The 71,189-nt window shown below is 41.4% G+C and overlaps 3 protein-coding genes and 1 long non-coding RNA gene across 7 annotated transcripts in view; 3 read left to right on the top strand and 1 right to left on the bottom strand.

Annotated features, from left to right (window-relative positions):
* Positions 1 to 1,606, top strand: part of ATRIP (ATR interacting protein) — a 25,225-nt gene extending 23,619 nt beyond the window's left edge. For both annotated transcript variants that reach the window (XM_081935287.1, XM_081935286.1), the window contains exon 15: positions 1 to 1,606. This exon is cut by the window's left edge and continues 354 nt beyond it. The gene's annotated coding sequence lies outside the window, so the exon portion shown is untranslated.
* Positions 1,607 to 13,796: 12,190 nt separating this feature from the next.
* Positions 13,797 to 17,209, top strand: LOC309382941. Its single transcript, XR_014173732.1, has 3 exons — positions 13,797 to 13,811; positions 13,986 to 17,088; positions 17,126 to 17,209. It is a non-coding gene; the product is annotated as an uncharacterized lncRNA (long non-coding RNA).
* Positions 17,210 to 17,517: 308 nt separating this feature from the next.
* Positions 17,518 to 53,897, bottom strand: SHISA5 (shisa family member 5). The gene is made up of 6 exons (XM_081934925.1): positions 53,445 to 53,897; positions 39,277 to 39,430; positions 36,982 to 37,056; positions 23,776 to 23,891; positions 21,204 to 21,416; positions 17,518 to 17,654 (listed from the first exon to the last, which is right to left on the bottom strand). The coding sequence occupies exons 1-6, from the start codon at positions 53,509 to 53,511 to the stop codon at positions 17,581 to 17,583; spliced, it is 699 nt and encodes a 232-aa protein (XP_081791051.1). The 5' UTR covers positions 53,512 to 53,897; the 3' UTR covers positions 17,518 to 17,580.
* Positions 53,898 to 63,763: 9,866 nt separating this feature from the next.
* On the top strand, positions 63,764 to 69,851 carry LOC309382937 (uncharacterized protein). 3 transcript variants are annotated; one of them, XM_081934920.1, is made up of 7 exons: positions 63,770 to 64,037; positions 64,418 to 64,598; positions 64,804 to 64,846; positions 65,259 to 65,403; positions 66,547 to 66,758; positions 67,188 to 67,278; positions 68,818 to 69,851. In XM_081934920.1, exons 1-7 carry the CDS (start codon positions 63,986 to 63,988, stop codon positions 68,868 to 68,870), a joined length of 777 nt encoding a protein of 258 aa, XP_081791046.1. In that variant the 5' UTR covers positions 63,770 to 63,985; the 3' UTR covers positions 68,871 to 69,851. The 3 variants fall into 3 exon arrangements, with proteins under 3 accessions (XP_081791048.1, XP_081791046.1, XP_081791047.1); XM_081934921.1 differs by having other exon boundaries at positions 63,778 to 64,016; XM_081934922.1 differs by lacking the exon at positions 67,188 to 67,278 and having other exon boundaries at positions 63,764 to 64,037.
* The last annotated feature ends 1,338 nt before the right edge of the window (positions 69,852 to 71,189 follow it).

Below are 71,189 nucleotides of genomic sequence, written 5' to 3'. Positions count from 1 at the left end.
ATGAATTAGTAGAGATTGTGTCTTTTTTAATCAACAAGGACATTTTAACGTGTGTTTCACTGGTCCAGTTAAAGAAAAATGCTCATGTTTTTGAAAACACAGTTTCATATCTGAAATTCTATACTGTATACCAATGGGTAAAACTGAAATAACTTGTGTTTATTTCTGAATAAATCTCTGTAAATACTATAAATGAAAGGCTAGAAAACCCAGATAATAAGTATTTGTAATCTATGAAAGGAATGGTAAAAGAAATAAATTCTAATTTTTTTTCTATTATTAGAAATTATAGTTAACATTCTGTGTTTTCTAGTGTCCATCCTTTTGGAGAATTGCAGTTCGTTTCTATTCTCCACAGGAAATATTTAAGTGGGATTTGGATTCTGTATATCAAATACCATATAGAAATAAAAGGGATCCTTAGAAGTCGGATGAAGTTAAAATGTGCTGTAGTAGCTTTACTCAAGAATGGCTTGTGTATCACAGTAATACAGTCCCAGAATTTTAGCATTCACTTGTTAAATGAGAAAAGCACAGCTTAATAATCAACAGTTTATTTTTATCCTAAAATTAGTAACCAACATTTTTCATTAGTTTCCTCTGTTACATATCTTGTCTCAATGTGAGGAAATATACCCTATAGTATTATTAATTAATAATAATATTAATTTTCAGAATCTCTTATTTTGTATTGTTGCAGTCTATTGTAAGAATTACATACTGTAGTTGAACATTAACATTTAACACTCTATGACTGATATTGAAAAAGTAAGCAGTATTAGACTGGATTAATATTGGTGGGAAGTCATGAGGCACCTTTAGGCTGAAGACAAGGAAGTTTTTAAAGAAAAATATATAGGAAAAGGTAATGACAAACCACTTCTGAATTGTTGCCAAGAAAACAAAACTGATGCTTCCATTAAGTCACCAGGATATTTTACTCTGCAAGTTGTTCTAAAGGTGCTTTTTCAAGAGGCAACTGGCGACTACTCAGCAAGTTATCTGTCTGGTGGTGGTACTACAGCTCCAGGCATCCACAGCCAAGCTGTTGTAATGTTTATGCTATGAATAGGATAGGATAGGATAAACAGTTGGAAGGAACCTTGGTCCAACCCCCTGCTTAGGCAGGAAACCCTATACCATTTCAGACAAATATTTAACCAACCTCTTCTTAAAAACTTCTAGTGTTGGAGCATTTACAACTTCTGGAGGCAAATTGTTATTAGTGTCACTCCGTTCAACTAGATCTTAAGATATTGAATGATCTATCCATGATTCCCACTCTGCACTCCACAAGCACTTTCCTCCCTTTTTAAAAACTTGCAACCATTTTCATTCCTTGAGGGTTAGGTGAAAAAAAAAATCAACTAAACCACCTTTTTTTCTTGCAGTTGTGAGAGTATTTTAAGTCAACGTTATCTTAGAAAATAGTATTCTAAGAAGACATTCCACAGTAGAGGGCCATTTGAATATATATGTATTTTAAAGATCATGAAAAGTTTGAGCTTTCTTGTGTTGTGCGGTTTTAGTGAAACTGGAGGATAAAGGATTTACCTTATGAATTCACTTTAATTATTCAGCGGCAGAATTCAAGTAATCATTGACCAGTGACTCACTAACATTACAATTGTGCCATTGTGAATGTAATGTCAACATCTCTGTTATATAAACCAGGGCAATAAGTAAAGCCAAAGATTCAGTGTGGTAAAAAAAAGACAATTTGAATGTCATGTTTGTTCAAAGTTCAGTATCAGTATGTTGCATATGGATTTTAGTGGCCTTATTTAGACGCTGGTATGATTCAGCAGAAGTAGAACTGAAGAAGCAGCTCAAACAGGGCCTTGGAGTACAGCAATGAAGGCTGATAAGCTGACTTGGCTGATAGCCAGGACTCTTGTGAAGTCCAGATGTAGACAGCATTTCTATCAGTCAAGCCTTGTATGTGGGAGGTGGGAGGGAACCCACCACTTCAGTTGCTGGGGACATTCTACCTGTCTGACCTGTGAAAGAAACGTGGCAGCCCCATTTTAGTAAGTGTTGCCGAACATGTTATTTGGAGAGTGTGCTAGTTTTGGAGAGAAACATGATAATCATACAAAAGAGTCTTGTGTGGTTGCAGTTACCTGGTGTTAGAGGGTGAAGGAGGTGAAGATGATAATGGGAGGTTTCCCCTGGCAGAAGAGAAGCAAATCTCAGATAGGAAGACACATTACTTCCAATGTGGCAGACAGATGCTTGGAGTTTTTGAAGTACCTCAGACCAGGAAAGGATGGGAAGGCCCAGAGGGAGATGCACCACACAAGGTCTATGCAGAGTCTGGCCAGCTGCCAAAGATCCAAGCAGAGAAGACATGCTGAGTCCTTTCCACAGCAGTACAACCAATTCCCCTTCCATCTCTTGCTTGGAAAATGGACTAGAACAGGGGTGTCAAACTTCCGGCATCACAGCATCATGTGACATATTGAGACTCCCCCCCCCCTTTGCTAAGCTGGGTGTGCGTGTGGCCAGCCTGTGACACATCTGGTCCATGGGCCACGGGTTTTTACAGCCCTGGACTAGAAAAAAAAGATGAAGAAGCTGGTAATTTAGTAATGGAGCAAGGGCATATTAACTGAATAGCGCTGAGAAAGAGGCTGGAGAAAGTGACATATTTGTAAGTAGAAGTTCCTAATTGTTGTAAGTAGTACTTAGTAAAAGAATCATAGAATTCCCTACCATCTCTGTCATTGTGAAGCAATTGTTCTTAGTTAAAAACACATCCAGCAGCCAAAGAACACATGGCACACTAAGATTAATGTAATGTTATGTCTGGGAAAAGAGTAATTTTAGACCCTCTCATCAAACTGGAAAGAATTCTTCAGGTAACTTCTCCAAAACAGCTACATTGGAAACTGGGATTCAACCCTAGCAAACCGCAAATCGTATGTTAAATCCGATTGTGGATCACATGGTCTGAGCTTCCATCTCTGTGTTCATGTCTGGAAATTTTTTTAAAAAACTACTTGGTGCCCAGAATTGCCTAAATAAAAACGAATGCTAATTCCTCAGATTTTGAACTTCAAGGCCAGAACCATCATTTCACTGCTGCAGCTGGACATCCAAAAATAAAATTCTGTGAGGTAATCAAGGGAGAAGGGCATAATTATACCTTTAGAGATTGGCTTATTTCTAACTGATTTGATAGGCCATTTTCAAAGCAAACAAGCATGGATAGTATGATGTGCCAATCCGTTAATTATATGATTTCCAAACACCACTTGGCCTTATTATGAGGCCTCAAAGTATCTCTAGCCTCTTTTTTAATATCACAGCTCTCTTCTATTCGGCACTTGTGTTAGTATCTTAAGAGGCACATGATAAATGCCTACAACATAGATCAGGGAAAAGTGGAATCTGGCGCTCAAGGTGTCAGGTTGCAATTCCCACCATCCATTATCAGTGGTTAATTTTAGCCCAGTGCACTTGAAGGTTCTTCAGTGAGGCCTGGGCCCTGGCATGGATATTTTAGATAGAAGATTTTTTTGAAAGTATCTTAGTTCAGGGTAATCCTTGACTTATGACCAAAATTGGGAATGGAACTTCCATTGCTAAGCAATGTGGTTAAGTGAGCTATGCCTGATTTGATGACCTCGTTGCAATTGTTAAATGAATTCATCTTCCTCATTGACTTGCTTGTGGGAAGCTTCCTGGGAAGGCTGCAAGTGATGATCATGTGAACTCAGGACATTGCAATTGTTATAAATCCATGCTGGTTGCTAAGTGTCCAGATCATGATAATGAGACAGGATGCTGTGATGATCATAAATGTGAGTACTGTCCATAGATCACTTTTTTTTGTAATTGAAGAGTTACTAAACACATGGATTTTAAGTCAAGGACTACCTGTAAGTTCCTTTCCCTATTTCAAACCTTGTGTTTTAGCTTCTGCTAAAACTATTTTTTTTAAAATCCTTTGTGCCTAATGGTGAAAGCGCACTGGCTGTCTCCCCACTTTATTTTGGGAAAGGCTCTTATTCTGAATATAGCTTTGATGAGATCCTAGTTTCTCCAGCTTTACCTTAAGCTTCTGACTGTTTGGATATTATCACATACGTACACTCAAGCTATATTAGGGTAAAGGTAAAAGTTCCTCTCGCACATATCTGCTAGTCGTTCCCGACCCTAGGGGGTAGTGCTCATCTCTGTTTGAAAGCCAAAGAGCCAGTGCTGTCCAATGACGTCTCCATGATCATGTGGCCGGCATGACTAAACGCCAAAGGCGCACGGAGTGCTGTTATTTTCCCACCAAAGGTGGTTCCTATTTTCCTGTACACCGCTTGGAGAGTCCAAGCAATGGGTTAATTCAGTCTGCTTGCCCTTAGGACTGAGGAACTATTTTTCCTTTAGCCACACCTCCTGGTGTGATCAATCCCCAGAATTCTTCCTCAGTCAGCCCGTTTGGACGTAATTAGCTAGAGCTCTGAGCTGAATTAATCCTTTTTTTGGCTTGGACTCTCTATTTGCTTTTTTTTCCTCTTTTCTGACATTTCCCCAACATTGTGAGACATTTTTCTCCTCATTGCTGCGTTTCTCTCCAGCAGAATCTTCGTTTGAAGGCCAGGAGGTAAGCTGGAAGGTGGTGGGGGGTGCCCCTCAGCCGATCTCTAAGGGACGGCTTCGGAGGCCTGCCGCTTGTCGTTTAAAACGGTGCAGCTGCAGCGGCGAGGTTCCTACGTTCCCAGGCCCCTCGTTTGTTGTTTTAGTCGTAGTTTTTTCGTTCCCCGGCCTGCTAGAGGACCTCTGCCGCAGGGAGGAGTGAGCGATCGTCGCCATTAAGGCGCGTTCGCTCCTCGCTCTCCCTTCGCCCCACGCTGTTGCGGCGGCCATTTTAGGCGCAAAAAAAAGCCCGCCACCCTTCCCTGGAATCCTCGGTGGTCAGCGAGGTCTCTGCCATAGAGGACCCGGACCCAGAGGTGCTAGGTCTTTCGGACGACGAGGACCTTCCTCCTGAAGCGCCCGCCTTTGCGGGTCTGTTCAAGCCCAGCCTTTTTAAATCTGTCCTCCACAAGGTCAAGGCTGCCACCAGGGTGGGGATCAAGCCCAAACCGGCTGCGCCGGCGGCGGATGCCACTCCGGCTAATCCCAATGCGGTCATGTTTGATGTTCCAACTCCACAACAGGAGTTGGTGCCGGTCCTGGGGCTGTTTCTCGACCTCATCCAGCGCCAGTGGGCTCAACCAGCCACGCAGTCCTCTCCCAGCGGGGTAGATAGGAAGCTTTATACTATGGAGCCAGTGCTGGAGGACCTTCTGGCCCTTCCCACTGTCGACCCGCCCATTGCTGCCCTCACCTCTAACTCCTCCCTGCCGGCCGACCTTCTGGAAGGCCTTAAGGCGGAGGACAAGAAGGCGGAAAAGGCGTGCCACAAGACCCATCTGGCGGCTGCCTGGGCCATTAGGGCCTCTTCATCCACCTCCTTCAATAGGGCTTCGGTGATCTGGCTGCGCGAGCTTCTGACCAAGCTCCCGGCGGGAGATGTCCGCCTCCACCAGGACGTGTCTAAAATAATCGCAGCCTCCCAATATGCCGCTGACGCATCCCTTAACGCCACTAAATTAGCCTCCAGGGCACTCGGCTCTAATATTACTTCTCGCCGTCTGATCTGGCTCCGCCATTGGCAAGCGGACCAGAAAAACAAATGGAAACTGGCTTCCGCCCCCTTTAAAGGGTCCAAATTATTTGGCGAGTCCCTGGAACCTCTCCTCATTGAGTCCAAGGACAAGAGGAAGGTCCTCCCTTCTTTAAACAAGAAGCAGGAACGCAAGGCCGCTCCCTATTCCAGGAGGCAGTCCTTTCGTGCCTCCGAGCCTTCCACCTCTCCCTCTTCCTTCTCTCCCTCCAATAGGTCCTTCGGTCAGCAGGGCGACAGGTCCCAGGACAGGGCGCCCTTCCGGGACAGAGGCAGACAGCAGTTCGGCTTCCGCAAGTATAACCGCGGTGGGGCCTCCAACAGGCCGTTCCGTAAGTCAAAGTGACTGCCCGAACTCAGCACCCATCGGGGGTCGGCTCCAGCTGTTTGCCTCCCATTGGGCCCAGACAACCGAGGATGCCTGGGTTCTGCAAATAGTCAGGGAAGGCCTCTCCCTGGAGTTCCTATCCCTTCCCCCCCGGAACTTCATCCGGTGCCCCGTCCCTACCTGCCCTCAAAAGAGGGAGCGCATGGACCAGGAGGTCAGGCATCTCCTAGACATCAGGGCCGTGGAACCCGTTCCCCCGGGCGAGGAGGGGAGGGGTTTTTACTCCATCCTCTTCCTGGTACCAAAGAACTCGGGAGGGTGGAGAGCCATCTTGGACCTCAAAAACCTCAACAGGCACATCGCCTACCGGAGGTTCAAGATGCAGTCCCTGCAGTCCATTCTGGCGGGGATTCGACAGGGAGATCTCCTCACATCGATAGATCTCAAAGAGGCATACCTCCACATTCCCATCCGTCCCCAGCACAGGAAGTTCCTGCGCTTCTATTATACCGGTCGCCACTTCCAGTACAAAGCTCTCCCATTCGGCCTCTCGTCCGCTCCTCGGACGTTTACCAAAGTTCTGGCGGTAGTGGCGGCCCAGCTAAGACGCAGGCCCATAAGGCTCCAGTGCTACCTGGATGACATCCTTATCCAGTCGTCGTCCAGGCAGCAGGCCTTGCGGGATCTTCAGACCACCATGAGATCCCTCAGGAATCACGGCTTCACTCTAAACATAGAGAAGAGCCACCTCACTCCAACAACCAGACTTGTACACCTGGGGGCGGTGATAGATACCAGCTTGTGCAGGGTTTTCCTCTCCCAAGACAGGTTGGACGGTCTAAGGTCCATGAACCACAAGGTGATGAGCTTGAGGCAGGCTCCAGTGGTCCTTCTGTCGCAGCTGCTGGGAAAAATGATCTCCTGCATCTCCATCGTGCCGTGGGCCCGCCTGCATTCCAGGGCGCTTCAGTGGCTGCTGCTGCCGCACCAGAGGGCATCCAGGAGCAACTCTCCCAGGCCGATTCGCGTCCCGTCGGAGGTGAAGAGGTCTCTCCGCTGGTGGGTGTCTCCGGCCGTCCTCAAGGGCCACCTATTCAAGGAGCCCGAGAGGTTGATCATCACCACAGACGCCAGCCTCTCCGGCTGGGGAGCCCAAGTGGAAACCAGTTACAGCATCAACCTACTGGAACTGAGAGCTGCTCGCCTGGCCCTGCGCCATTTCAGCCGGTCCATCCATCGTCAACATGTGCTTCTGATGACGGACAATGTGGCCACCAAGGCGCACATCAACCACCAGGGTGGCACCGGATCCAGAGCACTGATGAGGGAGGCGGAGTCCCTGGGCCGCTGGGCGGAGCGCCATCTGGAATCTCTCCGCTCTGACCACATCTCCGGAGTGGACAACACCCAGGCGGACTGGTACTCCCAGTTCTTCACCCCGGGGGCGGAGGGGACAGATGCACTGCGTTGCAGGTGGCCCCGCGAGCTACTGTATGCCTTCCCTCCTCTACCTCTCCTTCCTCAATTCATCTCCAAAGTCATCGCAGAGGGGGCAGAAGTTCTCCTCGTGGCTCCACACTGGCCCCGCAGGTCGTGGTTCGCCAACCTTGTCCACCTGTCGGTGTCTCCTCCGTGGTGCATCCCTCCGGACCAGATCTCCCTCAGCCAGGGGGCCGTAGTTCATCCAGAGCCCCAGTGGCTCCAGTTGGCCGTCTGGCACTTGAGGGGGACCAACTGAAAGGCGAAGGCCTGTCGGAGGAGGTAATGTGCACCATTCAGGCGGCTAGACGTCCTTCAACCACCAGGATTTATGATGCATCTTGGGCCGCTTTCGCGAAGTGGTGTGAGGAGCTACTCATCGAACCGACGACCGCGCCTGTTTCCAGAGTCCTCGACTTTCTTCAAGCGGGGCTCAACAAGGGCCTGGCCCCAAACACCCTTCGACGCCAAGTGGCGGCCTTGTCCACCGTCTGGTCGGGCGACCCCCTTTTGCCTCTCAGCAAAATTCCGAGGGTGCGCCTCTTCCTCAAGGGCGCCTCTAACATTCGCCCTCCCACCGTTCATCGCTACCCCACTTGGCAGCTGTCCGTGGTCCTACGGGCCATCTCTGGCCCCCCATTCGAACCTCTACGCACAACGTCTCTTCGGTTCCTGACGCTGAAGACGGCCTTCTTGATTGCCATCATGTCCGCTCGTCGGATTTCAGAGCTGGCGGCCCTGTCTGTTCGCCAGGACCTGTGCGTCATCCACCCTGACAGGGTTATATTGAGGCTGGACCCGACCTTTACCCCTAAGATAAATTCATGGTTTCATAGAGCGCAAGACATTGTGTTGCCAAATTTTTGTCCTCATCCGTCGCATCCCAGAGAACGTTCCTGGCATAATCTTGATGTCAGGAGGGCCCTGAAGGTTTACATCGCTCGCACTGCGGAGTTCAGGAAGTCAGAGGCTCTCTTCCTCTCCTTCCAGCCTGGTTCCCTAGGGAAGAAAGTTTCTTCCTCCACGATTGGCAGGTGGCTTCATGCCTGCATTGCTTCAGCCTATGAATGCCAATCCAAAGCCGTTCTGCGCGGCATCACCGCGCACTCCACACGAAGCGCTGCTACCTCGGCGGCCTGGGCCACCCAGGCCTCAATCCTGGACATTTGCAGGGCCGCTACATGGTCCTCTCCTTCACCCTTTGTGCGACACTACAAATTGGACATTTTCGCCTCGGCTGAGGCGTCCTTCGGCAGGCATGTGCTCCAGGCGGTTGTATCAGAGACCGAATCCCGGGAGCCTTCTTCTGCCCACCCAGATGGACTATAACTTGGGTATGTCCCATTGCTTGGACTCTCCAAGCGGTGTACAGGAAAATGACCATTGGCTTACCTGAAGGGTCCTTTTCTGTACACCGCGGGAGAGTCCAACCCACCCTGGCTATCGAGGCCGGGATTCGGGTTCTTCGTGTCAACAGTACATCATCTTGGACGCTTCGCTCCGTCCGCACAAACTGACTCCTTCTAAGAATTCTGGGGATTGATCACACCAGGAGGTGTGGCTAAAGGAAAAATAGTTCCTCAGTCCTAAGGGCAAGCAGACTGAATTAACCCATTGCTTGGACTCTCCCGCGGTGTACAGAAAATGACCCTTCAGGTAAGCCAATGGTCATTTTTTCTACTTGCATTTTATGTGCTTTCGAACTGCTGGATGGCAGAAGCTGGGACAAGCAACAGGAGCTCACTCTGTTACATGGTCCTAGGGATTTGAACCGCTGACCTTTCTAATCAACAAGCTCAGCGTCTTAGCCACTGAGCTTAACCCTAACCCTTACCCCAAACTATATTACAACCTGCTGAAATATTTTTTTTTCTTTCATTATTCATTCATTCTTTTTGTAAGTTTTGCAGTTGTAAAGTAAAGTTTCTGTTTTCTCTCTCTCCTAGCATTCTGGTTAGTGGGAAAGGAAACTTTCTGGTGTCATCTTCTGTTCACCAAAAAGATGACTCATTTTCTATCTGGATGTGTTTAAGATTAATCACAGATCATTAATTGAGATCATGTCCATTATTATTTTTAACTTGATTGCTAAATTGTCACAAGAAGTGGAGTGTGAGTCTGATTTGTTTTTATCAGTACTTGTTCAGTGGGCTACACTGGTAAGATGTAGGTTCTTCATCTGCCACTATTTTGTGGTGGGATGGTGGATCTTCAGATGGTTCTGAGCCTGAATAGAGTGGAGGACATTGTCTTGAATAGACTGAACTTCCCTGTGGCTGTATGGTCCAAGGATACTAAGGGTATATAGGGCCTGACCCACAGCAGGAGCTGAAGCTGAGTCTGTTGACAGTTCTATAGAGAAAGAGGACCCAGGATGCAATCAGTGCAGGAAGGAATAACTATTAATATCTGTTTACTGCTAATAATTACAGTGGTTCAACATGCAAGTATAAAAGTATAATAGACATGTAAATCAGTGTATAGAGGCATTATGAGAAATATACCAGCATTTTCCTTCCCAATTTATACAGAAATGCTAGAAGAACCTCCTATCCAAAGGAGTTCACACTTGGCAGTGGTCTGAATTTACATATTTTTGCTTACAATAAAATTAGAAGGCCAATTTCAGTCAAGTGCAGTTTTAACAATATTCTAGCCTTTCCACATTTATTTATTTATTATTTATTTATTTATTAGCGTTTATATACAATACATCTATTTCTGGAGTCTTATCTTCTATTGGCACCATGAACTTTTTAAGCAGCCAAGTGGAGCAGAGCTGTTCAAACCCCTGCAACCCAATCTCTGTCTATTGATGATATGAAGTGTTGATGGGAACAGTCTAAGGTCAAAGTGGAACTAGATTTATCTGGGTGAAATTACTGAGCTCTATGTTATCGGAAATCTTAAACATTACAATTGAGTTTCCTGATGTGGTTTGCAGTATGTGTTTCAGATCCTGTCAATAAGACAAGATTCTGGGCCAGGAGGACTATAATTGAAGGAAGCAATTTTTTTTTTAAATTTTAGAACATCTGAATACAACTTTGAGAGTACTCTTTGCCAGATTCGGGGATCAATCAATTCAATAGTTTGGTCAAGGACTACATAAAAACAAGAACAAAACCCAAGCAAAAGAGAAATCCATCAATGGCACCGTACAGAAAACATCAATTTCAAATTATTTGTCATGTATGGATATAGTTTACTATTGTTCATACTAAACTAATTGAACCAAGAAACTGATATGAGAATGGCTTAAAAACAGAGTAAAACCACGGTATTGTTTAAAACTGTGTGGAACATTGTTCCCAATCAAAGCTAAATGGCAGGAGTCTGGAAAATGATTTTTTTGAAAGATGTCATCCCCCATCTAGGTTTAATATGGCAGAATTTAACAACATTCAAGGAAGTACCATCTGAATGATCTGAAAGGAGAGTTTGTATGTAATAAGGAGCCACGTGTCCAGGATATTTTGTGGTATGAGAGCAAATGAAATGAGCTGCCTGAAATATAATAAAATAGGAACACAATAGATTGTATCGTGTTTGTGCACAAGGACTAATTGGACAGCACAGCGTATTTATTTCAACCTGTTTTCTAGTACAATTGATGGCAAAGCCAGTGTTGAAGTTCTTATCCATTGGAAACTGAGTTAGAATTTAAAGATCTCACAGGTCAGAGGGAAGAAGATAAAGTATTTAAGGCAATATTTTAGAAAAAATAATAGTGGATGCTTACACCTTGGTGACTTTCCCTCCACCCCAGCCCCACCAGCATTTGGCAATATATACAGCACCATGACCAGGTTAGGGAGATACCTGGAGTAACAAGCTGAATACTGCAATCAGAAATACCATAATAATCCACTTGAGAGCGTCCTTTATTGCATAAACTCTTTGGTAATTTTCTTTGTCCCTGAGGTCCTGTGCTTGGATTAAATGCAGAAAAATGAAGAATTCAGGAGGAAACTTCCAAGTGGCCTTTTCAGACCATAACTGAAAAACTTCAAAGGAAAGAAGGAAAGGAATATAGCAGGAAATACAATAACAAGGTCAATGAATTAGGTTATCTGCAACAATAGAGCAAGTTTAAACAAAGTCTAAAGTACTCTGATAAATGAGGCAAGTATCAGCAACTCAGATGATAAATTGTAGGATGTATTAATTTAGATTTATTTATTTCAACTAAACAATCTCTCACTGAAAACTTTTCAGCTGAAAACAAGCACAACACAAAACTCATGAGTTATAATCTTTAAATAATTCTAAAGAACAGAGATTCTCTTTGCAGCTTTAGAAGCGTCTGGATTTCTTTAAATTAACTTTCAGTAAAATAGTTCTGAATGGAATGTTTGGAAAGCAAAGTTGTGAATTAATGAGTCATTGTTTCCATTTTAGCCATTATTTGCATACCATGGTTAGTGGCTACCAATAAACTGTTTACAGATGTAATGGCTGTTCATTTTGAAAAGTTATTTTGCAGGTTCTGGTGGTCAAAATATGTGTTTATGTGAACTGTTTGGCTAGAGTTAAACAAATATGACTAAATTATAGCCTAGATTCTACAACTGCTATATTTAGGACAGTGTAAGAAATTCTCACTATTCATACCTTATTAGTTTAAGAGGAAATACAGAATGAGCATTTTTTTGCTCACCCATATATGGTTTTCGCCAGCCTCTGCCTCCTAACTCCTCTTTTTTCCTTTCATAACTCTCAGCATTTTCCTTAAATAACAAAACGTATCCTATTTTGTGACATTCTGAAGGCTACTCCATGTACCCTTCAAAACAGCATTAGGGGGAAAATTTGTAGCCAACTTTGATCACATTCTATCCAGGGTTTAGAATGCCCTTAAAGGTACAGAGCTCCGCAGAGCCACAGGGAAATCCACCACACAAAACAGGAATAATTGCCTGTCCAATCATTTTAGCTAGTGGAATAAACACATCACTACTGTGGGAGTTCATATTTTTGTAGTAAAATATTGGCAGGCAACTGAAGAGATTTATGGTGCTGAGATTTATCTCTTGATGGAGATCAAGTAAGTTTTCAACCGTGCAAACCTGGAATGTTTAGTCATTCCTGCCTATCTGGAACTATTGTTACAAATAGATCCCCCCCGCCCCCCAATCTGCCAGCATTGCCTTCAAGTAGAAAAGTAGAAAGCAGGGGATACGGTTGAAACTGTCTCCACATATAGGGGACCGCAGTAATATTTCACATGACACAGCACATCTGCAATTTCTTCTGTTAATGTCCCTTTCCCTGGACTTTCAGAGACTAATTCATCCCATTATATATTTTAATCCACTCGTGCAAGAAAACCAATGCCACATATACAGTATAATCTCTTTTGCTGACAGTTACACAAACTGTTAGAAGTTCCGTTGGATAATAATATGTATTCTATCAGCAAGCGCGTGTCAGAAATTCATCAGTTTTATCCGTGGCAAGCGATTATGGACAGATCATGAAATTGCTAGATTTCTGCCTGCGCAGTTACACGGTAGGTGGAATTTGGGGGGGGGGGAGTACAAACAAGACAAACATTTATTGGGGGCATCTCTGTCAACTGACTGGGGAAGTTGCTGCTCTTGAATTTCGGTCTGGAAATGATATTCCTTCAGCCAAATTGACCTGAAGGATTACAAAGAACTGGGTGCAAAAATCGTGAGCTGTAAATCCCTCAGGGAGTACAAAACTGAACCAAGCCTTCCTAGCTTATGTTGAACAGATTTTGAGAATTTAATTATACCTTTCAATTTCCTGGAATTTTTTTTTTGTTTTTGAAGCATGTCTGGCATGCTCACAGCTTAAACTATGTTCTTTATTTTAAATGAATGGCTTGGCATGTCTTTTGTTGTAAGGAGCTTTTATTAGCACTCTGCATAATGTCATAATCTACACCTGTAGAAAAAATACCTCTGTTGGGAGAACTGTATTTCTCCCAGCAACATTTTGGCTTCTGCCAGAACCTACAATTAGAAGAGCTCTCAAAGATCAGTGGGAACTGAGTGCTTCTCCTCTTGTTAAATTCCTTTGCATCTGAGCTACAGTGATCCATTTGAGAAAAATGCTGCTGTGAAAAATGCTATTGTCTTCATTATTCTGTTTGCCATTTTAGTTGGAAGGTAGCTTCATGCATGTAAGAAGGCAAAGCATTTAGCAAGAGTTCATTTTAAATTATAGAGCTTCAATGAATCTACTAGATAATATGCTGCTTTAGAGCAATTTTCCAAAATCTTTCATCCTTTTCTGAAACCCTTCATTTAACAAAACATAACTCAAGAATTATGACTGTTTTATGCACGGAGGTTCAGATGCAGGATGGTGTACTGCTTTACTTTAAGATACAGTCTTCTAACCTCCTCATTTAATTTAAGATTTGTGTATTTATATTTATTCCTATGTATTTGTGTTTTAATTTGACTGTACACCGCCCCGAGTCCCTTTCAGGAGAGGGGGCGGTCTAGAAATCTAAATAAAGTAAAGTAAGTAAGTAAGGTGGGATACCGAATTAAAGACTTTTGGAAGGTGGAATAGCCAGGAGAAAACTCAAACTCCGTGTCAATACCCAAATCCGGAGACACCACCATAGTAAATTATAAAAAGAAAGTAAGGGAAAGAGACTAAAGAGAGGGAAGTTAAATAGATTAAGGCTTAATGTCTTATATTTTTTCTCCTATTCTGGAAACAATACTCTACTTCTATATATTAAAACTTCATCCTACTTCATTAGTACGGAAATCAGTGCCAGAATAAAACCCCTCATTTGAGGGGATCCTTGGTGCTCTCGGAACTTGCTGATACTGATGTTACCTAGTTTGGGTAATGAAACATCTGCAAGACAATAAGCAAAGCTCAGGGAGCACCAAGGATCCCTCATATCAACCCTCAGCTACACATATTCTCCTTTATTAATGCCTCGTTTGTTTAACTATTCTTTCTCTCTATCTGTATCAGCTCCTATCCTGAGTCACCCTCCAACATACTGAAACACAACAGAATATTCAATAAAGAACTTATTTTAGAGGCACAGAAGGTGCTGGAAGTTGAGCTTTATTACAAACTTTTTTTCCCTCTCCAGTGGAGAAATTGGATCTTCCTATCGACTGCTAGCAATTAGAGGTCACATGAAAAAAGTGCCAACACCAGAAACAAAATATCTTAGTCCCATTGAAATGTGTGGGAATGTTTAATTAAAATGAATATAAGACTAAGTGAATGTGAAAACAGCTCCATGCAATTTTGAGCGAGGACCAGTGATGTTCAATTCAAGGATGCAAACACTTTTAACCTAAGCCAAATTAAAGTCATTTAAAAGCAATGTGTATTTTAAATGGTCGGATTTATTACAAATAGCCACAAATATACTAGCTTTTTCTCTAAATGCATTTTCTTTACCAGAAGCAAAAACATGTAAAGGATTTTTTTTTATTAAAAACAAAATCAAGATTCTGAACAAAAAAACATCATGATATGTTAGTATTGTACAATAGCTATGGTGACACAGTTACAAAAATTTGAAAAGGCACTTTAAAAGTTCACAATAAAAAAGGCTAAACGAAAATCTTCTTTTCTTCGACAAAGAATGCAGCGGTTTAATGGAGACACTACACGTGCCGCTTGTTACAATCCTTCATATTTCACGCAAGTACTGTGAATTGTAACAGGACCCACTTCTAGCAGAAGTGCCATTAAAGAAATACCTTCTATTATAAATTTTTCATAAGCAAATACTTTTGGAGAGATTCTTTTTACCAATTGTCAATTACTGAAATCTTGCCAATTGTTAACTCTGATTTCACATATTACAATGATTAGAAACTATTCTCAGCATACATAGCCTGAATAAGGAAACAGAGGCAGCACTCAAGGCAAGCAGGCAAAACGGCCTTCAACAAAATAATACTATGATTCCATAATTACAGCACAGTGATAGAGAGAGGTAATCTTTATAAGACATATGTGGAAGTAAAAATATAGAGTCATGCTGTCATAAAATTCAAAGCTTGCTGAAATAAGATATTTCTAATGGGTAAGGAATAAGGGGGTAAACTCTTTCAGACCTACAGGTAATCCTTGTCTCACAACTGGTTGCAAAAAAGTCAGAAAATCACATGATGTTCTGCTTTATAATCATTGTGACTTATGACCATAAATTGCAAGCTTCATTGTGATTGTAAGTTGAGGACTGTTTGTATTTACAAAGAGTACAATAGCAGAGTTTAACACAAACTGCAGAAATCAACAATTTTCTCTACCTAGGCCCAAAGAAGTATTCCATTATCCACATATATAACTTATAATTTTCTGATATACTTTCATTTTGTCTGTAACATAATATAGTCCACTTCTCTAAGATGAGTGCACTTTATCATGTTGGATTATAATTTGCAGTATCTCCAGCAAGCATGGTCGTAAATCAATATCTCTCAAGATTAGTGGTATGGAAAAAGACTGATACAAGCCATTAACGTAGAGGAGATACAACATTTTTCAGAAATGTTCCTCTTACGTTTACTGTAAAGTCCCCTACATATTAAATGAAAGCCCTACAGAATTCACTCTTAATGATTCTGCAAGTATTTTAAATAGAAAAATGGAACTAAAATTGGGAGAGTTAGAAGACACAAAGGTGACAGAAATATTAATCAAACACCAAGACAACAAATCTGTAACTTCAGAAAACTATTAGCAATGGGGGGGAGGGGGGAAATTTCCAAACTATGTATCTCTTGGCTAGGTATTTCTAAACAGGAACTACAGTTTTCACAATGTATATTATCTCATAGTGTTGCACTGATTTATTTTGGGTGCTGTGTCACTTTTTTTGGAGCGAAGTTGTTTTCCTTTAGCTATAGCTTTAGCTTTAGATTGGGAGCCATCTCTATCCTGGGGCATTAGCCCAGGGTTAGGCTTGCTTCGTCAAATTACTTCCATATTACTATGTAAAGAATTTTGAAATGTTTCCACTTTCATACAAGTCTCCAGGATGCCAAATTTATTACATATAGTGTTTATTTCAAGACAGAAATTCATCTCTCTCTCTCTCTCCCTCTCTCTCCTTAAGTAGTTGGAAAATTACTTTCAATTGAGAAATGGATTTATTCTGAAATGGCAGCAAAGCACACGTTTTAAATGAAACATTACTGTGATATTTCCTCCTTCTAATAGTATATTCAGGCTGGTGAGACTCTAATCAAAATACCACCTTATTAAAACTATATGTGCCTATAGGAAACTGATTGTCAGTTAGATAAGAAAATGGTTAATGTAGGGTGGAATGAAATGTCCTATTTAAATAGCCTAGAGCAGGGATATGTAATTTAACATCCCTCCAGCTGGATTTAAATTTCCAGCAGCCTCTGGATGCTAAGGGCAAGGGATTCTGGGAACTATGGATAAAATTAGAGGAGGTCACCACCTTATCTCTGTTTGGTCCTAGTCCTGGTCTTCTTTTATAAGAGCACAACATGCTGTAATATTTTGTTGTAGAACACAGAAAGCTGATAAATGATCCCATTCAACAATCTCCATGCAACAGAGAATACAATATGTGTGTGTGTGTGTGTGTGTGTGTGTGTGTGTGTATGTATGTATGTATGTATGTATGTAATATGTATGTATGTATATATATATAGGAACTGCTGCGTAATGGACAAAAACAAGGGGATTATTGACCAACATGCCCCATTTCTTGCTAAAGAGCTATTTCCCCATTGCTTAGAAAACATAGTCTGTTTCACAACAGATGCTATTCTTCCTACTATGCTGGAAAGAGATTAGCCCATTTTAAATGGATTTTGATGAAATAATGCCAAAATAATCCCTCAAATGACTGTCCCTGTTTAGTCCAATTTATATTCCCGATGCTTACTTTTTAAGTTCTTTCTTAGTTCTCCCCTTCCCCCTCAAAAAAGTCATCTTTTAATTGCTTGAATTACTTGCACTTCTCAATGCGCTGTAAATAAAGTTGTCTAAACTGCGACCCACCCCTCCAAACAGATATATCAGAATATCATCTTCAGAAAGAACTTCATGTGAAAAAGGCAATTTGAAGAGGCTTCAAGGCAGACACACAACATCAAAAGTCCATTTAATGGGAAGCCTTTGGAGGATCCATATAGGCTGGATTATAAGGGGGTTGAGCTGGAGGAGCCGAGGCACCAACTGTGAAAAAAAACAAGCAGACAAGCACAACAGGTTAGCAGCTTACTTTATCTTTTTATATTTATTTCTGCATATTTCTTAGATTTTCATCACATGCTGGTGTCCACATACAGTAGTTATGAAATCAAGGAAGATCTCTAGCTTGATCTTTAAATTCTGAAAATTAAATTGCAGAACGAACCGTATAAAAGTGACTGAGTGTCCATGGGGTACCTTTGTTCTTCCATCATAGAAAACAACGCAAACACATTACTTGGAGTGCTCTGTTAAGATATCTACGTTGAGGCCTTATTCTTATACTTGGAAAAGAAGCCTTCCTTGTTGGGCCAAAATGTCTCCTTAATCTCCATCTAGATCTTCTTCTCTATTGATAATGTTGAGTTGATTGCCTGCTGCAATATAACAACACTCCTTCTATAGAGGTAATCCTTGAATCCCATTTGTTTAGCAACTATTTGAAGTTGTAACTGCACTGAAAAAAAGTGACTTACAACCAGCTCTTTAATTTATGGCTATCACAGAGTACCCATGTTCACATGATCAAAATCCAGACATTTGGCAACCGGCATGCATTTATGATGGTTGCAGTGTCCTGGGGGTCATATGATCACCATTTGTAACCTTCCCAGCCAGCTCTCAACAATGGAGGGAATCGTTTACTTAGCAATTGTAGTAATTCACTTAACAACGGTGGCAAAAAGGTCATACATTTGGATGTGACTCACTTAACAATCACCTTACTTAGTAATGGAAATTATGGCCCCAGTTGTGGTTGTAACTTGGAGACAACTTGTATCTGAAAAGTTAGGTTGTTGCTTCTTTCTTTTCCACCACATCTTTTATTACCCTACAGAGATCTATATGTAAAGTAGTCTGTCTCTGGTTTCCTGATAAACATTGTGTAAGAAATGACATTGCTAGGCCTTTTCAAATCCTTGAAGGAGGGCTGCCCTTTGATGAAGGACAAACAAAGCACCTCCTTGAAGATCTTTCATGAAGCAAAGTATGCTCTATGGGAAAAGACTAAAAAAAGTCTATCCTCTGCAGTGCTGGTCAAAGTCCTTCTAGGCTGGGATGTCTCAGCAAACGCTGTAGGAAGGCCATGGAGTGCACCAAACCTATCCTGTAGCATGAGTCAAAGCAATCTGCCCTAAAGCCACCTTCTCGTAAACCAAAGCTCTTCCAGGCAGAGACGCTTCAGTATCTGCTGAATTCTGCACCCTGGGTTGAAGTCATCCAACCTGCAAGCATTTTGGCCAGTACTGGAGGCAGATGTTTAAGAGGAAATTTCTAGCACAGTGTGGCTCACTACTCAGCTCTGTTCTTTAGGAAAGGTGACCACCAGCGGAATAAAATCATCAGTAAAAAGGGATTTCAACCAGATAGCCTCAGAAGAATTTAAACAGAAGTGATAGTTTATTTGTATTAAAGAAGCCAAGTTTCCCAAGAGAGCAAATATGAATTTATAATTTGAGGCTGTACATGTTTTGAAAAGAAAGACTACTGTGAGCTACTATTTATTTCCTTTTCTTTCTAGCAGTTTCAGTACATCGCTCCCCTCTTCTTGCCTTACCTGCAGTGGTGGGTTTCTGCCGGATCGCACCGGATCGCGCGATCCGGTTGGCCAATGAACCCGGAAGTAAGTTTCCTGCCCCGTCCCTTTCACGGGACGGCGCTTGCCTGCGCTCCACCAGCTTGGGCGCGACCGGAGAAGTTTCTCTTCTCAGAAATGTCTTCAGTGGAGCGGTGGCAGCCTGCGTCCCTTTCAGGAGCTCCACTAAGGAAGCTTCTCCAGTCGCACCCAAGCTGGTTCACGCTGCGGAGACGAAATGCCAGCCTTCGGGTTGCAAACCCCACCTGCCCCCCCTTCGCGCCTCTTGCAGCTGCCAGTTGCTCAGGAAAGGCGGGAGGCTTCAGCTGGCCAACTTGTGTAAGACAAGACAGGCAAGCTGGTGGGCGCATGCCCAGGACAACGTAGAAGGTGCAGAATCAGCTCTGTCTGAAGGCGAGAAGGCTCGGAGCTACCACCACCCCTGCTTGGATCCTCTTCTTTAGGGGTCAGCGGAGGATCGGCTGCGACAGCCTTGCAGAGCAGCGCGCGGAGTCCGTCTCTCTCCTCCTCCTACCAGCCGAAGGAAAAGCCCCGGGAAGACGGGCTCCACGCGCTGCTCTGCAAGGCTGTCGCAGCCGATCCACCGCTGACCCCTAAAGAAGAGGATCCACCACCGCTTCTTCTTTAGGGGTCAGCGGAGGATCGGCTGCGACAGCCTTGCAGAGCAGCGCGCGGAGTCCGTCTCTCTCCTCCTCCTACCAGCCGAAGGAAAAGCCCCGGGAAGACGGGCTCCACGCGCTGCTCTGCAAGGCTGTCGCAGCCGATCCTCCGCTGACGCCTAAAGAAGAAGCGGTGGTGGATCCTCTTCTTTAGGGGTCAGCGGAGGATCGGCTGCGACAGCCTTGCAGAGCAGCGCGCGGAGTCCGTCTCTCTCCTCCTCCTACCAGCCGAAGGAAAAGCCCAGAGGAGACGGGCTCCACGCGCTGCTCTGCAAGGCTGTCGCAGCCGATCCTCTGCTGACCCCTAAAGAAGAGGATCCACCACCGCTTCTTCTTTAGGCGTCAGCGGAGGATCGGCTGCGACAGCCTTGCAGAGCAGCGCGGGGAGTCCGTCTCTCTCCTCCTCCTACCAGCCGAAGGAAAAGCCCCGGGGAGACGAGCTCTGCGCGCTGCTCTGCCGGGCTGCAGCGCGTGGAGCCCGTCTCCCCGGGGCTTTTCCTTCGGCTGCAGGAGGAGGAGAGAGAAGCCACTTCGGCCACTCTCTTCCAGGCGCCCAGCTGGGACCGAAAAGGTGCCCTTTTGACCAAGACCAACTGGAAGGTATGTGTGTGTGAGAGGGGGGGGGGGAAAGTGAGAAAGAAAGAGTAAGAGAGAAAGGAAGGAAGGGAGAGAGAGAGAAAGAGAGAGAGAGACAAAGATAGAAAGAGAAAGAGAGAAAGAAAGAAAGAAGGAAAGAGAAAGAAAGAACGTTGGAGAGAGAGACACAAGAAGGATGGAGGGAAGGGAGGGAGGAGGGAGGAAATAAGTGGGGGAGAGAGACAAGAAAGAAAGAAAGAAGGAAGGAAGACAGAGGAAGAGAAAGGAAAGAAAGAAAGAGGGAAAGAGAGGCACAAGAAGGAATGAAGAAAGAAAGAAAGTGGGGGAGAGAGACACAAGAAAGAAAGAAGAAGGAAGAAAGAAAGGAAGAGGGAGAGAGACACACAAGAAAGGAAGGAAGGAAAGAAAGGAAGGAAGGAAGGAAGGAAAGAAAGAGGGAGAGAGTGACACAAGAAAGAAAGGAAGAAGGAAGGAAGAAAGAAAAAGAAAGAAAGAAAAAGGAAGAGAACTTATGATCACAATTGAGCCCAAAATTTTGGTTCCTAAGCAAGAGCATTGTTAAATGAGTTTCACCACATTTACAAGTTGGTCACTCCCACCCGGTCACATGACTGCTAAGCCACGCCCACAAAATAGGCCACACCTACGTTCCAAAAAAATTTGAAACCCACCACTGCTTACCTGGCACTGTTTCCTGGTATGGCGGTGGCCTTATAGGTTGCGTAGGATAAGGTGGAGGGTATTGGGTTGGGTAGGGTGCTGCTGGCATTCCAGGCTGGGGCTGTACTGGCAATGGATTGTACCCTTGGTATGGTCCTCCAGCATAAGCAACGGGTACCCCAGGCTGCTGAGGGTAAGGCATCTGCACCACAGTTGTGGCTGTGGACACAACAGCTGTAAAACACAAGAAGGGTGTTTAAGAAGGAATCAGCACAGGAATGTGGTCATTAGGAGTCACGGCATCTATGTGGTTACTATATTGGCATCCTTTAGTCTCAAAAGACTATGGTATTGCGCTCTGGAATGAGGTCCTAACACAGCATCTGGTGTGGCTAAAAAGTCCAATTCGGGAGTGGTAATCCCCAGATTTCACTAGTTCCGGGACTGCCTCTGCCTCAGCCTGCCGCACAAGTGTCTCTCCGAATTGGAGAAGGCCATGCTGCGTCTTTATCCTCCAAGCTGAACGATCAGAGTTCAAGGTTTCCCAGCTCTTTATGTCAATTCCTAAGGTTTTTAGATCCCTCTTGCAGATATCCTTATATCGCAGCTGTGGTCTCCCTCTGGGGAGCTTTCCCTGCACTAATTCTCCATACAGGAGATCTTCTGGAATCTGACCATCAGCCAGTCTCACGAGATGCCCAAGCCACCATAGACATCACTGTTTCAACAGTATACACATGCTAGAGATTCCAGCACGTTCCAAGATTGCACTATTTGGAATTTTGTCATGCCAGGTGATGGGGTTACTAGGAGTAGAAAATGCCATCAAGTCACATAATCAATTGATCTATCAATCACAGTGTAATGGGTATGGGGGGAAACCTTTGGAGACAGGGTGAAGCGATGATACTTAGGGAATTATCAGATAAGAGGCAGCATAGCCTGCAGCTGGAGAGTGGGCCAAGCAAGAAACTCAGAAGGGACTATCCAAACTTTTTCAGGCTGTAAGGATGACAGCAGAATTGTACTTTCAGACTTGCAGACTCAGTTGATGTTTCTTTACAATAAAGTAGAATTAACTTCTCTGGTTATGTTTTCCTGTCTGATTTACCTGGTAAGGCTAACTCAGGACAGAAGGAAACTCAGCATTTCCCCTCTTCCTGCTAGTTTTATAACTTGGCAACTGTTTTTTCAAATAGGTTTTGAGACTTCCTCCATAGGCATGAGGTAGAAAAAGAAATGTATCATTCCTCCCACCAGAAATGTTACTTCTACTAAAAGCCACGCCAAGAGAAGATGTCTGATATTCTGGTATCTTACGTCCCATGTCTGCTGATCTGCCGAGCTACTTAGAAGCTGTAAGACAACCTTTCCATCTTTATTCAGGAATGTCAAGACTACAATACCCAGAATTCCCTGCAGGTACGGTCACTGGAATCTCCCAGCTCCTGGAGATTTCTGAGAATTATAGTCCTAGGTCAGTGATGGCAAACCTATGGCACGCATGACACAGGTGGCATGCGGAGCCATTTGTCAGGGCACGCGAGGCGCTGCCCTGTCAGCTGGCCAGCACACATGCGCGCGCTGGCCAGCTCAGTTCACCTTTTTTAAAAGCCATTTTTCGCCCTCCCCAGGCTCCAGAGGCTTTATAGGAGCCTGGGGAGGGCGAAAAGAGCCCCCCCGCCTCCTCCGGAGGCTTCATGAGCTTCTGTGAAGCCTCCCAAGCGTAAAAAACCGGCCCTATGGGCAAACCGGAAGTTCGGGAACGGACTTCCTGTTTGCTCGGAGGGTTGTTGTGACTGCTCCGGAGGCTTCAGGGAAGCCTCCTGAAAGTCCCTGAAGCCTTTGGAGCACTTAAAACGACCCTCCAAGCAAACCGAAAGTAACTTCCAGTTTGCTTGGAGGGTTGTTTCGACTGCTTCGGAGGCTTCAGGGAAGCCTCCTGAAAGTTCCTGAAGCCTCCGGAGGGCTTCCCGGGAGGCGGGGGAGGCTGTTTTCGCCCTCCCCAGGCTCCTATAAAGCCTCTGGAGCCTGGGGAGGGCGAAAAATGGCTTTTAAAAAAGGTGAACTGAGCTGGCCAGCGCGCGCATGCGCGCTGGCCAGCTGACAGGGCAGCGCCTCGCGTGCCCTGACAAATGGCTCCATGTGCCACCTGTGCCAGGGGTTCGTGCCTGTAGTGCACGCATGTGCACTGGGGGGGGGGTCACGCATTGCATTATGGGTGCGGCATGCCTGCACACGACCCCCCTGCGCTCCCCCCACTTATGGCACGCGAGCCAAAAAAGGTTTGCCATCACTGTCTTAGGTTAAGTAAAGATACCTGCCACAGTAAAGCTGAACTCCCTTCAGTTTGTCACATGTGCAGAGAGCCAAAGGAAACTGCAACTCTGTTGACGGAGATAAGTTTTGTTTCCTTGTTCAGCCTCTGATCTAAAGCTAGTTACATTTTAAACAAGTGACTTTTCACCTATTTTAAAAGCAGCATTTCTGGGAAGCGTTCTGCTGTGTCTGCTTTTCTTGCCCCATGCGCTCAACAACATCACTCATAGTTTTCCTCAAACAGAGCAACAATTCAGCCAGGGAGGATACTTACGCTGCGGTCTCCTTCGGCAGGCTTTATACAGGCAGCAACACGAGCAGGTGAAGCAGAGAATGATGCCTACTACAAACACGACGAAAATTGAAATGCCAATTGCTATAAACGTCCCACTGAAAAACATTGAGAATGCAAGTTGTCTGAGTTATAAAGGCTTCGGAAAATAATACATTTACACCAAGAGCATTTCGCTATTCTAAATGCAAACTAAAATGGGAAACATGTCAGGCGAAACATCAAAATGCAAGATTTGCGCATGGTTAATCTCCATCAACTCAAACTTTCAGAGGGGCAGTTTTATTAATTTACTGCCGCGGATAAGGAAAAAAAAAATCAAGTAGGCGGGCCAAAGGCACAAAAAGAGTTTCACTTCTTTTAAAAGTATACCACATAGATGTCAAGCATGTAAAAAAGTGAAAAAGAGGTGAGGCTCATCTGCATAGTCATATCCACCATGCTGACTTTTTACACCCTTTTTTTTTTAACTTCTTGTCTACTGCCACATCAAGAACTTTGACACACCCAGATGTTGCAGAGTACAAATCTGATCAGCCCCAGCCACTGCACGGGGATTATAAGACTCCCTAAACAACTGGACAGAACCTTGGCTATGAGCTTCCCCAGAATAAGCCTCACTAAACGTGTCTACATAGACATTTATTTTGTTAAATCTAGACAACATATCTTTTTCAGAAGATCACAAAACCCTTGGTTAGTTTTAATCCACGATGTTAACTTTACACAAAACAATAAAGAAGAATTTCACTTTGAGGACTTTACACGTATGATGACTAAAAAAAGAAAAGTTAACAGAAATTCAAGGTTATGATTCAGAAATGCTTATTCAGAAGGTAATATTTATGACTTCCCTTTACAAAGGAAAACTGTTTTCCAGTGAATTGTAAACTCCAGATGCAAATAAAATCTTTAATGATTTCATCCTGGTATTAATCTTTAATTTACTATTTTATTTATTGATTAGGTTTTATCCCGCCTTTATAAGAAATTCAAGGCAGTGAACATTCCTAATACTCCTTCTTCCTCCTATTTTCCCCACAAAAACCCTGTGAGGTGAGCCAAAGGTGAGTGAGTAGCCCAAAATTAACTGGCAGGTTTTTGTGCCAGATATAGCACGCAAATAAAAGCAGGCAGCATTTCGGTCTAATGTTTACAGTACCAGACTAGAAAACGGGTGCGGCAACTAAAATCAGTCACCTGGTTTCCAGCCTACACCTTAAACACTACTGCATGCTTTTATATTAAGCCTTTGCTTTCTGCATGTAAATGAAACTCTCTCATCTCTTTTCTTGGGGGAACAGGTTGTTGCTCAGACTTCATGCACTTTATACTCAGACCAAATTGTTCCCACCGTCCTTTTCATAGACTGATTGCTCCTGTGCTCATATTCATTTGACCTCTTAATCTCTGATGCGGTTACGTCTGATAATATAGTCTGAGTCTATCCAAATGCCAGTCCTTCAAAGAAAGCAAAGTCAAGGAACAGACATGGCAGGGATCCCAGACATTCTCCTTCACTGTTGGGGTATACATTAACTAAATCTGGGAAGTTTGTCCAAAACTTTCACTGCCCCTCTTTTAAGGAGAAGACTGTCTAGGGAGGGTACTCTGTCTCTTTGTCACACTTTCTAATTTCTTAGGGCTAAGCAACTATTTGTCCCTTCTCCTCCTCCTCAAGACCAGAGCTAAATTTTTATATATAGCAACTGAATGTGCAAAATATTTGCATATGGCTTTTTTGCATTGCTGATAAATCCTTCAGCAAGAACATTTTATAAAAGCTTAGCCAATGATGAAAAGTAAGGTCCGAGGCTTGGATTTTTATTCCAGTGGTATAACTTCAGTATAAATTTAATAAATATATAGATATGAATGGCGTTTGAGTGTGACATCAGTTTATAAGTATAGGAAGCATTTTGGGGGGGGATAATCGTTATCCAAACTTTCATTTCCCCAGGTTCTATTCTACAATGGAAATACTCCTAATAATGTTATGTTTAAAAAATCCAGACATGACTGCTTATTTCACAATAAATAATAATGTCATGTGGTCGTCAGTCTATGTCCGAGGCATGTTTGATATTTTTTCTTACATAGGAACAATATTTATCATGCCAACGCTAGATGATTCTGGGAAACAGCATCTGAAATGCAAACTAGATCCAAATCATTTGTAAGATCAGGAGAGATATTTATGGCTCTCTCCCCACCACCCAGGTTTTTGTAAATTAACCAATAATTTAATATTTAAATTTTTCAATCTATTCTAAATTCAGGACTAGTGATTGTAAACACCTTTATCCATATGTATTGTTTGTATTGTATTGTATTATATATAATGCAGAGACAAAGGAGAACATCTTGTCATGGTCAATCTCATGGTAAACCAGACTAAAATGGTAAAGACTGACTTAAATCAATGAGGTGAGTTAATGGTTAATTTTATATGGAATGGGCAAACACCAAAGACATATCCTTTAAAGCTACAGCTTTTATATTGTTGGTGGTACTTTCAATTTTTCCAGATTTTAATCTGCATCATACGACATATTTATTCAGATAAGCACCAAGTAATGGCATGACAATGTTAACAGCAATAACATTATCAGAATGAAAAACAAAGTTACTCTTTTGTGCCTTACTGGATAATATCCTTCACCCTTTGAAATCCTAGCAAATTCTTGGATGCAACTATAGAGGTCCATAGAGATTGTCAGTCATCCAGGTCATGGTTGTCCCAAAAATGCTTTTTCAGGAGGCAATTGGACTTCCTTGTTTTTTCTTTGAAGAAAAAGACAAAAAAAAAAAAAAGTCCAGTTGCCTCCTGAAAAAGCATCTTTGGGACAACCATGACCTGGATGACTGACAATCTCTATGGACTTTTAGCTATCATATTTGAGATTAACAGCCTTCGAATGGTGTGGGAGTAGGAATGGATTTCCAGAGGGGGAAAAATTGCAGACTATAGGAACCCGGAGCTATTCAGGTGACCCTGAGGATAAAGATAAACCTCCAAGTGCTTCAACCCTCTAAAAGGATGCAGATGACCAGCTGTCTGCAAGGAATATAAATCCTTCCATTCCCCACCATCCAGTCAGAGCTGAAGAAGTTTCTTGGATGAGAAGCGAAACGTCTTCAAAGAAAAAATAAGAAAGTCCAATTGCCTCTTGTTTAATCACCTTTGGGATAACTATAGAGGGAATTTAATTCTATTGCCAACCTTTAAGGTAACTAAACATACAGTATTTGGGCAGTATTGGGTCAGAAATGAAGTGTAAGATTGTGATCTAGAACAAGTCTATTTAAAATGGCAGGGAAAATGTTTGTGGTGGTGGTGCAGAGTAAGTGGGGACAGTTATACTTAAATGCCTTGAAATTTTCGAAAAGAAGTATGATTTACCTAAAACCAGTTTGGCATGGTGACATTATGAGACTACAAACCAGGAGAAACCAGGAAATTGTGATTTTAGCCATGCCTTTGGCATGAAGCCAGCTAAAATACTTTTTTTCTCAGTTCTGGGAAAAAGGCTATGCTATGACAAACCTTTTCCAAAAATCTTGCCAAGGAAATAGCACGGACTTGTCCAGGCATCTATCAGGAATGAAGACTGACTTGAAGATATACACACATGTAAAAGCTGAATAGGGATATATAGTACCAAATATATACTACCTGATCTATGATGTGCTACATTATGATACCAAGTATATAAATGGGGGGTAATGAGATGGCTATTTTGTATGTAAGGTACTGGTTTCCCTCCTGAAGTTTTATTTTTATTTGTAATCATGTTGTTTTTAGCTGTTTTAATTGTTTTAACTGTCACCCAACTTCACATCCGTGAGATTCATGACTACATAGCTGTGATAATAAATAAATAATGACCTGCATACACACAACTATTATGATTTTTGTATGATCTGGATACTTCAGCAGCTAATAAACCTCCATCTAATTTAAATCTAGTTTAAAATTCAACCAATTTTAAAAATCTGATTATGATCCATATTTTGGAGATCTAATAAAACTTGAAGGTGCTTGATGTGTAGGTATATGTTTATGCCCATTGTCGGTTGTTTTTGGGTTAAAGTAAACCTTAAAGCTGAGGTTTATCAAATTCTTGGGAAAAAGTGAAGGTTTAAAGATGTTAATATATTGTTAAATTATATCCCCAAAACGTTGATTTTTTTTTAAAAAAATTACAAGCTTTGGTTATATATTCCTTGGGCACAGAGAAGTATGGAATCAGAGACCCAAAAACCCAAGACATATTGAAATCTGACCTTTTAAAAAAATCTTCAATTGCTTCTTAAGATCTAAACTTTTCAATTAGCCTCCCTTTGTTCTATTGGGGTTGCTGTTAAGTGCCTTGTTAGAAGCAGGTTCCATACATTTTCAGTCATGGATAAAGAGGTTGAACTTTTGTGAGATCTACCCAAGTGCTAATGGTGCCTAGGCCAGGCCAATTCTGAAGAGAGATAACTCATGGTCTATTAGGATTAACATTTCTTTCCTTCTTCCAGAATGGAATTCCAACATTAGTAAAGAATCATTTGAAAATGTTCATTGAGCTAGCTTATATTTTATTAAACAGCTATATATAATGGTGCCAGTTGCGTTTCCACAGTGAAACCTCTAGAGAAGAGATAATTTGGAACACTTAGTGCAAAATATCTATTTCTATAACTTCTACTTTGTTTGTTTTTCTTCTGGGTGCTTAAGGTTTTCCTAGAAACTCTACATACAGAAGGGGAAAAAAACAGCTGGAGATGAAGAAGTCATGAGGACAGGATTAAAGATGATCTCACCAGGCATACTGCTTCATTGTGCAAAACTGTTTTTGCCCAGAAGACAAGCTGTTATTTTGATACAAGCAGGGGCATGTCCCACAAAGTGCTCATTTGGAGTGCCTTCCAGCAAGTGGCATCATGTAGCCGGGTAAAGAGAAAGGAACAAGGAAGGAGGAAATAGATCCTTCCATGTTTGCACTTTCTTTAAATTAAAATCTCAACAGATCAGGTCACAAAGAAAAGGGATGCGATCTAGATAGGTTTCTTTACCTATGTTAAAGAAGCATTATTTTTCTTTTACTGTAGATGCCCCAAGGAAAGTATCAGCTCCCTTAATGTACAATATATGAAGTTACTTTAATTTTCCAATCTGGACAAAAAGTCATCATTTGTATTAGCTTGATTCTGGAAACAGATCCAAAATTGACTGTTAAAAGGATACTGTAGACACAGTATTTTTTGTTGTATAGAACCCTACATCGTGATAGGAAAAGCAGGCTGTGTGCCACTCAATTATCCATTTATCTCTTTACAACACAACTCACCACAAGGTATCTATCAAGAGACACAAGGCCTGTCCTCTCTAACCTTATGAAAACAAGATACGTAGCCAAGGACACAGAATGATTTACTTCTATGCTAGTCTATGCCAAGTACTGTCATGGCAAATTATTTTGCTGGGAACACAAGCACTACACGTTGCTACTTAATGACTGACTCTTTCTAGTTTGTGTAGTTAATTACCAACACATTAAAAGGATAAGAATTATTTTTATACTTTGGTAATGGCTTTCTTCTTTGGCTTGAGCAAGAAAATTTGACATTAAAAAAACCCCTTTGCTTCTTCATGTAGTTATGTTTCCTGGACTTTGCAAAGTGAAAAAAGATTAAATGACTGCTATTAATGGAATAGGTATTTCTTCTGAATAAATAATATCCCAAAGTTACACAGGAGAGCTCCAAGGCTCATGGTTAATGAATGAAAGGAAAGATGCCTGCCAACAAAATGCATAAAGTTTACCTCATTTTGGCTTCCAGGGAGGAAAAAACCCTTATATTTTCTTTTCAAAATTTCCTTTGGCGATTCTGTCCCTTAGAACTCTTGCTTCTTTCACTGAGAAATAAAACTACAGTAGCCACATCTCTGGATAAAACCGGAAGACATGTGATTTGTCTCACATCTCAACAGGAAAAGTAGCTTCTTTGATCACATCCTGCTCCCTGCTCAGAGTTTTCTTAAAGATACAGAGCACCGCTGGGCCACAGACATCCCAAGTGCAGCAGGCACGGCAGAAACAATTGCTCAAACAAACCTAAACTGCTCAATAGAACTAGCAGTGTCTTCCCAACCCTTTTACCACAAATGAAAAATATCTCAAGTTTTTCTGCACAAAATATTTGGATGCATTTTGAACAGGAGCAAAATGATCAATTAAGGACCGTCTCTTTAAATCCTAAAATCACACGGGGTGTCTTTGCTTGAATGATTTTACTCTTAAATATATTGCTGGACTACTCCCTACCCCTGTACATTTGCTTTGATCCCTGCAAAATAAACAAACCAGCTGAGAGGATTGGATAAGTACATCTCACCAGTAGCTTGAGAAAGCACATCAGAGAACTGTGCAGAGAGGAGATAGAGAATTGTACGTGAATAAGATGGCGAAAGGAAATATCAAAAACATGGATGACAAAATTGAAAGGATACATAATGCCTTAGCAATCAACGAACAAAAAATCCAGAACATCGAAACAAAAATAGAACAAACAGATCAGAAGATGGAAAAAATGGAGCTGAAATATAGACAAATTAATAAAGAATTAGAGTTATCAATAATCCAACTTGAAAATGAAAGAGCATCAGAAGACTAGGAAAGAAACAGGAAAGAAGAACAGAGGCAAGAAAGAGAGAGAGCAGAAAGGGAAGGAGCGAGAGGGAAAAGTCAGATACAAACCAGAAGCAACAAAAAACACCCCATCTAAAGATGGACCAGGAAATAACAATTATTTCGATAAACTTGAATGGACTGAACGCACCCAAAAAAGAGCACAGATGTTTAATAAACATAAGAAACTGAAGGTAGATTTAACCTGTAAAGAGGAAGTGCATATTAAAAGGGAACATAGGAATTTACTGAAAAACAAAAAAACTAGGGAAATTATATACAGCACTGGCAGAAAAAAAAGAGGAATAGCAACCTATATAAAGGAAAAAATAAATTCCAAAGCAGTCTACTCTGATGAAGAAGGCAGGATGCTAATGATTGAATTAGAGAACAGAAAAACCAATATTATTAATAATCATATATGCACCAAATCAGAAACAAGAGGAATTCTATAGGAAATTACACAACAAAATAAATGAATTAGAATACGAAAATATTTGCTTAATTAGGGATTATAATGCAATAGTGCATTAATACAATAGATTATTGCAATAATGCAATAGATAAAAAAACTGGACTATGAAAGCAAAAAGAAAAAAAATACGTTACACAAATCCTTTTTTGAGATGGCAATGGAATATAAACTACATGATATTTGGAGAGAAAGGTACAAAACAAGAAAGCAATATACCTTTTATTCAAACCCCCACCAGTCCCTATCAAGAATTGACATGGCTTGGATTTCATCTGGTCTATGTAATCAATTAGACAAAATTGAAATAGAAGCAAATGAGTGGGCAGATCATAATCCAATAAAATTAAGATGGAAAGGTCAAAGAAGAAGAAAAAGATGGATGATGAATTCAAATATTGTACATGAAATAGAATATACTCAAATGCTGGAGAAAGAATTAAAACTATTTTTTAGAATAAATAAAAAAGAAGACACCTCAATTCAAAATCTCTGGGACACTATGAAAGCATATACAAGAGGCCTCACAATTGCCTACATGGCGAGAAAAACTAGAAAACAAAAAGAGCAACAAGAATACAAATGAAATATAATAGAAGGGGAAACAATATAAGGTGAGCGATATCGATTGGCAATTGCTATTAGAAAGAACAGGAAGCTCCTGTTCGTATTGTATTGTGTAAATGTGGTGTACGTCTAAGTTTTGTGTGTGGGTATTTTACATGTTTGTAAATATTTTTTTTAAAAAAGATGGTGAGATATGCCCACGTGCTTGCTCTTCACACTATAACAGAAATCAGGGATTTGAATTCTCAACCGAGACTTCGGAAGGCTCTTGGGGGTTTCTTTAATCCCTCCTATCTAATCAAAAGTAACTCAGCATTTGTTATTTCTAGTTTCACTCTGTGTGTGGACACATCTAGTGATCTGAAAGACCCACCGGTGGCTTATGTCTGTTTAACAATGGTAGGGCAGACTCATTTGGTTCTCCTAAAATTACAAGGATTTTCCACCAGTTCCAGGTATTTGGAAAAGAGCTCTAGCAGGACTACATTTGACTCATTTGACATTAAAAAAGTTTTCAGACTGCTTCTTTTTCATGGGCTTCTATAATACATCCCTTTAATTTAAAGGTCCCTTATTTGATATTACAATGATATAATGATAATGTTACCTAGTTGGGTAAAGAAATGTCTGCAAGAAGACAATCAAGCTCAGACAGCACCAAGTAGCCCAATCCTGTAATTATTTGTAATATACTACTGTTTCAATTGCTTTTTTTATTCTGTGTCTGCACAGTGATTAGTATAATACATACTTCTGATTAGATTTTGTGGGTGTCAATGATGTCTCTAGGAGGTTCTACCTCCAACTTGGTCCTTGTTGCTGGTGGTCATCATATCCTTTTTCCTTCTATCTTTCCCACCTTTATAGGTTTCTCCAGAGAGTTGGGGCTATAACATGTGTCTGAAATATGATAGTTTATTCTGCTAATCTGTGCTTTGAGTGAGAATTCTGGGTTGATTTGGTTGATGATCCATTTGTTTGTTTTCTCGATTGACCATGGTATTCACAAGTGTCTTCTCTAACATCAAATCATCAATTCTCTTCCTATGCTGCTTCTTCAAAGTCCAATTTTCATTGTTGGGGACAATATGCTGACACTGTAAACCGCTTAGAGCAGGGGTGTCAAACTTGCGTCGTCACGTGATGCATCGCAACTTTCCCCCATGCTAAAACAGGGGTGGGAGTGGCCACTGCGTGACGCATCCGGCCTGTGGGCTGCAAGTTTAACACCCCTGGCTTAGAGACAGCCACAAAGCACTTTGGATCAGTATATGACTTTAAATGCTATTGTTATTTCATGGCATGTCACAAGAACTGCTGCTTGAATTATTTTTATCTTAGTAGGTACAAGTAGTCCTTGTTTAGCAACCATAATTGGGACCAGGAACTCACTCACTAAGCTGCACAGTGACTAATCGGAAATCTATATATAGTTTTACTTCTGTTTTCTCCATAATTCTGTTTGTTGTAAGCCGGATGTGACGCACACAAATAGCTGTCATGTTATTGCAGGACAGTGCAATGATCATAGATGGGAAGTGCCCGATTGGTGATTACATAACCTTAGGATCAGTGGTGGGTTGCCAATTCTCTACTATCAGTTCGGGCTCTCGCACACGTGCGCTCGCACAACGCTTCTGCGCATGCACAAAAGCGTCTGGGCAAGTGGGCGGAGCCTCCCACCGATGCTACTACTGGTTCGCCCGATCCGGGCCAAACCGGGAGCAACCCACCTCTGCTTAGGATGCTCTCATGGCTGAATTTGAAAGCTTTTTGCTGCTTCTAGAACCCAGTTTCTTCCAAGGCCATTTGTTGCACATTTGTGCTGAAGCCGCTTTTTGTTTTGAGTTGAAATTTTTTCTTCAACTCTTCAAGGCAAACAACTTGCAGAAAGATTTTCTTTGCTTGCTTCCTTTCCTCCGTTCTTCAGCCTGGCAGTCATTCATCAAGGCGAGTAATGTATAGATTTTGTCACTCTTTTACTAAGCAGGCAGTAAATTTAACAAATTAAGTTGTTAACAGGGATTGTGATGGGAGGACAGAGGTGGACAGTTTAGTTTCAGCACTTAAGGGGTGTGTGTGTGTGGAAAGATCAACAAGTCTGTCCTTCCCGGATTTTTTGTTTGTTTATTTTCATTGAAGAAATGTGAGTTTCTGAGGAAGGGAGGGATGGAGGGAGGGGGTTAACCAAGGGAATGGTTTGGGGAAGCTCATCCAGAAGCTGCAGAACTTGCATGCAGCTGGCTTCCCCAAAGCCTAAGAGAATTTACAGTCTTCTGATGGCCATCTTATTTGGTCTCAGGTCAGAAATGCAGGAACTAGAAAAGGGGTAATTATTAATTTAAATGATTAAAAACTTGAATAAAAACATAGATTTATATAGTTCTAGCCCAATGCTGGGCCATGTTGATACCGTGTTTCCCCGAAATTACGACATGTCCTGATAATAAGACTATGTCATATTTTTCCTGTGGGCAAAAATATATGCCCTCCCCCAATAATAAGCCCCCCCTTCAGCCAGGCAGAGCGCCACTCACCAACCTAGTGATATCCTGAAGCCGCAGTAGCCGAGGGAGGGGGGGCAAAGTCGCTCACATTGCTTGACGCCTTTGGGATACCGGTAGGTTGGTGGGAGGCTCTGTGCCGAGTTGGAGCGGGGGGTTGCTGGGCAGCTTCTCTCATGAGCAACCACTCGGCAACGTCCCTTTCCAGCCGGGTAGAACGCCATTCACCGACCCAGTAATATCCCAAAGATGCTAAGCCGCATGGCACTCTGCCTGGCTGGAAAGAGAGGTTGCATGAGCATTTGTTCTGCCTCCAGCTCACGTGGCTGCCACCCTCAACATGCCCAGCTCTCCCTGCAGGGCCGGGCCAGGGTGCTGCTGTCGCCATGGCCCCACTGCCGCCGCAGCCCAGCTGCCGCCACCACAGCCCCACTGCTGCTGCCACAGCCTTGTTGCCACCGCAGCAGCAACCTGGATGCCGCTGCCACCGCAGCCCTTCTGCCGCCACCACTGCCATGCTCTGAGCATAACCGTCTTCCAAACTCCGGAGATCCGCTGCTGAGTCTTCCGGCAGCAGCCACTCTGGGACTATGCTCTATGGTTGTGGGCTGGCTGTTGGAAGACTCTGGTGGGACAGAGAGTCTTCCTGCAGCCAGCCCACAACCATAGAGTGTAGTCCCAGAGCGGCCGCTGCCGGAAGACTCGGCCGCGGATCTCCAGAATTTGGAAGCCGGTTATGCTTGGAGCAGGGCAGTGGCAGCAGCAGGGCAGCGCCCTGGCCCAGCCCTGCAGGGACAGCTGGGCATGTTGAGGGTGGGAGCCACGCGAGCCGGAGGCAGAACAAGTGCTCGCGCAACCTCTCTTTCCAGCCAGGCAAAGCACCACGCGGCTTAGCGCCTTTGGGGTATTACTGGGACGGTGATAATGGTGGCACTCTGCCTGGCTAGAAAGGGGGGTTGCCGGATGGCTGCTTATGAGCGTGGTCACCTCATGGTGGCTTTGTTGCGCTTCTGCAACAGCGCAACACAGCCATTTGCCCCCAAGGCTGTGCTCGGCTCTTTGAGTGCCTGCTCGCAAGAGAACAGCCACCCGGCAACCCCAAACCAATAACCCCCCCCCCCGATAATAAGACCCAAGCAAAAAAAATTTTGGGGGGTCAAAAGAAAATAAGACCCTGTCTTATATTCGGGGAAACACGGTAGCAGAGATATTTCCGACTGGAAAGTCATTCTGTGTGCATCTCAGTCCCAGAGGGAACAGTAAAAGATGGATAGTTGTTTGAATACTGCCATATTTGCAGTAAATATCCTTGTCCTCAAGGAGAAAACCCCATTTTAACATGTGATCATTGTTTTAGCCAAACCAGTGTGCAGTCTATTTAAACAATTCCAAACCATCAACACCTCTTCCGAACCGCCAGGCAACTCCTCAAGCAATTCTATCCAATTACGAACATATTTAACTTGAAGTTTCTATCTTTTTAGTGGCTATTTTTGAGGTGTAGTAATTATCTCCTTGGCACAATCCAAAAAGCTCCTCCTTGATTTCCATATTTTTGTAGGGGGTACTTGGCCAAGTGTGTGGCAGATCATATAACAAGGTTCAATATTCCACGTCTTGTGCCCTAGTCTCATTTGGGGGGGGGGGCTAATATAAGCCCTACCCTAAAAATAAACCTGGGGATGGGCGTGGCCAGGAAAAGAAGTGGCAAGCATGAGAGAGCCGACTGTGTCTGGCAGCAACCGCAGCCCCCCAGCCACTTGACACAGCATAGATAACTCTGAGCATGGAGGCAGAGGTGGGGAAAAGACAGGCGATCTCGACATGCTGTGTGGCTCACAGGAGGCTTGGGGAAGGCTTGTGTGGCAGCACCGCCAGTAGATGGAGGCAGAGGCACAAGGGAGGCAGGCGATCCTGATAATCCAGATGGGCGCCTGCGCAGCGCAGATGATGGGCGGTGCATTGGAATTGCCTTCCTTCCTCCCCTGAGCCTCTGCCTCCGCCTGCCTCTGCCGCGGTAATCGCTCTGTTTCAAAGTGTCCCATTTGCCAGCAGACAAAGCTTCATCTCTGTCTGGGCGAAAAATGTGCAGTGGAGCCAGGTGGAGGCAGAGGCATTGGAGGAGGCGGGCAATCCCAGCGCACTTAGCTCCATTTCAAAGCATCCCATTTGCAAGCAGATGAAGCTTCGAGTCTGTCATTTCTCCATTAGGGCGAAACGTGTGTCTGCTCTGGGAAGCTGTTCTGGGAAGCCATCCCCCCCTCTCTCTCTGTGTATTATATATATAGTCTTATTTTTGAGGAAACACAGGTAGTTTGGCCAGCTGCTCAGGGCAGAAAGCTCAACAGCAGCTGTCATTACTGCAAAGAATTGTTAAGAGTGCTAAAAATGGTGGCTGCTTCCAGGAGGCATGGGGAGCAGGCCCAAGTGCTTCCGGTCCCATCAAGGTAGGATGGATATGGAGAAGGGTTGGGGTGGGGGTTGCTGCAGACTGTGCACTTGTGGTCAATTGCAAAGGTGACTACCGCAAGCACTGTAAGTCTGAAACACAGTTGTAGGTAACTTTGGGGCAGTCTGTCATAACCTTGAATGACCATAAAGTAACTAGTCATATTTTGAGGACTACCCGCACACCTCTTAAAAATGGCAGAATAATTGCAGTGTGCCAAACTGACCTAGGCAAGCATTCACGACTTCTCTAACTCTCAAAGTGCAAGTACGCAGCAAGCTGCTGCAGCCGATTCTTTTAGCTCTGTAGCTCCCACCTTTTTCATCTTTTAAGTCTATAGTTGTGGTCCTTACAGTGTTACTTTAGATTGGTCTTTTAAGTTAGAGTGGTTAATTTCAGTCTCTTACGTTTTTACTTTAGATTGGTGAAAGGATTATCATCCGCGTAAAAAGAAGCATATATAGATAATACAGGGCATTTCCTTTCTAATTCCATAGGATTTTTATATGTGTGTACCTGTAATTAGTTGTATATAGATCATCAAAATCTGGGTCTATCTTGAATGGTTCAGCCTTGGAAGATGAAAATGTACTGTAACGACAAGATTAAAAAGAAAACATTTTAAAAGATGTTCACAGATTAAATAAAACAATGTTTAAGTTGCCCTTTCCTAATAAAAGATGAGAAATGCTATATAACTAATAGTGTTAACATATAACATTTACATTAATACTCAAGATGACTGCTAGTCCTTAGAAGCAATTAAAGAAGGAAAAAAAAGTTAATGGTGTATTGAAAAGAAACAAACTTTAGGGAAATCCAGATTAAATTCACTTGCATTGATTTACATCACTTTTGCAATTAATGTAAAAAGTGTTGTGTGCAGGAAAACTTGATGAACACTAAGTGACATCCAAACAAAAAAATCTGCAATGTATCTATCAAACCAAGATTTTATTTCATTGAAAGGAGGAGAGCAGTGGTGGGTTGCAGATGGTATGCCCTGGTACAAGTGTAACGGAGCCTGCCGGAGCATCGGATACCGTTCCAGTATGGTGCTCCAGAGGGCCCACCCGCCCGAGCTCCTTACCTGTCTTTTAAGGCTTCTGTGCACGCGCATGGCGTGTACAGCAACTGTGTGACGCTCCACTGAGCAGCTAAAGCGTTGCGGAGGCTCGTGGAAGCAGTAAGACAAATGCGTGCGCTGCGAGCATCCATGTGGACGCCGCCGGACCCATTCCAATCGTACCGGTTGGAATGGGATCCGGAACTCGCCACTGGAGGAGAGGCACACAACGGAGATACTTTAATTTGGATTATCACACCAAACCTGATGGCCTAAATGCTGCCTTCCTATTCTGTGATTCCAAGATACAGAGAATAAGTGTCACCAGGTCTTAAGCCAGGGACACTGACATAATTATTTGCAACAATGTTACTTAATGCCAATTCTTTTCACATTTTTTAATGTTAAATTGTGCTTCCTGTAAATAATCATAATACAGTAAAGGGATCTTATAAAGCTGTGATGGCGAACCTATGGCACGTGTGCTAGAGGTGGCACACAGCGCCCTCTCTGTGGGCACACGAACCGTTGCCCCAGTTCAGCTCTTCCACGCATGTGCATGCACCTCTTGCCAGCCAGCTGGTCTTCGAGTCTCTGTCGCGCATGTGTGGTGGGTGTGTAGGGAGGGAACATGTGCATGCAGAAATAGATGCAATTGGCATAGCAGGTAAAGTTAGGTCCGTGTTTCTTATCTTTGTCAACTTTTAGTTGAGTGGACTTCATCTCTGAGGATTCTCCAGCCAGCCTTATTTAGGCAAAGCCCACAACTTTGGCTACAACCTGTGCCACATGGCCAAACCCAGGAGGGCTGCCCTGTTTAACGCTTGTAGTTAAAACAGGGAGGAGTACTTTAAGCAAGGGTCCAACACAGTTTTCCAATCAGATGCTTAACTATTTTTTGGACTACAATAGGTATGCTCCCTGCAGGGATTTTTTTCCCCTGGAATGTGTTTTCTCTATAACCATGGTTTATCTTTGAAAGCAGTTTTTTTTATTTTTTTGGCCAGGTTCTCATTTCCTGCCAAATATGGCCCAGCTTGTTCTGTTTTCGGAAACCCAAAGTTGGGCTTTCTTTGTTTTCCTTAAGGGAAAAACAAAGAAAGTCCAGTTGACTTTTGAAAAAGCACCTCTCGGCAGGGGTGGGTTGCTGCCGGTTTTACTATCGGTTCGCAACCCCCACGTATGTGCACTGTTCAATGTAAATTGCTCCTCACACATGTGCAGAACAATTTACAGTGAACTGCACATGCGCAGTCACTAAAATCCAAAATGGTGGCGGCCCAGCGGCAGCGAGGGAACCAGTTGGGGTGTGTGGCAGGCCTGGGTCACTGCCGGATCTGGATGATAGAATCTCCATACACATTTAGCTGTTTTAGGAGTTATCTTTGATAGGATAGGGTATTTTCCAACTTTGGAAACTTTAAGATGTGTGAATTTTAACTTCCAGAATTCTTCAGCCGCTAAGCCAAGCTGGGATTGCTGAGTGGGGTATTCTGAGAACTGAAATCCACACATTTAGAAGTTGCCAGGTTTAAAAACACTGAGATAGAGAGAGGACAGACAGCAGTGCCAAGCCTCTTGTTATTGTACTTTTGGGCTGGGAAAATGAACAACATAAACAGGCAGCAAAGGCAGAACATGAAATTATGTTCTAGCTTCAGTATCCTCTCCAGAATTGTTATTTACAAAGTATCTTAAACAACCTCACAACACTCTAACCCTTGTACAGTCATTTCCAACCATACCTTTCCAAGGAACAGAGAATCTGGTAATTTGAGCCAAAGAGGTCTGAGCAACAGTAACGATTAGTACAGGTCCCACAACAAAAATTTGAGCAAATCTGCTGTGGATGCCAACGTCCATCAAGATCTCGGTAAGCCTCACAGTGTTCAGAGGAACCTGAAAATTAATCCAAGCAAAAGGTTATTTTACAATATCATATTTAGCTTTGAAAAAATGACAGCTGAGAGGAATATGGCTGCATTCTTCATACGTATACCTGAACAATCACGGCAAGGCAGAGAGTGAAAACCTATTTTGACATCTCAGATGGTAAGATACAAAATAATGGTCTGAGGTTACAGGAAAACAGATCCCCAAGTTGAGGATTAGAAAGAAATTCTTAATGAGAATTTGAGCAATTTGCTAAAGGAGCGGTGTTTATTTATTAATCAAATTTAAATAGTTGTCCATGTCACCAAAAGCGATTGTGGGTGATATCCAGAATGTCACTATTGATGAATGTGTTCAGGCAGAAGTTAGAAACGTCTGAGATGTTTCCGCTTGGATTTGTATATTCCATGGGGTTGGACTTCATTGCAAACCAATTCTATCAGTTACACAGCAAATGTTGAGTATTTTCTAAGTGGATATGTTGAATCTTAACCTCTGGTCTGGCCCTGCAGAAAGAGTGAAGCACTGCTCCAGGTGGCACTGCGTGTTTCCTGCTTATTACTTGTCTGCAATCAGATAATGAAAGAGGAGTTCTGGGCGCTTCTTCAAAGAAATGTTTGCTGGTACAAAAAATATATGAACCTAACATTTAAAGAAATCGCTACCTTGTATTCTTAAATAAAATAAATAAATAAAATAAAAAAACAGAAGAGAAATCAAACCAAAACATAAATAAGCAATTAAAGTATCTATGAATAATTTAATACATTCCACTTAAGGAGAAAAATGAAATGAAAAATGAAAAAAAGTTTTAAGATGCAATCCATTTCACAATGTTTTCAGCTATAACAGAAGAAGAATCTTAAGAAGCCTGAAAAAGAAACCAAAAAAGCTTTCCCAGCATAGAAAAGAAGGAAAAACTTTCTTTTACAAGATAAAACATTCACTACATGCAATACAAGAAGATTTTTTTGCATTAGCACAATTTCACTTGGGAATGGAGAAAGAAAAAAGTAGACAGATGGAAAGGTACCATAATTACCTTTCCATACAACTTGTATGCATACTTTTGATCCTTGAAGGATCCAGTGTAGTATGGCTGTTCCAAAGTTGGAGGGGAAGGAAGGTGTGAGACCTAGCCAAGAAAATTGCAGGGACTTTTTCAGATAGTCTCAATCAAGAAGTACTTGATTCAGCAGAATAAAAAAAGATAGCCTTGACAGGCCTCTCATAGCTTCAAAGTCAATGGCTGCGATCAGGGATAGTCCATGATGGAGTGTCTAGCTACAAATGGCCCAAGGTGCTTTACAGATGTTTATCTCCCCTGAGATAAACAAAATGTTGCCAAGTGAGCCAGGAAAGCTCTCTTCTGATTTCTAGAGATAGAATAGAATAGATTAACAGAGTTGAAAGGGACCTTGGAGGTCTTCTAGTCCAAGCCCCTGGTTAGGCAGGAAACCCTACACCACTTCAGACAAATGGCTATCCAACATCTTCTTAAAAACTTCCAGTGTTGGGGCGTTCACAACTTCTGGAGGCAAGCTGTTCCACTGATTAATTGTTCTAACTGTCAGGAAATTTCTCCTCAGTTCTAAGTTGCTTCTCTCCTTGATTAGTTTCCACCCATTGCTTCTTGTCCTGCCCTCAGGTACTTTGGAGAATAGCTTCCCTTCCTCTTCTTGGTGGCAACCCCTGAGATATTGGAACACTGCTATCATGTCTCCCCTAGTCCTTCTTTTCATCAAACTAGACATACCCAGTTCCTGCAACCGTTTTTCATATGTTTTAGCCTCCAGTCCCCTAATCATCTTTGTTGCTCTTCTCTGCACTTTTTCTGGAGTCTCCACATTTTTTACGACCAAAACTGGTTGTAAAAAGCAACCAAAACTGAAAAAGATGATGATGAGAGATGGAGTTTCTTTCTCCTTTCATAGGAATTTCTGTCTTAAGGAATAAGTACTGCTAGTTCTAGTAGTCCTGATAAATGGATGACAGAAAAGATGGTCAAGAGTTAACAAAAGATAGTCAGGGACAAAAGATAGTCAGGGACAACCTCAACCGGATGAGATGTCTGGTTTGGCTTTCTTCCTTAGCCTGAACAAAAGAGTTGTGACAAGATTGATGGACTTGAAAATATTTTTCAGACTCTTTGATTACCAAGCTAAGTTCCAAGGAAACCCAAAAAGTCATTGAAAAGTGTAAGGTCTTTGATTAGGAATGACCCAGGAATTGTTCATGGCTCTGGAAACATTGCCTTCCTAAACTTGCCACTGTTTTACCAAGACATAGCAAACAGTCATTCTAATGGAAAGTTATCTGCTGTTCTCAATCTCAGTTTGGAAACGTTACCTTTGGGTCTTTTTTAAACATAATGTTTGTTTCCTTTTTTTTTAACAGAATTGCTGCACGTAGAAGTAGCTCTGTTTATAGGAGTCATAGAAGAGATTAGTACAAGCTGCCAGGCACCTTGTATGTAAGGGTATCGATTTGACTGTAGAACAGAACTCTTTCCTGCAATTTGCATTTTGGGCCTATTCTTTTTACCATATAGTTGCAATGGTTGGTATAATTTAATGGGGAAGGGAGAACTTTCTATTTGAACCTAACCTGTTCTTGCATATCAACACAGAAAAAACGGAACTGCTTTATTCTATTTTGCACCTATCTTTCTTTCTTTTTTTAAAGGAAAAAAGTGGTCCAACCTGTCAAATGCCATGGTTCAGAGATTGGGGGAGTGGGTAGAAAAGAAATGCAGGTTAAAATAGGCAAACAATAGTTCTATCCTCGGCTGTACTAGTAATAATCCTACCTGGAATAATGTGCACAGTTCTGGTCCCCACAATAAAAGAAAAATTGCTAAGGAACTAGAAAGTATAGAGACGAGCAAAGATGATGAAGGGAACTGGAAGGATATTTTAGACATACATAAAACAAGGGCTAGTAAAACCAGGAAGTACGGTATCTATGGCTCAATGAAGTGTAACTTCCTTGCAAACTTAGTCAGCAAATGCGTGATCTCAGATTTTATTGTTACTGAAAGATGTCCTGTAAATATGAAAAAAATCAAAGGAAATAATAAAGGATTGGCTGTTTTATGTACTTAAAAAGCACAGGGTACTTTTTAGAGGAGTGTATGTTTCACTTCCTGTCAATTAAAAGAGAATCTAAGTATTTGAAGCATTCCACTTATTGAGTGCCACATGCCTTGATATTTCAGGCCATGAACTAGTATTTTTATTTTTTTACAAAGTGCTTACCTGAAAATTAGACTTTAAGGAATGAACTCTACATAAATAAGTCAAAACTTTCATTTTTTTCTTCGACCTACTGGGGTACATGAAGAACTACTGTGTCAACTGCATGTAGCAGTTTTGCTGCAAGTTATTAATTTTGGAAGATGGTGTTCTTGAGTTAAATTCCTAACTGTTGACTTGATACAAACTTGAATAGTGGAACAAGGATGCTTTCTTATTTAACTCCTTTTCTGGGGACTATTTCTGGAATATGTTCTGCTGCACTGCATTTACACTCAGATTGGTATTACCTTGTGTTTGTTTTTATTAAATTTATATGCCCTCCATCTCATTGTTTGTTTGACATATAAATTTAATAAAGCTGAGCAGTTTACAGCATCATAAAAACAAGAATATAGAAACATTAAAACTTTAAAGATTGATAAGCAGGCAACAATATTGATAAGTAGACAACATATATAAATATATATTTGTGCCAGAGGATTTCCCTAGTTATTAAGATGAGAACTGCTTAAAGACTAAAGAGGAAAGCCTATTTTAGAGCTTCTAATAAAGTGTATTAATCTGACAGAGTGATGGTTAATTGGCTTGCCTTCTTGAAAATAGGTGTAATTTTGGCCAAGCCTTACACTTAAAATACAAGAGTTGATTTATTAATATAAGTGAAGAAGCGAAAATTGCTCAGAATGGTTCTGTATCCATTTGGAAGGGATGAAATCCAATCCTAAGCAGTGGCAGGATTCAAACATTTTTACTACCGGTTCTGTGGCATGGCTTGGTGGGCATGGCAGGGGAAGGATACTGTCAAATCTCCTTTCCCTCCCCACTCCAAGGGAAAGTTACTGCAAAATCCCCATTCCCTCCCGATCAGCTGGGACTCAGGAGGCAGAAAATAGATGAGGCTAGGGCCAGTCAGAGGTGGTATTTACCGGTTCTCCGAACTACTCAAAATGCCTGCTACCGGTTCTCCAGAACTGGTCAGAACCTGCTGAATACCACTTCTGTTCCTGAGGTGGGATTTTTTTAGGTTTCAGTTGCCTAATCATCTTGGCAACCAGTCAGTTTCAAAAATGTGCAATCTGGTAACTGGTCATTAGTACCGCAATTCCAGCCGACGGTAACATGGGCTTTCTCCTATACTCAACCCTCAGGATTGTTCTTCTTAAATAGATGCTAACAAATGACATCGAAATGGGAAAACCCTAAATTTTCAGGTCTTCAAACTTTAGCCAGAAAATTTGCTTTTGTTGCTGCTATTAAATCCTTCAGGCAATCAGTACAGCATTTGTTTGACTGTCAGTAAAGATTTATAACACATATTTTGGATATTCTAAGGCTGTACGTGCTTCTATAGTCATTAAGAAGAATTACTTCAAATATCACATGAACATAGCACCTCTCTGTTAATCATTAAAGCATCCCTTCTTTTTGCAGGCCTGTATGTGAATCTAAAGGGACATGGTGGCTCAGTGGCTAAGACACTGAGTTGTCGATCAGAAGGTCAGCAGTTTGGTGGTTTGAATCCTTAGCGCCACATAATGGAGTGAGTTCCCGTTACTTGTCCCAGCTTCTGCCAACCGAGCAGTTCGAAAGCATGTAAAAATGCAAGTAGAAAAATAGGAACCACTTTTGGTGGGAAGGTAACAGCGTTCTGTGTGCCTTTGGCATTTAGTCATGCCAGCCACATGACAGAGACGTCTTCGGACTGCGCTGGCTCTTCGACTTTGAAACGGAGATGAGCACCGCACCCTAGAGTCACTAGCACATATGTGTGAGGAGAACCTTTCCCTTATTTGAATCTAAAAATGAATTGGGGTTGCTTTAAGAGTGGCATTTCAACTCTTTAAAGCAGCTCCCCATTTTAGGGTAGTGCACACACATGAAAAAAGAGTGTGTGCTTTAATGGCTAGTATCATTAGTTTAAACAGAATTAGAGCCTTGTGCAATCCTGAAAAATGTCCCAGGCTACAAAAGATAGTGAGAGAAATAGCAAGCTAAAAATAACAAACAAAATATTCACATATGCTGCACACACATATAAACACAGTTAACTTTGCTAAATTCTATTTACTCACTAGAAGTATCAGACTCTGATTAGCTGGTTTTCATCAATCTTGTCATAAACTATTATTACATTATAATTTTGGGAGCGATCTAGATCTTTCTGAGCTATTCTTGATCGTGGAAGTTCATGTCTGGCTGTTGGTATTTTTATTCATCAGTCATGTTTTGATCTTCTCGACTTTGGTGTATCGTTGTTTTTGTCCATTTTAGTATGTTGAATTCCCACATAACCTATGCATTCAGCTGGACTATATGTACTTCATTAGACTTAAAATAGTTCATTAGGTTCAGTATCTGGTATGTTGATTGGAAAAGGTCAATATGTAGGATTCAGCTAGATCCCTATCTTATATTTTCAAAATTTCTATAAGTTCAAATTTTCTGAGAAAACTGCTTAATATTACTTGGTTTCTCTGTAATGAAGCACTCCACACATAAGAGAAAATGAATTGATACAGACCAGAATATGGAGAAGTACCTTCAAGGTTAAATCTGAACTTTCCATCACACAGTTTAGCCTCTCTATTGATCTTTCCTTGAAACACATCACTGAAAAACTGCAGTGCTATGGACATTCTCTTGCTGGGTGGGGAATTCTGGGAGTTGAAGTCCACAAGTCTTAAAGTTTAGACCTCTAGCCTAGAGTTATGAATTAGCCACAACAAAGCTTTAATAAAGAATTCTGGATGTGAAATCCCATACTGAGCTCAGCAATTTTTCTACAAGGTTTGGCTAAGAAATCACAAGAAAACATTTTAAATTAGCTATATAATTAGGGAGCTTCATTATATGCTGTCAAGTCCAAGGCCCTTCAGATCTTTCAATACTACTTCCGCTGCTACTATAATCAAGTCCATCCACCTTGCTGGTGTTGCCCTTTCTTTTTCTTTCCATCTTTCTCAGGATTATAGAGATCTCGACCTCGAGAGTGCTAGCATTTGCATAAGTTCTCTACAAAATGGTAATTTAAGCCTAGTTATTTGTGCCTTACTTCTCTTTCACCATCTTTAATAACTTTTCTTTTGTATACGTTTTCTGAAAGTTCTTCATTAAGTTTCTTTCTGAGATCTGTCCTTCTGGGTTTTAGAGTCTTGGCGATTTATTTATTCTATTAATTTATTTATAAGTTTCCACTATTCGTCCTGACACCCAGCTTGCTTTCTTTTGCTTCTTGGTCTTTGGCAGGCTCTTTTCTCATTTATCCTGTAACTTATTTGATTCCATTCCATCAGTCCTTTGATTTCCTATCCATGGGGAACAAGACTTCCCCATGTTCTCCATGAAATCAGAATGAGTAGGATGGTACCTTTCCAGACTGATACATTTTATTAAAAGGCATAAGTTTCCATGAACTTCAGATTTGTGTATGTGATGAAACTCATGAAATTTGAATTCTTTTTCCTAAAATCTGTTGGACCAAAAAGATGCTATCCCACACCTCTTGTTTTTTTTTTACCACTACTAACTAGCCAAGCTCTTCTACAATGCCTTGAAAAATGGTATGTGCTCAAAATCATTGTGTGGAAAATGGCTGAGTTGTTCTTTAGCTTAACTTGGAACTTGCACAAAAGCAGTTCATGACCTTTATCAGTCAGCCTTGCCCACACCTCTGCTGGTATAACTGAGCTCCACTTCCTGATACCAATGTAATTATTCTGATCTCTGTGTATTCCATCTGGCAACGTCGGTATATCAAGGTGTTGCTTGTTCGAAAACAGCCTTAGCAATAATGAAATAAATAGATTGGCAGAAACTGTTAAGTCATTCTCCTGCTACATTTTTGTTTACCAGATTGTGCAATTTAGCCACATACCCGCTTTAATATTTCCATCATACTTTCCAACCACTAGCAGCATATCCAGTTTGCACATTCTGTCAATTTCAGATTGGCTTTAATCATGTATGACTATATTGTTTGTTCACTGACTGCCAAAACAACAAGACACGAAGACAGTTTTCCCCCTCATGCCATCACTCTGCTAAACGCATAATTCTCACAGCACTGTCTTATGCCTAAGGATATCTAACTATGTAGTAAGACTGTATTACTATTATCCTCATCTTTCCTATTACCTGCTCTTATTGGTATCTTATATAAACTATAATTTTGTTGGTTGTGTCTTATGATTTATCACTTTCTTGCTTCCATTTATACTGAGAGCTTATCCACTTGTGTACAATCACACTTGGCTAATGAAGAACATTCTATTCTATCTTAATATTCTACAGGTATTATTTTCAAAGCAATGTGTCTCCTAAGTAGTAAACATTATGAACTTCTCAGAGTATCTAATTCTAGTCCACTTCAATTTGTTGATGTCTAAGAGAAAAATGTATAGTTGATTCAGTTCATTTTTTGCTATGCAAAGTTTCCCCATGTTCCTGCTTACATTTCTTGCCCTCGCTGTGATTCTGTTTTTACAGCTTTGGATTTTCGTTTCCCTATATGGCAACATTAGCAACTAGATGTCCCAAAGGCTTTAATCTAGCCTCCACACAAAGAGTATTAATACTCTGTTCGTTCTTAGTAAAATCATTTGATACTTTATCAACTATACTGCCCACACATTGGTGAAAGACCTCTTCGAGGGTCCAAGAGGAATATGCAACTCTGAGGGTGATTGGTGATATGAGAGTTTTCTCTCTGTCTCTTTAACTTTTAACCTTGTTCATAATTCTGTTTTAACAGTTTGTATTTATTTAAACCACCCAGAGTCTCTTAGGTGAGATGGGTGGTATAGGGAAGTGATCAATAATTTGATCAAGCAATTTACCGCAGCCCTTTCCATAGTATGAAGTTATGTTTTTGCTATTGGCCTCAGAGTGGTCATTGATGTCCAACATCTTCCTATTCGTTGCTGCCCAATATAAATGTCTGTTTGCTTTAGCTGATTAGAGAATGCATTAAAGGCTGACAGCCAGTCAGTACATGACTGGATTGTTCTAGCCCACTTAGTAGCATTGTCTGTTTTAAGGAAATCTAACATTGCCTTAGTATCGACTTTGGCCCAAATTAACATTTTATTTTGGGCCACCTCTACCTTTTTGGTGAGCCATCTGTCACCCATGTTATATGGTCTTAAATCTGATCGGCCTCGCAATGTCACGCTTCCAGGCTGATGATCGCTATTGTCACTAAGATGTACTGTGACCTCCGAAAAGAGGTTGACTTTATCTCTAGACACACAAAAGAGATCCAGTATACTGCTTGAATTGGCCAAATGGTATGTATAAGGATATATATAATTATACAATAATACAATAGCAGAGTTGGAAGGGACCTTGGAGGTCCTCTAGTCCAACCCCGCCTAGGCGGGAAACCCTATACCATTTCAGACAAATGGCTATCCAACATCTTCTTAAAGACTTCCAGTTTTGGGGCATTCACAACTTCTGGAGGCAAGCTGTTCCACTGATTAATTGTTCTAACTGTCAGGAAGTTTTTCCTCAGTTCTAAGTTGCTTCTTTCCTTGATTAGTTTCCACCCATTGCTTCTTGTTCTACCCTCAGGTGCCTTGGAAAATAGTTTGACTCCCTCTTCTTTGTGGCAACCTCTGAGATATTGGAACACTGCTATCATGTCTCCCCTAGTCCTTCTTTCTCTTAAGCTAAACATACCCAGTTCCTGCAACCGTTCTTCATATGTTTCAGTCTCCAGTCCCCTAATCATCTTTGTTGCTCTTCTCTGCACTCTTTCTAGAGTTCCCACATCTTTTTTACATCGTGGCGACCAGAACTGAATGCAGTATTCCAAGTGTGGCCTTACCAAAGCATTATAAAGTGGTATTAACACTTCACGTGATCTTGATTCTATCCCTCTGTTGATGCAGCCTAGAACTGTGTTGGCTTTTTGGGCAGCTGCTGCACACTGCTGGCTCATATTTAAATGGTTGTCCACTAGGACTCCAAGATCCCTTTCACAGTTACTACTGTTCAGCAAGGTACCACCTATATTGTACCCGTACCTCTCAGAATTTGGAGATAACCCTTAAAAATTAAGGAGACTAGGAGCAGGCCAGAAGCACTACTTTTGCAGTCTCTTGAGAGCCAGAGGATGGTTATCAAAATAATGGTTACTCCCTTGGGTCTCCTTCTGGGCGAGCTCATACAAAGAGAGACCCAACCTAGCATTCAAATCTCCAAAGCTGGGATTACTTCCACGCTTGGGTGGCCCTGTTGGGACTACACCCTTGGCACTCATCCCTCCTAGGAACAACCTCTAGAGTCTAAGTTTGTTAGGGGGGAGTGAAAGCTGAGGCATTTCAAAAAGCCTCAGTCAGACCTTTTAAAGCTCCTGGCACACCCGTTTTCCGGAAAATAAGGCCTCCCGGGATAAGCCCAACCAGACTTTTGAGCGCTTGTACTAAAATAAGTCACTTCCGGGTTGCTCGGAGGGTGGTTTTAAGCATTCCGAAGGCTTCAGGGAAGCCTCCGGACAGTCCCTGAAGCCTCCGGAGGGCTTCCGGAGGGGCGGGGGAGGCTCATTTCGCCCTCCCCAGGCTCCTATAAAGCCTCTGGAGCCTGGGGAGGGCGAAAAAAGCATGTAAAAATGGGGGGGGGGTTGCGCATTGTGCGCGCATGCGCACTGGGGGCGCGCGTGTTGCATTATGGGTGCGGCACGCCTGCACACGACCCCCCTGCGCTCCCCCCACTTGTGGCACGCGAGCCAAAAAAGGTTCGCCATCACTGCTCTAGACTGACTGTGAGGCAGTATAGTAGGATTTGAGAAATTACTGTTCACAATTATAACAGGGCTTTCACCTAATGAAGTTTAGCATCTTATCCATAGCAATTTTCTTCTACCGTACTGCAGAATTAAAAAAGCTCCTTTTTCAGAAAGAGTAGGCACTTGTAGAGTAGGAACTCTTGGGAACTACTTGTTTGCATCCAATTATAGTATATCGTCATTTGCATAGACCTATAATATTCTATGAGGGCCTCTTCCTCCATTGATGTGTCTAGGTGAGTCAATTTTTTCCCAAGATTTTACAGTAACACTCTGTGTATTCACATTCTCATTAATAGCCTGCAGATTTTGATAATTTAGAGAAGAATATTTATTCAGGGGGTCTAGTATAAGGTTCATTAGATGTATGGCAGTTCATCTTACGTTATCTTTTCCTATGTATATACAGAAGCATTCTAATTGTTCTATTTTGTTTCATTATTTTAATATTGTTTTACAACAAGGGTGTCAAATTCAATTTCATTGAGGGCCGCATCAGGGTTGTGTTTGATCTTGGGGAGTCAGGAGGCGTGGCCAGCTCAATGTCCGTTTTCAGCTAGAACGGCGTCCTGCAGCCCTTTGCCAATGAAAACAGAGCTCCACATGCAGCCCTCCCAAACTCCAGTTTTGCTGGCAGAGGCACCACAGGCTAGTCTTTTGCTGTTTCCAGGGCGGTCTCATGGGCCAATCTAAGCACCCTGCAACCCGGATTCGGCCCACGGGCCTTGCGTTTAACACTCCTGGTCTACAATAGTAAAATATATTTTATTTGATTTTTTTTCTGTATACTCTCAACAGAATTTTTAAATCAAGTTTATCCATTTTTTTTATTATGATAAAAGAGACATAATGCTTATTGCAAAAGTTCCCACAAATCCCAATCTCTAAGCAGCTGCTTTCTCACCTCTGGATGGGATTACAGAAGATTAAGAACTGTAGCTCTAATGCACCTAGAAAGCACATTTTGGAGAAGAGAAATGTGTCGGAAAAACAAACATGTCCCTTTTGCTACAGAACTCCTGAATTAACTGGCAGTTAATCCTCAGATATAGTTCAAAACATAGTGACATGTTTTAATCACTGGTTGGCTAGAAAGTTGTATAGGGGTGAAGCACACAATGAAGTGAAGCGCACAATGAATAATAGCTAAATCTGTCCCCTGCCCTGTTTTCTTCTGCTTTTTCCACTCTCTGCGATAGCTGGTTTGTCCTGATTGGCTTTGACTTCACTCCCATCCTCCATGGATTTCATTCTATTATCAAAACAGCCACCCTTCACCACAACTTGTTAATGGACTCATTAAGCAAACATGTTATTCTGAAACATGCATGTTAGGTTTGCTCCATAAAGGCCAGTCTGCTTTTTTCCTGCATAAACCTGCCCCATCTGTTTAGGATGTCTAGCAAGGCCTTGTGCATAGTGCATTGAATTAGAGCAGCCAGCTATCATTAAACCTGGCATCCTGGGCCCAACATTTGGGAAGCCAGGCTCTGCCTGTCACAAACTAGGACAAAGGGTATGATGGAGGAGTAACATTTTAAAAAACCTTGGTCCAGCTGGCCCAGCTGGTAGCACCTTGTAAGGGCCCCTTTTTCCAGGGTTACAGGAGAAGACAGTCAACAGTTTTGAAGGCAGAGGAGGGCTCTACGCCCCAACGGCAGATAAAGCAGCAGAACAATCTTCTAGGAGAAGGGAAACTCTGATTACAAACCTCCACTGCCTTGTGGCTATATCCACTACTGGAAAAGTCTTCAGGAGTCAACCTCAAAGCAAAACCCGGAGCCGGAGTCCTGGAAGCAGTTCATGACTATGTACAACCATGTTCTGGTAACTCCTGCGATGCAGCTGGAACCAATTAGATTGGCTCTGCCGTGCCGTTGGACTATTTTAGTGATGTGGAGAGGGGGGATCTGCTGCTTGGGTAACAGTCTACCATCCATATTAATCTACCCAGGCCTCGTGCTGGAGAGGACACTCCAGCTTTGACCTCTTTCCAGAGCAGGATACCATAGTCTTTTGAGACTGAAGGATGCTAATGCCAATGCCAGCTATCACAAAGGATACAGACACACTAATAGAAATGATATGAATATTAACCAATTGAAAAGTACCAGGAAGAGAAAGGCTGTTTTAGAAATGCTGGAGTAGTAAAAGGATGAGATGGAATTTGAAGTGTGCAAGAAATAGTCCCTTTCATTTTTTTCTGTGTATGAAATTTACATTTATATTGCTAAAGCAGCAGCAAACACTTGGCAATATTATCTGTGGGGAGAGCAGGGTGCATGATGGACAAAGGAGGGCTGCCTCATCATGGCAAACCCAAAAGCATGGCAGGAGTGGAGATTGCAGCATGATGGCAAATCAAGAGTCATTATTTTGACAAAAAGTCGCTGTTGGCACCCATAAGTGCAAGTCTGTAAAGCCTACAAAAAGCCTATAAAAGCCCAAATATCTGATATTCAAAGCTAAAGGCAAAATTGTAATTGAGCGGGTGTTCATTATACTTCCCTCATTGATCATCCTCAAAATCTTGCCTTGATAGATGTTTCATGGTTCACATTTTATACTATTTCTGGTTCCCCCCTCTCCATTTTGGAAGTCAAGGAAAAGGATCTTCCAACCCTCAGTGTCATGTCTATGCCTGGATGGGACAGGAACCATGGTTTCGCCATGCTAGAATACAGTATGCTTAATTATGCTTCACTGAATGACAATTCTCTCAGTTTACACATGCCAAACCACAAATCATGATTAAGATCACAATGGTTTGGTTCACTGGGTCCCCAAAGGAAACCACAGTGATATCAAAATGATAAGACCTGCACAATACAATCACACAAATGTCACTCCTCCAAACTTGGATCCTGACAAGGGATGCTAGTCACCTCATGCACAACATTATCACCCCCATGTCACATAATAAACTAAACCCATACTAAGAAACTATTAAGATTCTAGTCTGAAAAAAAAAAGCTTTAATCCAGAGGTGGGGGGGGGGGAGAGAGGTTGTATTTAATTGGCTCAACGTTAATGCCTACTGCTGTAATTATTGTTTCCGGTATTTCCTACTGGAAACAAAATTAACATCCAAGCTGTTACTTGTTTATTATCAGAATAAATCTCACACTTCCTAATTGGAAATAAATGCCAGCTTTGTACAATCTAATTCCAGAAAAGTCTGGAAATTTTCATTTCCAGACTTTTGTAAGTCAAATCAAATGTGAGAAAAAACGGAATGTTCTGCAATAGGGGGGAGGGGGAGGGGAGGGAATGAATTTCTCCCTAAGGGAGAGAGTAAGAATACAAAATACAGTAGCTCATACAGAGATAAGCAACAAAGAAGTTGCACAGAGCACAGCAGTGAGTCAATGTGATTTTGGTCTCATGGAAATTCCACTTTGGAGACTTTATGACACCCAGGGAGACAAGTGCTGTAAAATTAACTAGACGGGGCTTTGGTAGGCCCAAAATGCGGGTCCCTTGCTTCTCTCTTCCAAGGCAAATCTCGGAAACTGTGACGAAGCCACTCACAGCAAAGTAACACAGACGATTCTTGGGTGAACAATCTGCCCGCAAGCAGAGAGGATCCCAACATTCAGCAACAGGAGGGATCGCCAATTTAACCCTATTGCGGTCACCAGTTTAGGTAAGCAAAGTTAATTTCTGCCACCCGTCGAACGGTTTCCTGATCACAACGACTGCCCGCCCCAACCTGGCGCCCATTCGCTGTGTTGAACCACAATCCATTACGCCAAACAGCCCTGGCTGTAAGCTAAGCAGGACTGATGAGAGCTGTAACGTCACCCAGCCGGGGGAAGGTACGGCCGTCCCCTTGGATTCAAACGAGGCAGAGGGTCGCCGGTCCTTCGTTCCTGCCTTTAGCGGTACTCTCGACTGCTTCAGCCGGTTCCCCAGAAGAGGGCTGCCCACCCCACCGGCGCCCAGCCAGCTCTTCCCTCCATCGTCCGTCACTCACCGCCGGGCGGCAGCAGGAGACCCACAAGGACGCAAAGGCTCCCGAGGAAACTCCAGAAGAACGCCATCGTTTTCCTCCTCGGCGAGGGAGCAGCTGCGCCGCAGTGACGACGACCCTTTCTGCCGTCTCTCCTTGCGTCGGCGTCTTGCAACGGGGCGTTCCTTTTGTCCGTCAAAGAGCTCCGCCCGTCGGATGTGCCACTCCGAAGAAGGGTGGAAGTTTTATCTCTGCGCCCGCACGAATTTCTCCTTAGGTTTCGCTTTCCGTTTTAGGGCTGCGGCGGCTGCGGCCCGCGCCGGATCTCCTGGGAGGCTGAGAAACAACAGGATCAAGTTCAGCCGTCCGGGTGTTGAAGCCCCCGGGGTGTCATTGTGGAGCCAAGGATGCACGTGGCGACTGGTGCAAGTGGCACAGTTCGCCTCGTGGCGCGCACCCTTAGTCGTGAGTTGGGCCGGACCTCCGTAGGCCAAACTTCCTTAAGGTGCTGAACTGGATTTGCCCTTTGCGTTGCTGTTGTGGCAATGTGATTTATGTAGCATGGCCTTCGGACTTTATTGTATGTACTATGCTTTTTCCGTAAAAACAGTGATTACATCACCCGTTAAACAAATTAAAGGAAAAGGTTCCCCTCGCACATATGTGCCAGTCGTTCCTGACTCTAGGGGGCAGTGCTCATCTCCATTTCAAAGCTGAAGAGCCAGCACTGTCTGAAGACCTCCCTGTGGTCATGTGGCTGGCATGACTAAACGCCGGCGCAAGGTACGCTGTTGCCTTCCCACTAAAGGTGGTTCCTCTCTTTCTACTTTTTTACATGCTTTGGAACTGCTAGGTTGGCAGAAGCTGGGACAAGTAATGGGAGCTCACTCCGTTACGCAGCACTAGGGATTCGAACCACCAAACTGCCGACCTTTCTGATCGACAAGCTCAGCATCTTAGATACTGAGCCTTAAACAAATTAGGAACTAGTTAATGTGTGGATCCAATCTCTGATGGTCTGCATCATGCCCTCGTCCGTAATTAATTTACTTAAGGTGTAGCTTGATTCTCACAGCACACTGTACTATAAATTAACATGGAGTGGGATCATACAACTAGATTACCGTAATTTCTAATTGACTACCTCCTAATTCAATGTTGTGTGAACCATAGCCACTTCGTGACCTCACACTACACTATGCCAAAAGCAATGTGATTTTGTTTTTGGCTTACATGTACGGTAGTGGGGAATCCAGCCAAATCCAAGTTTAATTATGACTCTTAATTATGACTCGGGTTCCTTGTGTTGGCCCAGCAAATTAGATTCCAGAGGTGTAGCAGCAAAGCTTTTGGCATGCAAAGCTACTCAAGTTTTCAGACAGCGAAAGCAGGATATCTTGTAAATATTACTGCTCCCAGTGTATATTGAAAAGAAGGTCCGTTTATTGATGAAGTAGAATCACTAACCACATGTGATTCTGGGCAGCTGAACCATTGGTTTGATGAGTGCATGGATTTTGATAAGTTTCAGAGATGCTGCTAGGGGAAATTGTGCAATGTCTGAAATGCCCTTAGAAGATTGTGCAATGTAGCGAGCTTTGTGTCTTCTGCTAAATGGTAGTGGGTTACTCCTGTTATGTCCTGAAGGGTCATGTCCTGTTTTTAATCCCATCATTCTGGAGCTGAAGGTCTTTTGTTTTATAGACAGACTTAATGGGGTTTTTATTGCCTTTGGGGAAATATAATATTCTATAGGGACACGGTAGATAAAAAAGGTCAGCAGTTAGGCGGTTCAAATCTCTAGTGCCGCGCAACGGATGGAACTCCCGTTACTTGTCCTAGCTTCTGCCAACCTAGCAGTTCAAAAGCATGTAAAAATGCAAGTAGAAAAATAGGGACCACCTTTGAGAGAAGGTAACAGTGTTCTGTGTGCCTTTGGCATTTGGTCATGCTGGCCACATGACCACGGAGACGTCTTCAGACAGTGCTGGCTCTTTGGCTTTGAAATGGAGATGAGCACCGCCCTCTAGAGTCGGGAACGACTAGCATATATGCGCAAGGGGAATCTTTACCTAATATTCTGCCTTTTTTATATTTTCCAAAACATTTCATTCTTCTAAAAATAGGAATACCTTACCTTCCCAGAATACCTTACTAGTATGCCTCAGTTTAGGAAATTTTTAAGGCAGTCAAAAAGGTCCCCAACCCCCAGGCTGGACTGGCACCGGTTCATGCCATACCAGAAATTGGAGTGAGAGGCCTCATCTGTGGGATGCAGGAAGCATGAGAAACCATACCTTCTCTGGTCCATAGAAAAACCTTTACCTTTAATCTTTAATATAAAAAAATAACATCTAAAAGTATTGTCCTCATTGGAGATTGCTTCCTTCAATTTTTTCCTGCTCAAATTCCTTCACTCTTCATTCCTCAAAATCATGGCTGGCATAAAGGCAAAAAGATATAACATTAGGACACATTTACTTTGAACACAGCAGAATCTTCTTTCTAATCTAGTCTCAATATGAAACGTGTCAGAATAGTTAGAGATGAGCGAATTTAAAAACAAGGAAGGAGCAAAAACACCAGAATCCTTATGTAAACAATATAGTGAAAAAAGTGCAAATGGGTTCAGGAAAAATTGCCTTCATTCTCAGAAGCAGGATATTAGGGGGAGATATGGTTGGATAATAGATTAATATATCATCACTAACACCAAGCTCACTGCTCAAACCTGGTGTGTGAAGTGCTAAAAAGTACCCACGCACTGTATTTGGAGGTTTGTTCTGTGATGAGGATTGAACTACAGCAATTGAAATAAATGACAGTCTGAATTCTAAAATAAAAATATGGTTGAATTATTCAGGTAGGTCATGTTACAAAGATGCATGTGAAACTAAAGGAAGAGGGGAAAAAAGGCTGCAAACAAGAGGAACCTGATTTTATATATATATACTTGCCTTACATTTGTGGGGTCCTTGTGGTTCCCTGAGATTGTTGTTTTCTTGCAGATATCTGCAAGAAGACAACCAACCTCAAAGAGCACCAGGGACCCCACAATTCAACCCTGAAGTACAAATATTCCCTTCTATCAGTCTTGTGTTTCTATTACAAGAACCTGCAGAGGTCCATCACACTGACACAGCAGCTACCAGTTTCAGTGCTCTCAGTCTATGAAGGGAGGAAGAAACACCCAGGGAGGAAACAGAAAGAGAAGTGGGAAATTCACAGTCATTCTGGAACTTGGCCATTTTCACTGAGAGAATGCCAAAAACAATGGAAATAAATTCCATAGGTGCCTTTTCTAATCGGGACTCTTACTGCCTCCCCCCCGCCCCCCCCACGGCAACTAGGAACACCTTCACACAATGAACCAGCAGCCTTTTAATTTTCTAAGAATGCTTCTAACCAGGGGTGGGCTGCTGGGAGTTTGCAGGGGTTCTGGAGAACCTCTAGCTAAGATTCTGTGCAGTTTGGAGAACCCCCAAATCCCACTCCTGGCTGACCCCGCCCACCCCTCCCCTCCTAGGAGTCCCCACACAGCCTGTTTTTAATGCAAGTAAGTGCAAGGCCCGCGTGGAGGCTCAGCGAAGGCAAAAAACAGGCCTAGTGGAAGTTCAGGAAGGGCCTCTGGAGCCTGGGGAAGCCGTTTTTGCCCTCCCAAAGGTTCGAGGAAAGCCTCCGGAGTCCGGGAAGGGCAACAACACCTCTTCCCCTACCGTGATGCAGGAGGCTGACTTGGCCACGCCCACCCAGCAACCGGGCAGAGAACCCCTTGCTAAAACTTTTGAAGCCCACCCCTGCTTCTAACTTTGTAGGTACATTGTTGAAAGGTGTGCTACAGATGAGTTTTCTTATACCATGCTAACTTTACTTTTTTTTAAAAAAATGTATATTAAAATGTTAAATAAATTAATTAAAATCAGATGAGGTATGGAAACTCTACAGCAGCTAAAAATATAAGCCTAGGAGTTTCCCCTCTTAGACAAAATAGAATCAGGGAAACAAGAAAAACATTGAACCAAGAAGGAGCTATTTACAAAAGAGTCCAGTGGCACTAATTTATTATTTGTGCCTTCAAGGCAGTTTTTGACTCCTGGTGACTGCCCGAAGTAATGTCTGCAGTTTTCATGGCATGGTTTTTCAGAAATGATTTGCCATTGCTTCCATCACAGGGCTGAGAAAGAATGAATGGCCCAAGGTCATCCAGCTGGCTTTGTGCCTAAAGTGGTACTAGAACTCCCAACCTTGTAGCCTGGTCCCAACATTACACTAAACTTATAGAGGGTACAATATGATCACAACTACGCCTTCTGTTTTCTCCTCCCCCATCCTATACACACTGTGTAAGACTTACTTCCTAGAGAAGACCCTACTTATTCCTCCTAAAATAATGCTACTTTTTGATTTGTTTTAAAAGAGAACCAAAGTGATAGTCCTGGCCATAACGTTTGATATGCTATATAATATCCATTTCACCACTGATTTTGTATATGATGGTAGATTATTTATGTCATAGTATTTCTATTTCATCCAGTAACTGAAGTCATTTCACTGAAATTCATTTATAAGCATATAATATAAACACTACTCCATTTTCTTCTTTTTTTCATGGTTTTAATTTTGATTTCATTGTCATTGGAAAGCAATGCCCTCTAGTGTTAAAAATGGGGATTGAAGACTTAAAAAGAGAGAAGTTCTTAAAAGCAAAGGGAAACCCTGTCTGAGTTACTTGAAGCATTTACAAGGCATCCAATTATTTTCTTTTTCCCTTATCACCATATCCCAGAATTATTCTGGACAGCTTGACCTGAGTAATACTGAGAACACCAACACCAACGTAAGCTGACAATATCGAATGTCTTTTTGTTAAAGCTGCCTTTGGTTTCTCCTTTTAATTTGCTATTAATAGCTACACACAAGGGAGAGAAAGTGACAAGAAAAAATTGCCTTATTGAATCTCTGCTTGACAAGCAACTATTAGAGATATACAATAACTAAGAACAGGAGAATTCAAAAAAACACCTTGCCCATATTCCTAAAATGTTCTTCACATTGTGTTTTATTTATAGTAGGAATATAAATAAAGTTTCCTCTGATCTTCAAGGTAAGATTGAAGAAATAGTAAGATGTTCAACTAGGAAAGGAGAGACCCAAGCTAAGATCCCAGTCCTTAAAATAATTGAGGCAAAATAGGATCACACACATTTTGTATATTCATCTGTTCTGATCCAGAGGTGGATTGCTCCTGGTTTGGCTCGGATTGGGCGAACCGGTAGTAGTGGCAGCGGGAGGCTCTGCCCACCCACCCAGACACTTCTGCACATGTGCAGAAGTATCATGCACATGCACGAGCGTGCCTAAACCAGTAATAAAAATATTGGCAACCCACCACTGTTCTGATCTCTTATTTTATATAACCTTTTCTCCCGTCAGATTTTATCCAGCTGCTCCTTCCCTAGAGAAAATACTGAATAATATCATTAGTCCCTTCTTACCAAAAGGGAAAAAAAGTCTCCATTGTTAAAAGTAGGTCAAGCAACACATTTCAACCAAAAAATAATGTGAGTGTAAACATCAGTGGTTGAACTGGGATGGGCTGATGCCCAGGATAGAGCCAGGTGATTCAAAGTTGACATGTGTCTTTCACAGTCCCCTGTTTCTTTTTGCAGGATCCTTTTTTCTCTTCTCCCCCTTTAAGAAGTAAATAAATAGAAAGGAATTAATTTAGAGCCAGTTTGGTGTAGTGGTTAAGGCAGGGCTGTCAAACTGGCAGCCTGCAGGCTGGATGCATCACACGCAGGTCACTCCCACTCCAGCTTCGCGAAGGGAAAAAACATCTCGATACATCATGTGACGGCAACCTGACGCCGCAAGTTTGACCTCCATGGGTTAAGGCATCAAGCTTGAAGTCAGGGGGCTGAGTTCTAGTCCTGCCTTAGACAAAGCCAGATGGATGACCTTTGGCCAGTCACTGTCTTTCAGCCCTAGGAAGCAGGCAAGGGCAAACCATTGCAAGGACTTGTCTAGGCAATTATGAAGAGTCAACACTGAATCTTTAAATAAACAGCAAATTGGCCAGGTGGATGATTATATATACCTCTGAGGTCCTTCCTTTTGGTTTTTTGTCTTTACAATGTATCACAGATCTTTGCAGGAGGGAAGGATAAAAAAAAGTCAAATAACTTCCACAACTGTGTGATTGAAGTTACGTTCCTTTGTGTGTCTGCAACACATGTAAATACAGGTAGTCTTTAACCTACGACCACAATTGAGCCGAAAATTTCTGTTGCAAAGCGAGACAGTTAAGTGAATTTTGCCCCATTTTATGACCTTTGGTGCCACCGTTGTTAAGTGAATCACTGCAGTTGTTAAGTTAGTAATATGGTTGTTAACTGACTCTGGCTTTCCCATTGACTTTGCTTATCAGGAGGTAACAAAAGATGATCACAGGAACTTGGGACACTGCAACCTTCATAAATATGAGTTGCCAAGCATCTGAATTTTGATCACGTGACCATGGGGATGCTGCAATGGTCGTAAGTGTGAAAAAAGGTCATAAGATTTTTTTTTTACAATGCTGTTGTAACTTCAAATGGTCACTGAACAAATTGCTGCATGGTTAGGCCAATCCTGTTGACTTCTCAATTCCCATGGACCTAAACCAGGGTACAATACAATACAATACAATAGAAGAGTTGGAAGGGACCTTGGAGGTCTTCTAGTCCAACCCCCCTGCCTAGGCAGGAAACCCTATACCGCTAGGTTGGGCAACTGTGGTACCTTTATGGCTTGTGGATATCAACTCTCAAGAATTCAATACTTAATATGAAATGAATTATGTAACTATATATTATAACCCACAAGGAAACTATCCTGTGCTTGTATGCTTCTAGTTTTTTTAGTATAACATCTAAAGCTGTACATGTTAAAACTACTTATTTAATAAACATTCAGAATGGAAAAGTAGTTTCCTCCATCCCTAATGTGCCCTAATCTCTAATGTAATAATGTAATATTGATCCCTAATGTATCCATTTAGAAGTACATGTAATGACTATGAAAGAGAAATGTTAGCTTCACATCTAACAGTTATAAAAATTGCTACCTAATATATTCCCTCTTTTCTGGAACAAAATTATTCAGATGCTACATCTGGGGCATACCACAACCTGAAAAATTGTAAATAAGCATTTTTCAAACTTGGCAACTTTAAGATGTATGGATTTCAATTTCCAGCCTCTTGTCTGAGGAATTCTGGGAGTTCAAATCCATGTATCTTCTTGAAGTTGCCAAGTTTGAAAAACACTGTTATAAAATAATGGCGTGTTTCAGATTACATTGCATACATAACACCACTAGAGGGCACTGTATCATTCACAAGTAATACCAATCCCACATCTTTCACAGCAGTGCTTCTAAGACTTCTGCTCTCTGGGGAATTCTGGGAGCTGACATCTTAAAGTTGCTAAGGTTAAGAAGCACCATTAGAGAATGCTAAATCAAACCAATATAGGACAATGGGGGAAAAGAGCTATTTGAAAACTGTAATGCCCTTACTACAAAACATCTAGCACTTGTGTGCTGGTGGGATGGATGGAAAGGAAAACTAATTGACATTTCTGGCTTGTCTTCTTAGATGTGATGCTTTAAGGAAACCATAATCCTGTTTCTGATCCTTAAACATTGCTTGGTTGCTGTCTATAAGCAGGCCACTCTCCAGAGTGTTAGAATGTGTAATTAAGTATTTATACTTTTAATTTTTGGCTACTTAAATAATCAGATTAATTTCTTCCTAAATGAACAGCATATATATGGGATGTATGTATGTATGTATGTGTGTGTGTGTGTGTGTGTGTGTATGTATGTGTGTGTGTATATATATATATATATATGTATATGTATATGTATATGTATATATATGTATATATATGTATATATATGTATATATATATGTACCTGCGGGATCGCATCCTACCCCATACATCCCTGCGACCAATTCGCTCTCACAGGGAGGGACTCCTCCGGGTGCCGTCCACCAAGCAATGCCAGCGGGCGGCGCCCAGGAGTAGGGCCTTGTCTGTGATGGGCCCAAACCTCTGGAATGACCTCCCCCCCGATATTAGAACCACCACTGATCTCCGCTCCTTCCGCAAGAAACTCAAGACCCACCTGTTCCAATTAGCTGGCCTGGCCCATTTATAGTACTATTCTTTAATCCTCCTGGCAGTTATTTTAATTTTGGGGTAGATTTTGGGGTAGTTTTTAATATTGTTTCTAATTTTATTAATACTGTACAGTTTGTATATCGCCTCCTCTATGTATATGTATGTATATGGTGTTTTAACTCTGACTGTACACCGCCCCGAGTCCCTTCGGGGAGAGGGAGCGGTTTATAAATCTAAATAAAGTAAAGTAAAGTATATATGTGTATATATATATATATGTGTGTGTGTGTGTGTGTGTATGTATGTATATGTGTTTGTGTGTGTATATGTATGTATGTATGGAAAAGACCCGAATACAACAAAACCAGCATACCTACACCCGTGAAAATCTACGAAAACATATATATATATAGCTCTCATCAGCTAGCCATACCCTTACTGGGATTAGAATTTAGGCATACCAGGGGTTGTATATATATATATATGCGAGGTCTCACTCGCCATCCTCAGGCTGGTATTTTCGGCTTAAAGTGTGGTCGGAGCTGCCGTCTTTCTACACAGCCAATCAACCCACTTACAGCAACAAAGCAAGCACTCCACACACACACACACACACACACACACACACACCAAGATTTATAGAAAGACGACAGCTCTGACTACGCCTTACTCGCACAAGCACGAAGCCGAAAACACCAGCCCGAAGATGGCGAGTGAGACCTCGCTGAAATGTTGCCAAGATTATATATATAATGTGCACATATATATAATATATGTGCAGAGAGAGAGAGAGAGAGAGAGAGAGAGAGAGATAGATGTATGTATGTATGTTCCTGTGTGTATGTATGTGTATACATATACCTACCTACCTACCTACCTACCTACCTACCTACCTACCTACACACACACACACACACACACACACAGTTTCTCTTTTATTATGCTTCTCACTTGCAGAGGAACTATTCATAGGAATCTGCCTATCTGAATAAACCCTGAATTGCTTTTCCATGTGGTGGGTCAGGAAATCAGATTAAATATGTCGTAAAACAATGGGTATAAAATGGTGTCTCCATATAGGCTACATGGAAAAATATGCTGAGTCAGATGAGAGTTGCAGACTAACAAATTTGCACCAGCAACCCATCTGGAGTATGTATACAAATATAAGCATTAGTTTCAGAGTGAAGAAATATATAAACTATTCCGCTTTCTGGCCTGAAAAGGTTTATAATGTTTGAAGGATGATTGGATGCTTGCTCTGCAAATATAAGTGCACTCTCTACATGCTATGTTCGATACACTAAATCCAAATGTCTGGTTAAGTGTGGCATCATTTTACTGTCCATCAGGACTTCTTAACCAGACTCCTGTGATTATTGTTCCATTTGAAACACTACAAGCCTTGATTAGAAATTCTGTAAATGAAATTGTGGGCCATGTCAAGTCTTTGATTAAAAAGGTTACAATGCGAGAAACGTGTGCTTACTTATTGACTCAATTTCAACTTTTGGCTTAGTGGGTCATGCATGTATAACCTCGAATTGGATTCAGGTATTGTGGCTTATTGTATTTTGACTTGAAGTGTTGAATGAACTCAGCTGCATCTGGCTGAACTATCAAATTATAGTTAAGTAAACCATGGCTTAACATGCTATATGAATATAGCATTTGGCTATTCATTTGGTACCAAACATTTTATGTATATGTCATCTGTATTGCTTTTATAAATAACTCAGGGTGGCAAACATAGTCCTTCCTCCTATTTTCCCCAGAAAAACCACCCTGTGAGGTGAGCTGGGCTGGCAGAGTGACTAAGGACATCCAGCCAGCTTTCATGGCTAAGGCAGGACTGAAACTCTCGGGCTCCTGATTTCTAGCCTGGTACCTTAACCACTAGAACAAACTGGCTCTATGCATCAGTCCTGAAATATACTCGGCATTTAAGCATAGCTATGGTCCCTTACAAACAAAGCCAATTCAGGTAAACTCAGTACAACTTCCAATACGTCACTTTCCAATTGTATTGGGACTGCAATTCTCCTCATTACTAGTTATGTTGGCTAGTAACCCTAGCAACTCAGGGTAATGTACTAAAAACAACAACTGGAATTTTCATCTGGTGGGAAACTACCCATAATTCACTGCAGGGTTTGACGATTAGAATTCCATGCTGATTATCTGTCTTCGGCCTACCTTTAGGATTCAAATCCTCAACCCTGAAATCAATTAGTTGAAATTACGCTGTGGAAAGGCTGAACTAGTGTCAACTCCTAGGCTGAGTTTATTCACAGCTGCACTTACATTCCCCTTATTATTTAAGTTCACTCATTAATTGCTCTGCTAAGGAGTGTTACTGCTAAAGGCTGCTGAGAAGAGTGTAACCTAACTTGTGATAAAATGGCACTATATGGAGAAGGAATAACATTTGGTAAATTGGATATTTTAAAGAGTCTGTTCTTTTTATCTCCATTCAGCAGAGAACGTTAAGGAATATGAGGCTTTATTAGGGGTATTTTATATTTTTTTGTGTTTTTGGTTAGCCAAAATGTTCTATATTTGTGAAATGGAGCAATTACTGTAATAAAGGAGATTTTAGTTTTCTATTCTCTAGGACAATATAAATGTAATATATATTATATTCTACACTGTTTTTTTCTTATAATAGCAACCTGTGAGGTAGATGGAGAGATTTAATTAGATCAAAGTGTTTTAGCAATGCTTTAAAAATATTTTCTGATTTGTTATATCAAGTTTAATTTTAAAATTATTCATTTGACTTACATTCCAAGTAATGTAGGATATATCAGTTGCATTTCTTCTGTCTTTTAGCATCTATATCAAAAGTAGCTAGTCCATTGCCTGTGCTTCAATCAAATGCCAGCTCTCCAAAGTGCAAGGGCTCACCTTTCTCATTTTATATAATTCAAAAAATGCTTGAGAGAACAAAGAGAGGAAAACTAAAAAGAAAAAGGCTGACCAAAGCTTACATTGGATCTCCAAGTAATTTCAAGTAAGTAAGAATACATTTGTGTGCGTATATTATAAGCATTTTATCTTTGCTATCTTCTTTGGAACAGTTGCTTCTTAGAGTATGTCTTCATTTGTGCTGGGGATGGAAAGTAAATTTAAAAAACATAGCTTGTACTATGGGAAGCTAATACACATGCCTGGAACTTGTATATTTTCACTGATATTAAAAATTTAATATATTTTAGACATCTGTGTCACATTGGATGGAGCCCCCAAACGGATTTTATTGTAAGTAGTTGCCAAGGTCTATAATTACTCCTTTGGGATATCTTTCCCATTTGTATTTATTTTGAAAGTCTTGCTATTAAAGCAAAAACTGGTTTTCTGTTTGTTAAATTTACACTTTCACTTAATGTGTCAGAAAAGTGTGGTCTAAATGACTCATGGTATGCAATGAGATTTTTTACAAAAGTCTTCCCATAAGCTTGAAGCAAATGGGCATAGACCTGCAATTGTCAAAAACTTGTTTTTCTTATTTGCATCTTTATTCTTTACTCCTTGTACAGTAAATCTTCATGTTTGCTATGGCAATGTTTACAACTCCCCCCCCCCCAAAAAAAAGTGAATTTGGTGAACTTGAAGCAAAGAGGGTCATTACCATTCTTTTGATATAAGTTGTTGTTATGGGTTTATCTTGTAGACCAATATAGAGCCGGAATTAAAGATGATATTTACTCAAGCTGGTATAACACAAGATCACCTGAAGGACAAGAGAACGTCAAAAAAGATTTTTGAAACCATTGAGAATCAAGGGAGAATCCAAACTGTTTTAAAAGAGACAAAAGGTATACTTGGACAATGATGTATATCTATCAGCTGTTTTCTGCAAATACATGTAATGTTACGACACAAATATTGCAGCTTCCAGTTCATGTTTATAACTTAATGGGTAATATCCTTTAAGTTTGTCCAATAGTTACAAAACCATTTATGTAATCATAAACGTAAGATCCTGAATATAAAATACACGTTGGATAATTCCATTTATTAATCCTGTATTCCTCTACCAGGAAGCAGTCCGAACTGCTATTTATGTCAAAATGTTAGTTTACAGGTTGTCCTTGACGTACAACCGTTTGTTTAGTGATCATTCAGTTACAACAGCACTAAATTACTTATCATCATTTTTCAGAGTTACCACCTTTGCAGCATTCCCATGATCAATAGATCACAATTCATATGCTTGGCAATTGGTTCATACCTATCATTGTTGCAGTCTTCCAAGGTCACGTATATCCCCTTTTGTGATCTTCCCACAAACAAAGTCAATGGGGAAGTCAGAGTCACTTGCCTGCAGTGATTCACTTGCCAACTGTGGCAAGAAAGGTAGTAAAATGGGTTAAAACTCAGTTATCAGATGTCTTACTTAACAGAAATGTTGGGCTCAATTGTGGTTGGAGGTCACCTGTATATAACTTGGGGTTTGTATACCTAATGCATTGAAAATGGGGACTGAAGTGGACTGGATTAGACTTGACTAGCTAATAAATCAGATAGAAATCAAACTACTAAATAAATCAGCTGGGTGAGCTGGATTCCATTCTCAGTCATTGAAAGGATTGTTGTTGTTGTTAGTTGTGAAGTCGTGTCCAACCCATTGCGATCCCATGGACAACATTCTTCCAGGCCTTCCTGTCCTCTATCATCCCCTGGAGTCCATTTAAGCTCATGCCTACTGCTTCGGTGACTCCATCCAGCCACCTCATTCTCTGCCGTCCACTTCTTCTTTTGCCCTCCATCTTTCCCAGCACTAGGCTCTTCTCCAGGGAGTCCTTCCTTCTCAGTAGGTGGCCAAAGTATTTGACTTTCATCTTCAGGATCTGGCCTTCTAAAGAGCAGTCAGAGTTACATGAAAGGATTACATTGCCAAATACCATGAATGAACAATACATGCAGTAACACCCTAACTGTGCTTTCCTCCATTTCAGAACCACATGGATTAAACCCTAATGAAGACCTTCCTTCCGTAGTCCTAGCTCAATTACCTTGCATGTCTCCTTCCAAAAAGACATCCCACCATAATTTGATCCAAAGCTTGAAGGAAGAGCATCTGAAAAGGGCACACAGTGACTATCACCTAACTCCGGTCAGTCAGGAAGATCTAATTTGTCAGATCAAAAAAGGAACATCATTAAAACAGGCAAGTATCTTCTTTTGTGTTATTGTTTTAGGATTAGTCCCAAAAGTAATTTTGGAATTAAATTTGACAGCAACTTGAGATGCTGAAAGTCCTGCAGGAAGTCCTCAGTTAGTTGAGGATAATGGAACTGAATAACTGAATGTTACAGGCTAGAAAATACTGCATGAGCAAAAAAATCCACAGTAAAGAGTTTTACTGGCCTTAAGTGTTATATATTGAGAATAAAATGGGTTGCACATCTCAGTGACAAACAGAACAGTATTGAAAAGATTAGCAGGAAGGTGGGCGTTTCATAGGGGCATAATAAAACTCCCTCTCCTTCCTATAAGTAGTGGATTAGTTAGCTAGTTCTATTAATAATTAGGTCCATTATAGGTTTGAGCTCCTTAAAAATGTTTCAATATTTAATTTTGTGTTTCTGAGAGACAGGTGGCTGAAAATCAACTTTCCAAAGATGAAGGAATAGTAGCTGCACTTAAGGATATAATTCAGAAGAGGCACACAGCAATACAGGCTTCAGGTAGACAAAATATTTAATTTGCTCCCCCACCCCCAGCAAGAAGTAATGAAAGCTGCCATACATGCTAATTCTTTTAAAGAAGCCCAGGCATGTTAACTGGAGGAAAATCAATTGACCCCCAAGAAATAGTCCAATATTGAAAGACTGGCTGTATCTTTCCTTTTAAGGACCTTATTAGTCAATGAGAAATGTGTGTGGCCTGTCATCATTGATTGGATTTGCTCATTTATTATTGATACAAATTTGGAAAACCTCACACATTTTGACAAACCTAATATTCACTGTTTTGGATTTTTTTAGAGTAAGTAGCTAGGGCAGAAGGCCCAGATCCAATCCCTGGATCTTTAAGGGCTAAAAAAACCTCCATTAAATTTACAAACTAAACTAAGTTTTCCTTCAATGTCACATGGAACAATCCATTCAGTTATTTTAAAGTATGTTTGATAAATATTCTGAATTTCTAAGTTTTACTATGTAGTGATTTTGAAATTCTTGAGATTTATGCAACTTTTTTATTTGGGGGGAATGAATTAAAGCCTAGTATATTGCATTTATATTTCCATTTTAAGAACAAAGATGTTTGGGGCTAATATTGAGAAACCGATTTGCCCATTGATCTTGTAGCAGACAAGACAGTAAACTGAAGTCAGGTCTGTATGGCTGATTTGCAGGGGCTAAACCAGCTGATGTCCTCTGTTCTTTTTTTTTTGTTCTGAAGATAAAAAAGAAGAGTCAGGTAGTGATTAACCTCTGACTATTCCTAATCTATATTTAAAGTCAGTAAACTTTTACAAAGTGTAATTAGGACACTCTGCCAATCAATCCCAAAGATTAAATGACACTAGATGTAACAACAAACTGGTTTAATACATTGTGCAAATACATTTATTACTCCCTAAAAGGGTGGGTCACAACATTTTCTATAGTCATTTTTTTGTCTCTAGTTCTTAAAAGTTGTTTTATAGAATAGATAACTAATCCCATTAATACTGAAATTGGAATGGAAGTGATAGAAGCAAAGATGAAATTGAAGAAAAAGATTAGGGAAGTATCAACAACTGGGGAGACAATGGGTGAAACATTGACATACCCTAGAGAACAGTAACTTAGTAAGTATTGAATTTTGAATGTCAATTGGGGAAAAGATATCCCTATGAGAGTTTATAGCATCCTATATGTGGGAAATCATGGCCAACTGTCTAGCTGGAAGCTTATTTGCAAGATTCTATTAGATGAGGACCGCCGGAGTTTTCATTCAGAGTACAATATATTGCTGCAATATTGCGGTTTCTAATAATTCCCTACCTGTATGTTTTTACAGCTGATATAGTCATTTAAAACTTGTATTCCTTACTTCACAGACTACTCTTTCTACATTCATTTAAGATAAAATTATATACTGAGAATTTAACTTTCAGTCTAAGTATGGATGAGAGTGCATTCTATTCTATTTTTAAACAAAAAAAACCCCAATTTCTAGTATTTAAAATAATGGCTTCAGTTAATAAAACTACTTGCATCTTTGATCTTTTCTTGCAGGTAATGAAGAGTTTCAATCTGACTTGGAGTATGAAGATGAATGGGATGACTAAAATAGTGATACCTGCCAGAAGCAGCACTCCTTGATCTTTCTACATTGCATTTATAACTTGACTTTTTAACGTGATAATAAAATGTTTTCTTATTTTTTCAGTGCTATAACAGAGTTACTGATTTAAAATGCCGGAGACTAGAAACAATCTTTTAATATTTTGTCACTTGTATTTATTTATATTTGTATCTATTGACCACTTTAATCCCAGGAGTCTATTTTGAGCTAGATCCAGATTTAGAGAAACTTGAAATTGTGCTTCTTATAATATTTCAGCTTGTTAAATTTTATAATTGCTTCCATTCCTATCTTTAGATAGCATCTTTTTGATTCTTACATTTTTAGATAAGCCTAACCTGTTCTTCCCTAGTGCTTTGTTCCTATTTTTCATTTTTCGAGGTAAGAGGATAAGATAGAACTTTGCAAGGGGGTAAAGGGACCTGTAAGTTCATGGTCCCCTTTTACGGGAGGTGTTCAATGATTTTTGGTGGGGATTATAAGAGACTTGCCCTATTTGGTTTGGGATCTCAGGACATCTGGAAAATACCAGATTGGGGAAAAGACAAGGTTAAGCTAAATTCTGAAATAATTTGAGTCAGTGTCAGGAAGCATTTGATTAGCTGGAGATGCAGTACAGCAAAGTAGGAAATATATTGCCAATAATGATATTGTCCACCTGCCCCTTAGCTCCATTGCAGCTGCCTAGACCTATGTCAGCTTCTCCACAACTTCTGCTGGCCTACCAAATTCTCTCTGCCACCCTCATTGTCCTAATAGGTTGGGCATGGCTGGATCAGTCATGTTTTGGAAGAACCTGTCAGTCAGTTTGGCAATAAGTGGGAATTATTGAAGCTTTAATATGGCAAAAAATAAAATACTATTTCATTATTTCTGCCATTGTACCTAGACTTTGAGAATTGTAGAATACATTAAGATGACTTTTTGGCTTGTCAGACTTGTTAATAAAATTGTTTCAATGCTATTCGTATTTATATTGATAGGAAAAGAAAGGATAATTAGAAGCTATCAACTTTGGCATTGAGTTTGAATTGTGCTCCGCGGGAACATCCACAATTGTTTTGAGCATATTTGGAAAAATACTGGTGGAAGGGGTTTGGTCAGAGATAAAACATGCAGGTGCCAGAAGACAAATTGATTTAGTTGAAAATAATATGTCAAGCCAAAGGTGGAATCTGAAGCCCAAATAATAAATCATGTACTTGCTCCCCACAACTGCCTCAAAATGGCTATTTTGTAAAAGGCAAACTGGGGAAGCTCAAAAATGCATAAACAGACAAATGTATACTCTTATTCTCAAAGGCAAAGAGGAAACAATTCTGAAAATCTTGCAAGAAAACTGAAATTATGTTGCCAGAAATCCAAATACCTAGGTGTCTGTGTGTCTGTGTGTATTCGTGCACACAAACACCTGACCATATTCAAATGGAAAAGTATGTCTTCCAATTGGTTGTCAACCACAGGTTAGCAGAAAGCTGATCTAAATGGTCTTTTTTCTCTCATGAACACTAAAACATGATTTACTGGCAGTCTTAAGAATTGGACTGTCTCATTTTGACTTCTCATTGCATAGTGTATAAAAATATTTTTTTATAATGAAAATCAGCTTAAAATAATTCATAATACTATAAGGAACTGTTCAAGATAAATATCAACATTGGAGTAGTGTTGATTTTAACAATATGCATTTCCCCATTAGCTCAAAGGGATTTTTAAAATTACCTACTTAAAAACTCAGGGCCTATTCCAGATTTTATCTAGTTGGACCTCCACCAAAGAACCTGCTATTGTAATACTTCCTTGCTAATGATTAGGTAAAAACCCATTTTTCTAGTTTGTCTTGTCTTTGTCTACCTTGTAAACTATTGCAGTGAGACTTCTGTGATTCAATGCTGTGCTCCCTACCTAGGAAAATCTTATTTTCCCTAGATATGTCGGTTACTCAGAAGGTAATTGATGGTTTATTGTAATGGTTAGAGGATGTTATATACCTCCTTGCAGAGAAGTGTCCCCTTTAAGAATGGTGGCTGTGACAGAAGTGTGATGTTGTTTTCATTATAGCTAGATGTTTTCTTTTAGAAGCCTGAAAAGTCTCCTTATACCGGATCACACCATTGGTCCATTACCTCAGCATTGTTCACACTGATTGGAGACTCCAGAATTCAGATTTATGTTTTCCCACTCCCCAGCTTGTCCAAGCATCACTTTGGAACCGAGGTCTTCCTGCATGCAAAGCAAGTTCCTTATCGTCGAACCGCATTGCATTCCCAGTATGGAACATTCTGATCTAATCTTTGCAGAT

Source organism: Natrix helvetica, assembly GCF_964273705.1.
Source record: "Natrix helvetica genome assembly, chromosome: 1".
Classification (NCBI taxonomy): domain Eukaryota; kingdom Metazoa; phylum Chordata; class Lepidosauria; order Squamata; family Natricidae; genus Natrix; species Natrix helvetica.
The sequence above is the reverse complement of the archived record's forward strand: the minus strand, read 5'-3'. Positions and strand labels throughout refer to the sequence as shown.

What these genes read in the sequence shown, in the direction of transcription:
- LOC309382937 (XM_081934920.1), top strand. Translation starts at nt 63,986, where the DNA reads ATGGCACTATATGGAGAAGGAATAACATTTGGTAAATTGGATATTTTA. An exon ending in GGATCTCCAAGTAATTTCAA is followed by an intron (nt 64,599 to 64,803) that starts GTAAGTAAGAAT and finishes AATATATTTTAG; the next exon opens with ACATCTGTGTCACATTGGAT. An exon ending in TGTTTTAAAAGAGACAAAAG is followed by an intron (nt 65,404 to 66,546) that starts GTATACTTGGAC and finishes CCTCCATTTCAG; the next exon opens with AACCACATGGATTAAACCCT.
- SHISA5 (XM_081934925.1), bottom strand. Translation starts at nt 53,511, where the DNA reads ATGGCGTTCTTCTGGAGTTTCCTCGGGAGCCTTTGCGTCCTTGTGGGT. An exon ending in ATTCTCTGTTCCTTGGAAAG is followed by an intron (nt 37,057 to 39,276) that starts GTATGGTTGGAA and finishes TTGTCGTTACAG; the next exon opens with TACATTTTCATCTTCCAAGG. An exon ending in CTGCCGAAGGAGACCGCAGC is followed by an intron (nt 21,417 to 23,775) that starts GTAAGTATCCTC and finishes TGTGTTTTACAG; the next exon opens with CTGTTGTGTCCACAGCCACA.